The following is a 56,122-nucleotide window of genomic DNA, read 5'->3' as shown; positions in this document are numbered from 1 at the left end:
AGGTTTAATGTAAATTATAATGCAAAGTTTTTGGGAAAACGAAATATTTATACGTTTGACATTGAAACCTGGCAAAAAGGTAAAAAAAAAACTTTTGTGACTATATTATACACAGCTGGCAGTTTGGAAATAAGAGTACATATCGACATTGTGTCCATCTTTCCTACATAGACAAATTTACAACTTAAAAAACAGGTCAAGAGAATAAAATATAGACCTTGTTTACTTCCTCAATGGAATTTTATTGCTCCTATCAATCAAATGAGGACAAGGGACATTTACAGTTGTGTTCAGTCGGAAAGCAAGCCCTTAGAAACGACCGTTGTTGCTACTTTCTTAAGACAACAATGGGACTGATATTAAAACCCGCCATTCTGAAATTGCGTTAATTTCGCGGAAAAAATAATTTGGCGCCAATTTGGAATTTTTTCTTTTTTCTGTTTCTTACTTGCCATTAGGGTCAGAAATAGATTTTCTTTCGATTTTTCAAGCATGGTTCTTATTATCAAAGAAAATAATACTTAAACATGTTATAAATTGTCCGTCTTTTAAAAATAACGTAATGCCTTTGATCGTCGTTTAAGAATTATGCGAAATTGTCTGTTATTTTTTTCTTCTTTTTTTTCCAGATAAACAAAGAATATACAACCTATATAAAAAATTAATAAATTAAGTATCTCAAAGTTAAAACAAAAATCAAGTCTAACGTTCTATCACCCCTTATGAAACCCCGTTCGAACTAAATTCCAAACGAAAGACATTTTTTGACATTGTAGTTTTTTTTATCTTGCACATCAATGTCAACTTGCATCTTTACACAATGTACACATATTTAGTGTGTTTGTTTGAAAAAGCAATGGCGAGTTCAGCTGTGAATATTTGACTGGATTAATTATTCTATTTAAGTCAGTGAATTGTTTGACTTAACTAAAACAAGGTAAGGAAATCGTATACTGTCTTTACACAACCTTAACCAAAACTCATTCATCGTTTATAATATCATAAAAAAATTTGTGATGAAGTAATCCTGCAAAATTGCCAAAGGTAAATGAAAAAGTCTTGTCCTAAATATGAACTTAAAACAATCTCTTTCAGACTAGCATTTTAATCACTCTTATTCAAAGCAAGTTCATACTGACATGAAGTGTGACTTACTTATGACTTGTGATCTAAAACATAATATTGTTGACCAGTGGGAAAGCCAGTGACATTGAAGAGTTCTTTCCGGTGGTCACGCGGGAAAAGGGACATAATCTAAAAATTTCGAGGTGGCGCTGTAATCAGCGTGTAAACAAAAACGTAGCATATGATTCAAACAATAAATTTATCAAAACGACTTATCATCCAACAGTATTTGCGGTCTAATCTTCATCAGAATAGATTTTGTCACACGACTGCCAAAAATATATTAAAATAAGTGCTTCGTTATTGAAATATGATAAATCAAAAGACTACCTCCGTTGGTTTCCAAAAAACCGCGGGTAATACCCCCGTCTGAAAATAACTGACACAATTGCATCCTAAAGCTTTTCATTGGTTGAGATATAAATAAATGTGACCCAGAAACACATGGGCACATGACTATGTAAAGAATTCCCCGTCACTTCGAGTCTTGTTTACATAATAAAGACCTCAACCGGAGGTCAAAATTCAACGTTTTTCTAACGTTTTTGGCGTTATTTCATTGCAAAATGGAGCAAATGATGTCAATTTTACCAGTTTTTAACCACGAAATTGATTCAGACAATGAAGTGGGATGATGTTTCCTTGATTTTTAATATGTTTTACCTAAAAATATTGATAGGTTGAAGGCTTTACTCCGTCATTTGTTGATTTTTTTCATGTTGCTCAGACTATTGTTTCAATAATTTTCTGCATTTATTTGATTATTTGTTTAATTATGCTGCAGTGTATAACAGATTTATGTAGTACATTGAAACTTGTTTATTCTATGAATGAATTTGTCCATATAAATGACTTCAGTTGTCTGGAAGCCCCCCCCCCCCCCCCCCACTTTCAAGAAATTTCAGTTGGGCAAAAAATATTGTCTGAATGAAAAGCTTGCACAAATGCAAAACACTCAGCTAATGTCTGTTTTAAGCCATTTTTTTTTAAGTCTAATGATTACAGTCATTCTTTGTTTCTGTAACTATTTACCTGAAATGTGTCAACTTGTCAATTTTAAAAATATTAAAAGTATCAATCAACAAATATTGCCTGCCTGCCACTGTGACATGAAAATCTGATGAGTCAATAATTTTCACTTGATTTTTAGTCTTTGTTCTTATTGTATAAATAAAACTACTATGCAAGTGGGAAGTTAACACACAAACATTAGTATTTTGCCTGTCCTTATCAAGGAACCTGTTGTACACTAACCATTCATGTTTAAGTGTGTCTGGGCCCTGGTAACAAACACTTGTCGTTGTGTTTTCAAAGTGTGTGCATGTTCTTAAAGAATTGTTTTGAAAAAGTTTAGTGGCCATTCATCAAATTTGTTTTTCTTCCATATATATATATATATATATATATATATATATATAGTAGCTGTATTTATTTTATCATTAGTTCTGGATTTAGAATTTTGGTCACATGCTGTTTTATAAGGTCCTTTATACTTGAAAAATTGGTTTGCAAATTGTTGAAGGCTAAAACTGTTACCTATAATTATCATCCTCTATCAATTGTCAATCATGTCAATATGGGTTTCTTTTAAAACAACTTTTCCCAAGGAAAAACTAAAGTTGAAAAAAATAGTTCAACCCAGATATGCTGCTGCTGAAGAAATTAACATTAACAATGGTATTTTTCAAATAAAGCATTCATTAATTGCACTATTCCTTCATTGAAAATGAAAAAAAAAAAAATTTAAATTGAATGCATCCAAGGGCTTTCCTGGATTAACCTTCAACAGGTATGCTCAATGCCTAGTACATACAAGTCTTAATACAAGTGAGAGCTATATGACCATTAAGAGCATTAAAAAAAGCTATATTGCTTCTGAGGTCTGCTTTGAAGATGGCATATGAATGTCTCACTCTGATTTTGGTAATCCTGTTTTGTTGCGTTGATATTAATTTTTCGTCCCACAACTTTTACTTCACACTAATCTTTTTCGAGGTCTATCATGATGGAAATTTTAGGTACTGTAAATTCATAAAGGATAGCAAAGTTTTTATTACTGCAATAATGTGAGTGGGTGAGTATCTAAATAATAAATTGCATTCTGATACCTTTTAATCTGATTAAAATGCAAATCCTGTGTCCAAGCTTATTACAAGAACACAAAGCTTGGACACAGGATCTATACTTAAATCAGATACATATATACCATTCCTATATCTGTGTGCTGATTTTTCTGAAAAAGCAATACTTTTTACACATTTTATTCCATTCTTCAAATTTGCAATAATAAAAGCACACAATAATTTGCAAAATCATGTGATTACATATAGGAAAAGGGCACCTAGGCATCTCATTCTAAATACTACACATGGAGCAGGATCTGCCTACTCTTCCAGAGCACCTGAGATCATCTGTATTTTGTGGGTTCAAGTTGCTCAGTTTTCATTTTTCTAATTTGTATATTAGTTTAAACTTTTCATCAAATAGTCTGAAAACAGAGATATGTATCTGCTGAAAATGATTTATTTAGGTGCAGGGGTCACCACACTTCAAAATCTCCCTGGAAGCATATAACAGTGAAAAGTCATGTCATGAGAGGCTACTAGAGAGACATCAAGGATACCTCTGGGAGAAGTGAACGATTCTAAAACCACTCCGTTTAAGTCCTTCACACCTAATAAATCATTAAAGTAGACCTTTTACATCTTTGATATTTTTTTATGTCTCAAATACTACAGTAGATACATGTATATGGCTAATGTGCTTGCTTTGCATCTATGAATGTTTTATTGTATTGCAGCAGCAGCATTGTCTCATGTACATCTACCCCATGTCATCAATATAATTTGATTATGGTGTTTCACTTTGTATATATAAAAATATAAAAATGTTAAGAAAAAAAAGTTTATTAAAAGATAAATAAATACAAATGCATAAATTAATGTTAAAATGAAACATATGTAAATAATATCTTAAATAATTATAAGTAAATAAGCTTCAATCAAATAAACAAAATTTAATACAACTTAAATACTTTGAAAGTAAAAAAAAAACAAACACATAACAATAAAGTTTAAAATTTAAGAAGCATAATTATTGTTAAAAAGTCCAAGTTAAAGTAAAAACAAGTCAAATAGTCCTCTGTTCCATAAATCCTCAAAATGGAAATGTTTCCTGCTCTTCTTTATTCCTTATTTCTATTGTTACATGTATCTGTAAATATATAATTTATGCATATGATATTAAATGAAAATAATTTCCCAACTTCTCTAGAGTTGTCATATGAAATTATAATTTACATTTTAATTGTCTACTGATTCTTATGTGGTCCAAGTTTTAATTTAAATTGAATGTTTCTTATTTCACTAATGTAAAACTAATCAGATGTGAAATACACAACAGCCCGTGTGGATTTTGCTTTTTCCACCGGCCCACCGTGGGCAGTCCACCCGTGCCCACTCTAGCTATAATCTCTTTTTTGTAAAAATATTGATTACAAATGCTTATCTGCTTTTTTCAAGTGATTGTACTTGCAAGTCTTTAGATGAAACAAAAGAAATTGAATGCCCACTCCTACAGGTGGGCAGAGTGGACAAGGTACAAATTTTGCCCACCCGGTGCCCACTCCCATGGTGGGCCGGTGGACAAAGCAAAATCCACCCGAGCTGTAGTGTAATTGCCAATGAGACAACTATCCCCAAAAAATCAAATGGAGTGGATATAAGCAATTTTATGCTACACTAAAGCCTTCAATCATGAGAAAATCCCATAATGTATATACTTAAGTTTGTTTTTAGATATTTGTTATTATTTTTTTGAAATTGAAATTATTCTTATTTTAATCTTAAATAATCAAAAGTATGTATATAAGCTTCAATAAAAATAAACAAAAAAATTTAGACTTTTGGTGTAAATAAATAATTTATTTTAATGACTTTATATGATATGTCTGATAAGAAAAGGTCATAATCATATACAGCAACATATGTTCAAAGAAATTTTTCTATTTATTTATTCATTTACTTCTGCGGCTCTTTTCACAAAAAAACTTCAGAGTAAAAATACTCGTAAGTCATACACATTTCAGTATAACTTACGATCAATTTTTATCGTAAGATTTTTTGTGAAAAGAGTCGCAGTATCTTAACATGTTAAAGTTAAATTCATCACTATAATAACATATCAATCTTTTTAATAGATATTAATATATATTTTATGATAATAAATGTAAGTAAACGTCATAATTACAAACTAAAATATAGGTATATGAGAGCAAAAATATAAAGTAAATGCACAAGTAAGTCTGCATTCAGGTTGAGAATTCAAACTCTCCTTGTGCAAGTTATCTGAACTAGGATTGCTGTTATCAAAGGTCTGTGGTTATCTATGACGGACGGACAGACAGACGGACGGATGGACAACGGTATACCATAATACCTCTCATAAACGGGCATATACAAAGGAGGGTTCTTTTTCCAAATTGTCTTTGCCTAATGAATATTCTATTAAGAATTTCTTTTACATATTTAGGAAATTTCCTTTTATCATTAAATGACATTTTATCAAAATAAATGTGAAAATTACTAAGAATATTCATTTCTAATGAAAATTAATCTTCAAAATGACAACAGAATATGGGTGTATTCTAAATTTAAAAAAAATGGAAAATTGATAAACCTTTCAAGATGCCATAATTATTTGGCCTGGTATCTTATCAGATGCCAAAGCAACTTAATTCTAACTGGTGCAAAACAACTCGGACTGTCTATGAAGACAACTCAGATAGTCAATAGTCAACTTGGACCTTCTATAAGGTCAACTGGGACCCTCTATAATGCCAACTCAGACAACACTTCAAAGGAGACAATATAATCAACAAGCATTCTGGGCGTATTTAATTAATACATAGTCCCCTACCGGTTAAAATTCATTGTACTGAAACACAAAATTGCTAACTTGATCTATAACTTGTCATGGTGTAAACTATATAACGAATATCAAGTAAATATCTTCAAGCAGGATGAAAAAAAGTATGGAAAACTGATTATTTAAGTGAATTTTGTAAGTCCAAGGACCATAACTCTGCACAAAATCATCAGACCGGGACAAAATTTTAACTTGATCTGTAACTTGTCATGATAAAACTATAAACCAATCATCAAATCAATATCTTCAAGCATGACGAAAAAAAATGCAGAAAACTGATTATTTAAGTGAATTTTGTAAGTCCAAGGACCATAACTCTCCTCTTTCATCAGACCGGAACAAAATTCGAACTTGATCTGTAACTTGTCATGATAAAACAATACACCAAATATCAAATCAATATCTTCAAGCACTAAGAACAAAGTGTGGAAAACTGATTTGCTGGACTGACGGATGGACAGACAGACGGACGGAGTGCAAACCTAAAGTCCCCTTTGACTTCATCGGTAGGGGCTTATAACAAATCCAACAACAAAAATAAAACATATTCATCCTCAACTTTGTTTTTAGGGTGTAAATTAAGTTTTATTATAAATTAATAAAGTTAAGCAGAAACTTTAATCCACATTTAACAAATTATTTTGATAATTTTTGCAAATTCAGCAATCAATCATCCACCACCAATAAAACCTGGCCACAACACCTTGCCAATACTGTGTCGTTAAAAATCAACAATCAATCACATATAATTTGTGTGTTTTTTTAGCATGGAAGGAGGGACAGAACTGATACTTTCCTCCTGATTAATATTTCATATACCTGAAATCTGTTCAAAATATTTTTCATGACCATATATGCATTATTTAACAAAAAAATGGTACTGTTGTTCACATAAACAAGGGTCTGGATGGGGTGTCCTCCATTTCTATATTATTAAATCTTTAAGGTCATTTGTCTCTATTCTTTATACTTTTTGCCCATCATTCTCTTTTCTCAATAAATTAGCACAACATTATTCTCTATTCCTTATATTTTTTAGTCAATTTTTCTCTATTCTTTATACTTTTAGCCATAGTACTCTATTCTGTTGTTATTTTTTTTTGTCACACACTCATTGAACTAACCTTTTTACTATTGAGAGAATCAAACAAATGATCACAAATGCTTTACACAACCGTAATAATTAAAGAAAAATATAAATGCTATCATTGACCGGCCAAAATTAAAGTTTTATTTAAAATTGAAGTCTCACGCTGGGAAAGGGGCGTTTATTTACATGTGGTCTGGAAATTTCAGCATCGAAAAAGGGGCAAATATATAGCCATAATTTGGCATAAACCGATCTGATCAATAAAATTTTGTTATGGATATTGTTCATATCTTTCTACTAACCATTAAAAGAATATTATTAGGATTTTGTGAGCACAGAAACCTACTATTCATGTGGATCTGTTGAAAAATGGCGTCGATTTATGTGCTTCCCTTTCGCAGCCTCAGTTGCAATTTGACACGGAGTGATGGGTAGTTATGCAAATATTTAGGGACTCCCATCATCATAGATACTATTTTTGGTCATTTTATATTTAAATAGCCATTAGGATGCAAATGTGTCAGTTATTTTCAGAAGGGGAAAACACCCGCCATATTTTTATCTTCCAAAACAACAACGTCACTTGCCATTTTCAGATGTTTGTTTCTTGTAAAATAAAATCTCCTAAGACGAAAAAATAGCATGGTCACCTGTTAAACTTACCTATATAACTAATTGATGATGAAATGATGCAAGTTTAATTGTCTTCAATAATAAATTTCTTGAAAAATCAAACGTACACGATGTAAACAAATTACCGAGATGGTGCGATACTGTCGCCGTCTATGTAAAAATCGCGATTGTCGCCCTTGAATTCTTGTCCGTTACGTCATATGGAAGGAGGCGCAGAACTGACGTGTGGCTTTCCCACTGTGACTTAGCACTCAGAATCTGCTCTGAAATACTTTTATATAAATATAATTTAATTTTGAATGTAACGCGTCTTCCGATTGGTTGACGTTGTTTTGTTTATCAGCTCATAGACATAATTTTGTCATGTGACCTTGACGTCATCAACGTTTTTTCATGATTTACTCCGGTTTAAAATGGAATTAAGAATTAAATTATAAGAAATGACTGTAATATTTTTTCTGTCTATTCGAAATAACATAAAAAATGTGGTGCACACTTTAAAATAACCCGCTACGCGGGTTATTCAGTGTGCACCACATTTTTGATGTTATTTCTTCATAGACAGAAAAAATATTACAGTCATTTCTTAAATAAAAATGTATAATTGTTAAAAAAAATTAAATAGAAGAAGAAAAATATTAGACCAAGTCTTTTTTGTTCTTATCTATTTTCAAGTTCATAATTAGAACCATTTATTTATTGGTTTAGTGGTTTTTTTTTATATAATTTGAGTCCATTCAATTCATTAGAATCTGCATGGAATCAGTGAGACAAAATTTATTGTTATATTTAGTTTGTTCATACAAGAATTGCAAACTAATTTCCTTTTATTTCAAATAATGAAGAATTTACATTCAGAATACTTTCATTATGGTCTCGTTTAAGTTTAAATGAAAAAGGTAGGATCAGGTATCAGTAATGAAAAGGAGTTCCTGTATTTGATCATTTTAATCCTGTCTTGATCCATTATTCATGAATATTTTGGCTGCCCCTTGTATGATTAAAGTAGAAATTTATTTCTGTGTTGAAATAATTTGGTTACAGCAGTATAAATACTTACCAAAATATAAATATTAAATTAACTCTTGGAATAATAATATTATGGCACATACTGACATAGGGCTTATTTGAGTATTTCACTGAGACTGAGTTCTGAAAAGTGATAAATTTGTGTTTCGCTAATTTTTTTGCACATGTCTTTAGTATCAAAATATATTCAATAAAGTTATTTTAATAATATCCTCATGTAAATAACAGCATATGGTGCTTAATATAATAATAGTTTGATCATGAGAGTGTCAAACAAAGGGACGTAACTCGTAAATTACTATCGGCCCCGCTTCGTCAAAAATATCGACACATCGAAGTGGCACATTTGCGTATTACAGCGTATTAAGTGGCACAAATTTGACATATCATAGTCAAAGTTATGTTACATAACATAATTTAAATTCAGCATAGCTTCCCGAGAAGTTAAGAAAGAAAATTACGATTTTAATTTCCAGTGACCGATTTTTTTGGTCAACACCTAGACTTTGAAGACACATTTTGAGAGAGAAAATTAGTTTAATCCACAATTGAGTGGATCAATATATTTCTTATATACTCAAGAATGTTCACTTAAAAGCAAATTAGTTTTAATTCATGCAAAAAACTACAAATTCCAAAAAACGGGCTTCACTTTTTTTGGTAAAAAAATGCCCATATACGGTAATCACATGACTTCCATTGTTGCTTTAAGAAATTGGGTCAAACCGGGGTCAGCTTTCCGACTGGTTGCGACGTTGTGACAACGTCTTATGATGGTAATAAATTACGTCACAAATTACGTTGTGCCAACGTTGTGTGGATGGTTGTCAGCACGTGCCTTGGAGTCCACAAAATTACGTTGTACCAACGTAATTTTACTACGTTGTCACAACGTAATGTCAACGTTGGATTGTTTACTGGGCATAGCATTAAACAAAACATACAAATAAATACTAATAAAAATATCAGGTTTAGAAAATAAGCCTATAAATATAGCTCTACTGAAAGTATACAGATTTTTGCATAAAATTTTATGGATATGAGGACCAGTTTCTGTCACTGAATTATCTGACCATTAAATCATAGTTTATAATATAAATATTCCTGTCATATATGCTATTCTATAGCTAGAAAAGATGTAAATTTGTAAAAAAAAACAACAAACAAACAATGTGAATTCTATAGCCTTTTTTTCCTTTCACTAAATCTGATCTCAGGCCAAATAAAAATATATGTGTGGTTCCAGCTACCCGACCGACCCTAGTTTAAACCTGTCCCCGACCCTAGAACTTTTTTGTTCATTTCTTAAAAATAAATTTTCAAACGATCAAATCTTCAGGATTGTGAATTCAAATAATTAAATTCATTGATTTCTGTCATCTGAAAATCTGCTATGGCTAAAAGTCAACATTTCGTAACAGAATGCAACAAAATTAACTAAAAACATAATAAGACTGATATTTTCAACCGAACACATGTAAAAATGGGGAACCTCAGGTAGTGGCGTGTATAATACCGGAATCAATTTCGGTAAACACACGTTTTTTTTCCAGATTTTGACAATCCAAAATAAAGATTTAAAAAAAAAAGATGAAAAAAATTGCCGACCTACCGACCCTTCTTTTCAAAAGTATGTAATTGGAACCACACATATATTTTTGTATAAAAATGACACGTAACATCCACGTATTCCAACATCAATCCGAATTCCGACAGCAAAAAATCTTATTCGGAAGACTCCGTATACATACTATTAGTATTTTACTGTAATTATATTACAAAATATTTTTTCTATGTTCAAACTTAGAAAGAATTTCTTTCATAATTTTATACATGAGTATATCACAAATTTCCGGGCTTGGCACTGGTCCTATCGCGGCGCCTATTTTTTGCTTATGAAGCTGTCCATTAAAGTCAAAAATGTTGTTCTCTAAAATTGATCTGAGGAGATAGATTAAATCATCCATAGGTGGGCATTTGATTTTGTAATCTGATTTATCAAACTGATCATACGAAATTCTAACTGCCGATAATAATTCATTAATCGGACAATTAGTGTACATTGATACTACATCAAAGCTTCACAGCCAGCAATCTGCATTAGGCATAATCCTTTCCAACTTGTATATTAGATCAGACGTATCCTTTATATAAGTGTGTTGTTTTTGTACCATAGGTACTAAAAAATAGTCGATATATATAGCGTTCAATAAATTCTGTGACAGTACCAATCTGAGATATGATTTGCCGACATGGCAGCATTATGTTATCAATGTTAAACCCATATTTATTGATTTTTACTAATTCCGATTTATTTAATCGGTGTATTTAAGGCAAGATATGCATATACCCAGGCCCATTTTGTATAAAAGTGACACCTAACATCCACGTATTCCAACATCAATCCGAATTCCGACAGCAAAAAGTCTTATTCGGAAGACTCCGTATACATACTATTAGTATTTTACTGTAATCATATTACAAAATATTGATCACATGATGCTAGTATTACTAGACTTGCAATTGCTTTACATCAATCCGACACTGATTTAGTGTTTCGGCGGTTTTTGTATTATATGCTAATGATAAATGTATAACATTTATGAATGGGTTTAAGCATTGTAGGCCCGCCATCATCATGGATTTACCTATCAATTTATTTTAATTTTATCGTTGTCAATAGATCTGCTATATTTTTATGCTTTTTATAAGCTATTATTGGTTTGCTTGAAAATATTTCATTGCACATTGTATCCTGTTTTAGTAGATCCCAATGTTTACTAATGCATTGTTTTAATCTATGAATGCATGGATTGAATTTCGTTGCCAATACTAAAGGAATTTCCTTTGTGTGTTTTTTGGCCTTTTTCTGATTAAATCAGATCTATTACATGATAATGCCTCATTTATGTACTTTTCGATTTCAATCTCCTTGTATCCTCTATTTATTAAGTTCAATCTGAACTGTAACAAAATATATTGTAAATCAACATCATTATTTGTTGTTCTAATGTATCTGATAACTTCGCCCTTGATAAACCCTGCAAACACGTGTTGACTGTGACAGCTTTTACGATCTAGATAAAGGAAGGCATTTGTCAGTTTAAAGTGTGTTTTCACATCCAAGATATTTTCATTAGAAACCCTAGTTCCTTTGAAAATATTAACATCAAGAAATATTATTTCTTTAGAGGAAAATTCTAGCGTGAATTTCAGGAACGAATGATGAATATTTGCTAACTCTAACAAACCCTTTATTTCCTTCCAATCGCCGTAATAAGAATAAGAATTTTATTAATCTAATCAAGAACCCATAAAGGGCATCATTTACAACAATATTAAGCACAATATGATTGGAAAAAAGAAAAACCAGATCCTAATATAATACTAGCATATAATGGACAGGATCAGAGCCTAACACATCATGTGTCTTACATAACTATAACAATAATTTCATAATTATTAAATATTATTTTATATATTTTGTATCCACCTGGATCTTATTTCTAAACACTTAATAATATAATTGCCTAGGCACATAAGAGTTGGTAAATGCTCATTTGTGAACAGCAAGAAATATTTTTTATCCTTGGGTAATTCTTTACAATTAGTACAAAAACTGTTTACTTTATCCCATAAAAATTTTCTCTGTTCAAAGGACAACTTACTGTGAAATGGGTCTCATCTTTAATAGAATTTGATCCATGTGATAGGCAGTGATGACATAGACGCTGACTTCTCTCTATGTATTTTTTACTATATCTATCTTTCTCAATTTTAAGATCATGTGCACTTATTCTCATTTTACATATAGCTCTTCTTATATTAAAATCTTTAATTGATAAATACGCCTCCTTTACGCAGTCAGTCTTGAGGTTGAAATAATTTTCTAATTTACTATTACCTTGTGATAAGGTATCAGATCTTTTGACCACCCAAAATGTTTTAAAACTGTTACAAAGTATACATTTTACAAATTTAATTAATTTTTTGAGCTTTGTATTCAAATTTTGTATATCAAATGATTGAAGGACATATCTCATAGATGAATACCAACAATTAATGTTTCCTGCATCTAAAATTTTATTACAAACATAAGCATCATAAAAGAGGGACGAAAGATACCAGAGGGACAGTCAAACTCATAGATCGAAAACAAACTGACAACGTCATGGCCAAAAATAAAAAGACAAACAGACAAATAATAGTACAGATGACACAACATAGAAAACTAAAGACTAAGCAACACGAACCCCACCAAAAACTGGGGGTGATCTCAGGTGCTCCGGAAGGGTAAGCAGATCCTGCTCCACATGTGGCACCCGTCGAGTTGCTTATGTTATTAAAAATCCGGTAAATAGTCTTATTCGGTAAGTCACATTCGTGAAAAGGGAAGGGTATTGTAGTTATGACATAAGGAACATATCCGATATCATCTGCGAAACGGTTATTCCATAACGGTCAACCAACTCGTGATGGCGTCCGTAAAATTTACGAAGGGATGACTTCAACTTCACCATTTGGAACTCTTGGTTTAATAGCTTCCTTGTGAGCAGCAATCCTCTATCAAGGAAATCATGATAGGAAACACAAGCCCGGGAATATCGTATCAATTGGGAGATATATACTCCGTATGCAGGCGCTGTTGGAATGTTGCTACATAGAAATGGAAAGTTCACAATTGGGAAGCTGAAATCATCTCTTTTGTCGTAAAGTTTTGTTTTCAACCGACCCTCATTGTCAATTTCTAGATGTAAGTCAAGATATGAGGCAGACTTACTGTTTCTGTAGTATCCTTTATCTCTAGTTCGATGGGATAGATTCGTTCAACATAGTCACCAAATTTGGTATTATTTAGTGAGAGAACATCATCTATATAGCGGAACGTAGAGTTAAAGGATATTGCTAACTTCTTATCTCTCTTCTTAAGAAGCTCCTGTATGAAGTCAGCCTCATAATAATAAAGAAACAAGTCGGCAAGAAGAGGGGCACAATTGGTTCCCATTGGAATTCCGACAGTCTGTTGAAAAACACGTCCTCCAAACGTAACAAATATGTTGTCAATCAAGAAATCAAGCATCTTGATAATGTCAGTTTCAGAGAATTTTTTGTTTGAATCAGAGTGATTCTTTACAAAGTAGGATTTATCCCTCCCCAAGACAAGATACTTGTATCTACGTTCGCCATTCTTTTTAATGAAACAAAGTAATACCAACTCTTTCAATTTGTCTTTTAGTTTGGAATGGGGAATACTTGTGTAAAGTGTAGAAAAGACAAATGTTTTAATACTATTGCAAGATGAGAGAGTCTTAGATTGTATGTACTCTAAAAGATCTTTGGAATTTTTTAGTATCCACATCTGATTCACGCCACCTCTAGAATAGGCAGTTTCACAATAACTTTGGAGCCCGGCTTTGATTGCTGATAAAATAGATGTTAATAATTTAGAAAGAGGTTTCGTGGAGCACTTGGAAGACCCAGCAATATACCGTTGTTTGTAAGGACACTTATGTAGTTTAGGTATCCAATACAGTGATGGAAGATCCAGTTCTCCATAAAGTAACCCATCGTCCAATTTGTTAAGCCTGTGTACATATTTTACCATAGATATAATGACAGAAAAATAAAGAGGAAATCTTGCAACCTCTGATAACACTGCCAAATTTGAGGCTTTTTTTTTTACACCAAGAATATATTTTAGATACCTGAAATGTGAATATTAATATAATATCATCACGATACCGTCCATAGAAAAAGATATTTTTTCTATGTTCAAACTTAGAAAGAATTTCTTTCATAATTTTATACATGAGTATATCACAGATTTCCGGGCTTGGCACTGCTCCTATCGCGGCGCCTATTTTTTGCTTATAAAGCTGTCCATTAAAAAAAAAATGTTGTTCTCTAAAATTGATCTGAGGAGATAGATTAAATCATCCGTAGGTGGGCATTTGATTTTGTAATCTGATTTATCAAACTGATCATACGAAATTCTAACTGCCGATAATAATTCATTAATCGGGCAATTAGTGTACATTGATACTACATCAAAGCTACACAGCCATCAATCTGCATTAGGCTTAATCCTTTCCAACTTGTATATTAGATCAGACGTATCCTTTATATAAGTGTGTTGTTTTTGTACCATAGGTACTAAAAAATAGTCGATATAGCGTCCAATAAATTCTGTGACAGTACCAATCTGAGATATGGCAGCATTATGTTTCCTGCATCTAAAATTTTATTACAAGCATAAGCATCATAAAGTAACCCATCGTCCAATTTGTTAAGCCTGTGTACATATTTTACCATAGATATAATGACAGAAAAATAAAGAGGAAATCTTGCAACCTCTGATAACACTGCCAAATTTGAGGCTTTTTTATTTACACCAAGAATATATTTTAGATACCTGAAATGTGAATATTAATATAATATCATCACATTACCTTCCATAGAAAAAGATATTTTTTTCTATGTTCAAACTTAGAAAGAATTTCTTTCATAATTTTATACATGAGTATATTAGTATTTTACTGTAATTATATTACAAAATATTGATCACATGATGCTAGTATTACTAGACTTGCAATTGCTTTACATCAATCCAATTAATCTCAGATGCTTAAACCCATTCATAAATGTTATACATTTATCATTAGCATATAATACAAAAACCGCCGGAACGTCGGATTGATGAAAAGCAATTGTAAGTCTAGTACTACTAGCATCATGTGATCAATATTTTGTAATATAATTACAGTAAAATATTAATAGTATGTATGCTGAGTCTTCCGAATAAGATTTTTTGCTGTCGGAATTCGGATTGATGTTGGAATACGTGGATGTTAGGTGTCACTTTTATACAAAATTTTTACACCTTCTGCAGAAAGGAAAAAAAAATGGCTATCAAAATTCAAAAAAGATTTTATCTTTCTGAAACACAAAATGCATTTAACTTTTATATATCTAGAGGATGCCAGGCATTAAAACTTTTCCAACTGGACAGGTAAGTCTGTACTCAGATATGGCATGGTATTGGTTGCAAAAATTTGATATTTTTCATTTAAATGCAATATTTTTCATTTAATTGGTATATTTTTTCATTTATATGCAATATTTTTTCATTTATATGCAATATTTTTTCATTTGTATGGTATATTTTTTCATTTAAATGGTATATTTTTTCATTTATATGCAATATTTTTTATTTTAATGGTATAATTTTTCATTTATATGGTATATTTTTTCATTTAAATGCAATATTTTTTATTCAAATGGTATAATTTTTCATTCAAATGGTATAATTTTTCATTCAAATGGTATAATTTTCATTCAAATGCAATAGTTTTTATTCAATTGGTATAAAATGTCATTTGAATGCAATATTTTTTATTCAATTGGTATAGTAGTTTTTTATTTATATGCAATAATTGCATTATGGGAAATTCTTTGACGTCATAAGGTCAAATTTGCAACAACGTTTGTGATTGGTCGGCAATTGTTTGGATTTCTCCCCTTTCTTTCTAAACATGGGTGACCAAGAATTAAAAAACGCGTCAGAATATCGCCCCTCTAACTAAATCTAACGTTCGTGCGAGTCCTGCACTGGCTGTTAAAATCTTGTGGTCGTAACTAGTATTTCTATTGCAAAATTTCGATGGTCAAAACGTTCGGTCCACTTTTCAAAAACCGTTTCATTGTATATGGATTTATATGCAAGTATATCGGGTTTTTAAATAGATTAGATACCGTTGGTTTTCCCGTTTGAATGGTTTTACACTACTAATTTTTGGGGGCCCTTTATAGCTTGCTGTTCGGTTTGAGCCAAGGCTCCGTGTTGAAGACCGTACGTTGACCTTTAATGGTTTACATTTACAAATTATGACTTTGATGGAGAGTTGTCTCATCGGCACTCATACCACATCTTCTTATATGTATATTCAACGTAAACCAGACGTTTCTCAGACTGTTTTTTTTAATAAATCCTTTGCCGCGCGTTGTGTACTGATTGATAACTCGGTCTGGGAGAACAAGATTTATTTCAGTACCAGTTGTAATTAGGTTTGAGCAAACTTCCAGTAATTGCAAATACTCTTATGTCGGTGCTTTGTGTCTATTGTCTTAATGTTAGTTTTTGTGTGTGTCTCCTACCGATCTTTTGAGTAATTTGCTGATTTGTGCAGGTTGTTATTTTATTGTACCGTTACACCACTGTCCCAGCTTCGGGATGGGTTGCTCACAAACATGTTGTTGTACTGTTACACCGCTGTCCCAGATTAGGGGGAGGATTGGGATCCCGCTAACATGTTTAACCCCGCCACATTCTGTATGTATGTGCTTGTCCCAAGTCAGGAGCCTGTAACTCAGTGGTTGCCGTTTGTTGCTTTGTTATACATATTTGTGTTTCGTTCATTTTTTTGTACATTAATTCGGCCGTTAGTTTTCTCGATTGCATTGTTTTACATTTTTGATTTCGGGGCTTATTATAGCTGACTATGCGGTGTAGGCTTTGCTTATTGTCGAAGGCCGTACGGTGACTTATAGCTGTTGATTTCTGTGTCATTTGATCTCTTGTGGAGAGTTGTCTCATCTGCAATCATACCACATCTTCGTTTTTATATCCACCCTGCCATATTCTTTATTTGCCTGTCCCAGGGATGGAGCCTGTAGTTTAATGGTTGTCGTTGGTTCCTGTCTCGACTCATATTTGATATTTTGTAAATTGTTTTGTTATGTATAATTAGGCTGTTAGTTTTTTCGTTTGAATTGTCAGTCACACTTTTAATGTAGGGCCTTTTATAGACGACTTTACAGTATCAGGTTTTTGTCATTGTTGAAGGCCTTACGATTGTATACAAAAATCATTTGTCTACATGACGGCAAAAAGCTCTACAGAGCTCATGTTTGTAGTATTTCATGTAACCCGAATTAAAATAATTTTTTTCTATCTTATCTTATCTTATCTATAATTGCTTACATCCACTTCATATTTGAACTCCGGTGGATAGTTGCCTTATTAGCAATCATATTCCATCTCTTCATTTTTATATTATATACGTGACTTCTAAACTCGTGTTTTCCTGAACAAGCATGAAATAATTTTCACTAGGCGTTAAAATTAGCAACAAACAATCAATCAATTTAAACTTGTTTTAAATTAGAGGAAACCCATTTGATATTTATTTATTTGTTGGGTCGGGGGACAGAAGGATTTCATATATGAATATGGTTGCCTGGTAAGAGCTGAAAAATAGGCATGATTAGCGACAGATTGAAATAAATAATAATGCCCCCTCTCCCCTTCCCCATCCTTCATCTATAAATTTAAACTGACCACCACGGAATAGCCCAATAGTGTTGAAAGTAGCGTAAAACACCAATCAATCAAAATCCCTTCCCTAGAATATCAAATAATCGTCCCTTAACTGTTATTGTCCGTGTAGTTCTTATATTTATCCAGCTTATCGTCCTACAGGGATGTCCTACTAAGGCTGTCATACCATAAAACGTTTATAAAACAGCTCACATTCTAATATATCTGCATTCATAAATTTATTAATTTCATTTAGACTAAACGACGCCATGTTTGTTATGTGCCTCTGCCGTCAACCTATCAAAAAAGAAGAGGTGGAAGAGAGCCAGAAGATCTTCCCAATGCAAAAAAAAAAAAACAGAAATGGACTTCTTCTGGCTCACTTCCGAAGAACAAAAAAAAAAAACGCGTCCCATTGATATGTTTTAAAAACGCCTTGCCCCTACCTTTTTTCCAAAAGAATGGCATTATTAAATATATAAACATATATATAATCATCAAAATTAAAATGCTATTGTATTTTTATAAGACCTACTTTATTACATGACCTGGGACTAATGACATCTATCTATAAGTCCTAGCATACATTAATTATTATAATATGAATATGTTTCTTGTTTTAATAACCACAAATGAAGCTATGCATGAGTCACCATTTATCAGGACATGAATTGGGTTTACATAGAGAGGATAAGGGACGACATCAGAAAATCAATGAAGGATAAAAAACTTAATTCAAATAGTTGGGGGGGGGGGGGGGGGTCAAAATTGCTGCAAGTTTTGTTTAATTAACATCGATTTTATATATATCCTTATTGGTCAATCAATTTTTCCCAAATTAAGAAATTAAATTAAGAGGGGGGGGGGGGGGGGGGGGGGGGGGGGGTAGGGGGGTCAGTGAAAAAAACTATATGAATTATTTTTTTTTTATCCTACATTTAACTTTTGATGTCGTCCCTAATGTGCAAAAAAATAGATAAGGGGCTGGACCAAACCTATAGAAAACATAATAAAGAAATGATGAAATATACAGAATACGTTGATTGACTTTTGGTTGCCTTATGTCCAGTGGCAAATATGTCACGCATGTTTAGAACAAATATAATAGAGATCAAAGGATAAAGAATAGAGTGAAATGGTAAAAACTAAAAGATATAGAATTATAGAAACGATCTTTGATCTGAAACCCCCTACCCTCACACACACACCATAACCATTACTGCCAATACTCGCATATATACATCTCTATACAAATATCTAAATTTGAACCTACTCCCCCCCCCCCCCCCCTTTCTAGACACCGAGGTTTTGGATCCGCCTCTGTTAAATGTGTCTAATTATATACATTGTGTACGGGTCTAGATAATAGCTAAACGTACAATCATATAATTTGTTGGATACCTAATTATATTATATAATGTGTCACAAAATAAACTTGTATACCCCCCTTCCCAATGCAGTATTGAAAAGTAAATCATTTAAAAGTCCTGAAGATAAAATATGTTTTGAAATATGCCCTGCATACTTATATATGCAAAGACATATAGTAATTATTGAACTACTGTGGGGCTTGAAAAAAAAATCTATTTAAGGGATTCGGAGGCGAGAACAGTAAAAAAAAGCTCAGCAACGAATCCTAAATGTAAAATGATTTGCAGCATAAGACATGAGAGCACATATCATAGATAGTATTAAATATGAAGTTCACGCCTCATATAGTGTAGTCCTATGTCATAGGACTATTGTTGTAACATGGGTTAGTAACTGGTTCCAATTTATCCTGAATTGTCTTTATTAAAGAATTAGTTCCGGAGTATAACAGCTTATGTCTCTACTTGTGGGTTTCTAGTTCTGCTGTCGTAATTAGGTGATTTTTTTTCTACATGTAGTAAAAAAGAGGGGGCTTAGTCCAAATAATTGTAACGTCCTGGATGCTTTTTATTCTTTTTTCATGTGCCTTCCTGCAACGTCTCTGAGGATCAAGAAAGGTAAAAAATGATATAGAACTAAAGAACGTCATGATTACATGTATCTGGACTTAGAAGGGGGAGGGGGGCTAGCTATGTATTTTTTTGTATTTCAATGTGTAGACTGTAGGAGAGTTTCTTCAGAAAAGGTTTTCATTGGAGGTGTTTTTGCCATGCACGCAGGCATCTGTTTCAGCGCTATCCATGAACAAGTTGTGTGTCAAATTAATTATTATTACTTGTCACTCGCATTGTTTGCTCGTCCTGGCCATTATTGGCATTAACAGCCAGTGCAGGACTCGCACGAACGTTAGATTTAGTTAGAGGAGCGATATTCTGACGCGTTTTTTAATTCTTGGTCACCCATGTTTAGAAAGAAAGGGGAGACATCCAAACAATTTCCGACCAATCACAAACGTTGTTGCAAATTTGACCTTATGACGTCAAAGAATTTCCCATAATGCAATTATTGCATATAAATAAAAAAACTACTATACCAATTGAACAAAAAATATTGCATTCAAATGACATTTTATATCAATTGAATAAAAACTATTGCATTTGAATGAAAATTATACCATTTGAATGAAAAATTATACCATTTGAATGAAAAATTATACCATTTGAATGAAAAATTATACCATTTGAATAAAAAATATTGCATTTAAATGAAAAAATATACCATATAAATGAAAAATTATACCATTAAAATAAAAAATATTGCATATAAATGAAAAAATATACCATTTAAATGAAAAAATATACCATACAAATGAAAAAATATTGCATATAAATGAAAAAATATTGCATATAAATGAAAAAATATACCAATTAAATGAAAAATATTGCATTTAAATGAAAAATATCAAATTTTTGCAACCAATACCATGCCATACTCAGAGTAGTTTTTTTTGGTGGAAATACAGCTATTTCTGTCCATGTGTTATGATGAACCTTAAGCACTCTTAAGTTAAAGCATAGTGTCAAGTTTACCTGATGTTTCATCGATTTTTTTAAAGCAAATTTTAGATTTAAATAGTTTGTTATGCTTAACTGATTTCTTGTTTTATTATTGAATTATGTTCATGTGACTCGTGCTATTTTTAGTTGTTTACATATCAGCTATTTCATTGTCCTGATCAGGAAATTTAAAGGCATTAATACTTTCATATTTCCACTAAAGGATATAATTGTAGTCGTTTGTGAAGGATAATTGTGGTCGTTGGTGAAATCTTATGGTGGACTGACTACAAGGCAACATTTACACAGCTGCTAGTTAAAACATGTATATACGAATTGGGTTTTACGTAACTTCTTTTTTACTGTTCGTTTGCATTGCTTATACATCATGTACAAGATATGAACCGAACTGGGAGTCGATAGACTCACGACCACTACCGGGCTGGTTCGATGATTCCAAGATTGGTATTCTAATTCATTATGGTGTGTTTTCAGTTCCTTCGATCTTATCTGAATGGTTCGTGGAGCAGTGGTTAGGATGGAAAAGTCCTATTCTAGTAAAATTCATGAAACAGAATTATCGACCCGATTTTACTTACGCAGATTTTGCATCACAATTAACAGCAGAGTTTTTCGATGCAAAAGAATGGGCTAATTTGTTGAAACTTTCTGGAGCTAAGTAAGTACAATGTATATATATAGGAATAGAACATAAGAAATGCTACTGAAAGTCAGTATCCCCCAAAATAACTATACTATTATGTTCAAAACAAGTAATTTGTTATTTCAAGTTATTGCAAATGGAAAATCTATAACTATAATTGAGAATGGAAACGGGGAATGTGTCAAAGGGACAACAACCAGACCAAAGAGCAGAAAACAGTCAAGGCCACTATATTGGGTCTTCAACACAGCGAGAAAATTCCGCACCCGCAGGCGAGCTTCAGCTGGCCCCTAAACAAAAATGTGTACCAGTTCAGCGAAAATGGACGTCACACTAAACTCCGAAACATATTAATGAACAAAAATTAAAAAAAAAACATACAAGACGTTATAACAAAGGTCAGAGGTTCCTGACTTGGAACAGGCGCATAAACGTTTTGTGAGATCTCAACCCTCCCCTATACATCTAGCCAATGTAGAATAAACAAACACACAACAATGCGCACAGTAAAACTCAGTTAAAAAGAAGTTCGAGACCGATGTTGGAATAGGTAACAGCTAGAAGAAACTAAGCAAAATAACAATGATCAACATAAATTAACAAAGGACTACTAGCAGTTACTGACATGCCAGCTCCAGACCTCAATTTAACTGATTGAAAGATTATGTCTTCATCATATGAAAATCAAGCACAATCCCTCCAGTTAGGGGTTTAGTATTATACCATCATAAAATATACGAGAAGAACATTAACCCGTATCATGCAAACAACTGGTTTTAGACTAAATGTATTTATTTCCTATGCCAAGACCCTATGAGTGAATCAATATTAATTCCAAAAAATGCCATCTTTAATGACCCGACAACAGTATCGTAACTATATCCCTTCTGAATTTTATCTGACATTTTTGTGTTTTTCGTGCATTTGTATGCATACTTTTTTATTTAAAACATGGCCTTGAATTTTGTAACATCCCGTCGTCTACAGTCATTGCATATATATTGATGTTCTTATATTTTAACTGGCTTGCTTGATTCATAAAAAATCGTTAGACGTAATCAAAATCATTATATTGACCCTTTTGAAAAACTATCAAATACTTCTACTGAGCTCTATATACATTGTAATTACATTTACAAACATTAAGGCTGTACATAAATTGTTTAAATGACCGCGTTTCGACTAAGTCTACATTTCTTTGAATATAGATAAACATGTAAACCTGGACAAGTTTTTAAGCCTGTCATAACCTAAGTACATACAAATCAAAAGCGTTTTGTGTTTCTGAAATAAAAATAAACTTCCCTTATTTTTATATGCTTTTTGCGTTGTTCAGGCGACACTTTATAAATAACACATAGCTGAGAGGGTGATAGAGCAGATTGTTCGCCTCGGTTGACAATGTATTCTCGGGGTAACAATCTGCTCTATCACCCTCTCAGCTATGTGTTATTTAATTTATTATACTGAATGTTCTATCATTATTGTCTTTTGAATTTTAAATTGAAAGTACTTTTAACTATAACGTCATGTATAACGTTACAGTTATAAGAAAAAACAACAAAAGTGAAGCAAGATGTTTTTTTTTATTTTGACAGTCTATGAAAGTGTTCTGAGGCCAAAGGTAGAACTGTAGCATGGTCTTTAAAAATATTGATGTAAATTCACTTCATTGTACTTTAAATTATCAATTTTTGATTGGTCTGCACGAGAGGGTGACATTCAAAAAATTGTCTCCCGCTGAGCCATGGGATAGAGTAAATTATCTCCCTCGTATTAGCCAATCAAAATCTGGCATCTTAACGTGAAGTATAATAAAATTATTTAAATTTGGAAACTCTTGAGATGTTCCCCTAATGTACTACTTTTTTCTACTAGGATTTGATTTATAATAAATGGACAATAATGTACTTTTAATTTAGTAGTATTGAAAACAAATGTTCTATTTTGGAACCTAAAATCAATTTTATCGGGACCCTCTTTTGGAGGAAATGTTGTTAAACTACCCCATAGTAGTAAAAGATAAACACTCTCCTTGATTCTTACGTGTATTTCCTTTTCATTGACACTGCAGCTCCGATCTCTGTTCATAGATTTTCTATTTTGATATTAATTTTCATATCAGGTATGTAGTATTAACGGCCAAACATCATGAAGGTTATACCATGTGGCCTTCCAATTATTCCTGGAATTGGAACAGTATGGATGTCGGCCCCAAAAGAGATATTGTTGGTAAGTGTTTTCCCAATAACTGAAAGAGAATGGATGTTGGCCCCGAAAGGGATATTATTAAAACCCCCTTGCTGCCAGTTGTTTTTCAATGTTGCATTTCGTGTGCCAGAACATACGACAGATCGACGTCTGTGACGTCAAATGCCCAACAATGACGTCATTCAATATATGACGTCATGCCATACTGACCGTTATATTTTGGACCCATTGAAGAAAAATGTTACACTGTTTAATCTTCGGTATTTTAATTGAAAGAGAAACAGGGGGGTCATACAGCAATGATGCGTAGCTTGCATAAATTATAACATGGACATATATATATGTGTCCCTCCGGCACAACCCGTGTGGACACATGTGTCCCTCCGGCAGCAAGAGGGTTAAGTGTCAGTCCACGAACTGGAACAGCATGGATGTAGCCTTAAACAAGATATAGTTGGTTAGTGTCTGTCCATGAAATAGAACAGCATGGGTGTAGGTCTTTATATAGATAGTGTTAGTAATTGTTTGTCCTAGAACTGAAATAGCATAGATGTTGGCCCAAGCATATATAATGTAAATAAGACTAAATGTCTGGCCTCGAGCTTGCAATGCTACAACACAAAGCTATTTTAAATTGTATGTCTACATGAAAATAAAAGAAGATGTCGGAAGTGTCATCTTGCAAATCAGCTGGTGGTTATTTCTTTCAATTGCACATAAAAAAAACGCTTGCTGTTCCGTCCAAAACAATATAAGTAGACACACCACAAATTATTACCATTGCCAAAGAGGGGCGTACTTTTGGCTGTGCTGGATGTATAAGTATGCAACCACGTCCGGTCAGAATGTGGACATTAAATACGATGCCTCATGTAGAGAAAGTGTCACGCTCTCTACACGTTAAGAACATTTGTAACAACTATTTGAGTAGTCCACAGGTGGCCTGTTACAAGGCAAAATTTCGATACCTATCCAATATACCCTCATTTTCAAGTTACAGTTCAAATTCCCTTGACATTAAGCCGGACTGCCTCTATTACAGAACCTAACTATTGTATTTATTTTTAATTTGTTCTCGTCTTAAACATGCATGAAATATTTGCCACTGGACGTTAAGCAAACACCAATCATTCAATCAATCGTTTGTTTTGTATAATCATCTGTTAATACACCAGAAGTAAGGTACTATTAAATTTGATCATAGATTTCAACAATTTTCATTCATAAACCGACAAAGTTTAACATCAAAACTGCATAAATAATTGTTCTGTAAAAACATACACGTGACGTAAGAGAGGTCTCGTATTGTTTTTGGTATGGGTATACATTAGTAGTTATTATTGATTATAGATGACTGTGGAACAAGTTAAACTTTTAACGAACCGTGGTACGACGTCAACTGTTAGAAATTCCAATTGTAAACTTAAAATGAAACTATTACATTAATCTATTCTAAATTGTGTGTGATTTCTTTCATTTTAGGTGAGCTTGCAGACGCCATTAGGGAGAATACAGACATCCATTTTGGACTCTACCATTCCTTATTTGAGTGGTTTAATCGACTTTATTTGCAAGATAAGGCAAATGATTTCAAAACACAAAATTTTGTTGCTGTAAGTTTTTTTTTCTAAAACCATCTGCACAATTGAACGCAAGGTCGTTTAGACAGTTTCACTTTCACGGTACATGTATAGACAAAGCTTCTTTCAAATAGAAAATGATATAGAAACATGTTTACACTATTTAGTGTTTGATATCTACATGCATATTTATATGTGTATAAAAATCTGGTTTAATGCCTTAAGAAGATGTGGCAAAATTGGTAATAAGACAGCTACCCAACAGAAACCAAAAGACGATGAGTTAATCAACTATATTACACTGTACGGCCTACATCAATAAACAAAACACACACCATATAGTAAGCTAAAAAAGGCTTCGACATAATGAAATGTGAAACAATGTGAATCAATTCAAACGAAAAAAAAACCGGCCTGATTTATGACTAACAATAAACGCGAAAAACAAATAAGATAAACGGCAACATACGACAACCACTGAATTACAGGCACGTGACTTAGGACAGGCACATATAGAATGTTGAGGAGTTACCATGTGTGTGAACCCAACCCTCCCCTAACCTGCGACATTGGTGTAACATCACAACATCAGAACAAAATGTTAAAAAGAGTTCGTTTTTAACTTTGAATTCTGCTTCAAAGAGAGCATCCTTAACAAACGAAGAACATGTTCACGTGTTTTGTAGGCAGCCATATATTCCAGAGGTTTACTTATCCTCTAGTTCATTACTCCAATAACCCAGTTACTTTATAGGACTACATATTTTAATACGTTTTGAATAATCATTGGATTTCTCGTTTGAATTGTTTTTCATAACGGGGCTTTATATAGACAACACAGTATGTTTTTTTCATTGTTGAATCATACGATGGCTTATAATTTCTTACTATTACTTCATATTAACTCGACGCGTGTTTGGAAAGTTTAATTTATATATATTTATTGGTTTGAAGTTTAGAAAAATAATTTGGTCAGAAAAATTAGATCTGTTTGTCCCGAACTTGCAATATTGAATAACAATCTGGTGTAGACTACGCGGAAAACTCGGACCATAATACGATATTATAATGACTCGGATCAATGAATTTTCCATCATTGTTGATTCATTGATTTGTTCGTTTATTTTCTTTCATTTCGAACAAAACCATGATTTTGTATTTCCGTTATTATCATGGTTCCTAGCTATTTGTATCAGAAAATAATCAAATCTATTGAACAAAAAAGCCATTCTTTATTTTCTGCAGTCCCATGTCTACATATTTTGTAGCGAGAGCAGGTAATATGATTCATCTTTTGTAGGCTAAAACAATGCCAGAACTGTATGAGATCGTCAATAAGTACAAACCGGAAATAATATGGTCAGATGGTGATTGGGTTGCTAATGACACGTACTGGAACTCAACAAACTTTCTTGCTTGGCTCTATAATGACAGGTACGATAACATAACTATTTCTTACTTTCCAGAGACTTGTACGGTATCATTAGAAAAGAAATACCTGACCACTTCATATTTAAAAAAATGATTTACGGTATGACAATTGTCGTAAAACATACAAACTGGTGAAATTATGCATGACTATCTTTATTTTTTCGATAACATTTTCATGTATTAAATGAACAAAAATGTCTACATTATATATCAACATTTTGCAACGAGGGAAGGCATATTATCTTATATTATCATCTCTCCAAGTCATTCTATTGGTTGGAATGTGCATTGAATTGAAGGTTGATTGAATGATGTTGATTACTTTTGTCGTGTTTTCATTGGGCACTCATTTAGGTCACCAACTTAATTCATAAATATTAGTTCCAAATGGAACAAATATTTTGGAATATTATTTTCTTTGGAACACATTACTGTTTGATCGGAAATAATGGAGATAAAGGATACTGAATATTTGTTCCAACAGGATCATTTATTATGGCTTTGTTTAAAGGGGAACAGCAGAAAATTAATACAGATCGAACGAAAGTTTTATGTATGGTAATTTTATACAAATCCATTGAATCAATCGTTATGTTAGATACAAATGTATAATGAGGCTGACAAAACGTTACAAATAAACTGCAAAGTTATACAATCTTATTAATATGACCCCTAAGACTTTTGTCGCAGAAAGCTCGACATAGGGATAGTAATCCGGCGGTGGCGGCGGCGTAAGCTAATCTCTTAAAAGATTAATATTTCAGAAAGTAGAAGACCTGGATCCTTCATACTTTGTATATAGATGCCTTATGTTATGAAGTTTCCGTCTGTCATATGTCCATTGTCCTTGACCTCATTTTCATGGTTCAGTGACTACTTGAAAAAAAAGTTACGATTTTTAGTATTCTTAATTTCTCTCTTATTATGAGTAACAGGATAAGTATATTTGGTATGTGCGTACCTTGCAAGGTCCTCATACCTGTCAGACAGTTTTTACTTGACCTCGACCTCATTTCATGGATCAGTGAACAAGGTTAAGTTTTCGTGATTAAGTCCATATCTCAGATACTATAAGCAATAGGTCTCCTATATTTGGTGTATGGAATGATTGAAAGGTGTACATGTCCAACTGGCAGGTTTCATCTGACCTTGACCTCATGTTCATGGTTCGGTGGTTAAAGTTAAGTTTTTGTGCTTTGGTCTGTTTTTTGTCGAGTCTGCGACTTTTGTTGAAGAAAGCTCGACATAGGGATAGTGATCCGGCGACGGCGTTAACTAACTCCTTAAAACTAAATATTTTAGAAGGTGGAAGACCTAGATGCTTCATACTTTGTATATAGATGCATTATGTTATGAAGTTTCCGTCTGTCACATATCCATGGTCCTTGACCTCATTTTCATGGTTCAGTGACTACTTGAAAAAAAATTTTGTAATGTTAATTTCTCTCTTATTATAAACAATAGGATAACTATATTTAGTATGTGCGTACCTTGCAAGGTCCTCATGCCGGTCAGACAGTTTTCACTTTACCACGACCTCATTTCATGGATCAGTGAACAAGGCTTCGGTGGTCAAATCCATATCTCAGAAACTATAAGCAATAGGTCTAGTATATTTGGTGTATGGAAGGATTGTAAGGTGTACATGTCCAGCTGGCAGGTATCATCTGACCTTGACCTCATTTTTTTGAGGTTCAGTGGTTATAGTTAAGTTTTTGTGTTTTGGTCTGTTTTTATGCCCCTCCCTTACCCCCAATCCCCCCGCCGCAGAGGATGGGGCATTTTGTTTTACCCTTGTCCGTCTGTACGTCCCAAAGTTGGTTTCCGTTCTCTAACTTTAGTTTGCCTCAACCAAATGTTATGAACTTATACACAATGCTTATTACCACAAAACACAGATTGAGTTTGAACATGGGTAGGGTCACTTATACCGTTCTTCAGTTATGCCCCCTTTATAAACATAAAAATTGCTGAATTTTTCGTTTCCGTTCTCTAACTTTAGTTTGCCTCAACCAAATGTTATGAAACTTATACACAATGCTTATTACCACATAATAACCTCATTTTCTTGGATCATGTTAAGTTTATGTAATAGTTGTAGTAAAGCTTTATATTTAGGACTATCAATATAATAACAATCATTATGGTTAGAAAAGGAGGCGAGACATTTCAGTGGTGCACTCTTGTCTAATACTGTATGCACTAGGTATACTATAGTTGGTGTATGGAATGATTGTAAGGTGTACATGTCCATCTGGCAGGTGTCATCTGACCTTGACCTCATTTTTATGGTTCAGTGGTTAAAGTTAAGTTTTTGTGTTTTGGTCTGTTGTTTTAATACTGTATGCAATTGGTCAACTATATTAGGTGTATGAAAATATTTTACGATGTACATGTCAGTCTTGTATGTTTTATTTGACCATGACATCATTTTTATGGTTCATTGCTCAATGTTAAATTTTTGTTTTTTGGTCGGTTTTTCTAATACTATTAGCAATAGGTCACCTATATTTGGTGTATGGAATGATTGTCAGGTGTATATGTCTGTCTGGCAATTATCATCTGACCATGACCTCATTTTCATGGTTCATTGTTCAATCTCAAGTTTTCCTGCTTTAGTTTGTATCTGAGATACTATATGCAAAATGTAAACTATATTTAAAACATGTAATGATTGTAAGGTGTACGTGTCTGTCTGGCAGCGTTCATCCGACCTTGGCCTCATTTTCATGGTTCATTGATCAATGTTAAGTTTTCCTATTTTAGTTTGTTTATCTGACCTTGATCTCATTTTCTTGGATCATGTTAAATTGATGTGATAGTTGTAGAAAAGCTTTATATTTTGGACCTTCAACACAATATTAATAATAAGTAAAGAAGGCGAGACATTTCAACGTGTGCACTCTTGTTTGTGTCGTTGGGTTGCGTTTTATAACTTTTTTAAAATATGTATCACTTGAGTGTCATATTTTTTTCAAAACGAAGTGATACTGAAAACACAATGACCATGCCTCATCCCCGAAGTGAACCGAACGGATTACTTATTAGTAATATGACTCTGCCTAATCCCCGAAATGAACCGAACGAATTACTTATTAATAATATGACTCTACCTCATCCCCGAAATGAACCGAACGAATTACTTATTAATAATATGACTCTACCTAATCCCCGAAGTGAACCGAACGAATTACTTATTAATAATATGACTCTACCTAATCCCTGAAGTGAACCGAACGAGTTACTTATTAGTAATATGACTCTGCCTAATCCCCGAAATGAACCGAACGAATTACTTATTAATAATATGACTCTACCTAATCCCCGAAGTGAACCGAACGAGTTACTTATTAATAATATGACTCTACCTAATCCCTGAAGTGAACCGAACGAGTTACTTATTAATAATATGACTCTTCCTAATCCCCGAAGTGAACCGAACGAGTTACTTATTAATAATATGACTCTACCTAATGCCTGAAGTGAACCGAACGGATCTTCTAATAAACAGTTTTTTAATCGAGAATAAGGGTCTCTTAGTTGTTTGTGCTTGAATATATAATCAAATCTGTTTTGTCTACCTTTTTTGTCGCAAGCGTATGTTTGTTTAAACATCAATCAAGATTAAGTAAAATAAAAATGACAAGTTAAAATATAAGGATTAAAGTAAATATTTCATGCATACTAATGTGCTTTTATATTATAACATTATAGTCCAGTTAAAGACTATGTTGTCACCAATGATAGATGGGGTTTCAATGACAAATGTAAACATGGAGGGTTTGTTAATTGTGGAGACAAATTTAATCCAAGTAAGTATTTGATTTTAATAATTAGCCAATTAGACTGTCGAGTTTTGAAAAAAAAAAAAAATAATTTTCCAATCGTATTCGATGGTTTGATGCCGCGGTACATGCACCTTACTCAAAGAAACTTGGCGAGATTGCGGATTCGATCCATGGCTCGTCCTAAATATGCATGAAATATTTGCCACTTGACGTTAAAAACTACATTTATTCAACCAATCAATCCATGGTTGTCAATGAGTTAAAAACGACAATGATATTGGCAGTATCGTGCACGTTAACAATGTAGTTTAAAAATGAGACCAACTAAGATAAAATGTCTTCCTGAACAATAAATTGTTAATTTGCGCGTTACGAAATCCAACTTTGCGTGTTGTATAGGTCAAAACAAAACGTTTTATTCCAATTAAGGTCCCTCAGTGGGTAGAAATGACAAGGATACTAGGGCAATAATTCACTTATAACAAAGTATACAAACAAAACAGTACACGCATACAATGCATTATGCAAGTGTCATAATAAAAAATGAAGGTATATAAAGATGATTTCTTAAGTTAAGTTCCCTGCAGTAAGGATGTGTGCGGCAGTACAACACCAGGAACCGTTTGTTCATTTTTCGCATGAATATAAACCAGAGTTAAATTTTTTAACATAGGACAACGTACATGTAACCAAGGGATAAAACTATGTCGTTTAATGCTTTTTAACCATTGGTTACGTAAATTATGGCTAAAATTTCAGTGAATGTTCATTTGTATCAAAATAAAAAGTAATCATCAACACTTTTTTGCTGATCCTAGTAAAACGGTCTGGTCAATAAATATGAAAACTTATTAAAACAGTACAACAACGTAGACATGACAGAAAACAGCAACGGGTATGATATTTAAGATCTATAATCCGAGGTTAAAATTTATCCAACAGATGAGCAACCAGGTCCAGAAGAGTAGAATGCAATGTATTCAAATCACATAACACGCCACTTTCCTGAATATGCTTGATATTACGCCACATATTTAGCGTTTACCTTATACTCTGAATTCATCACGTGATAACTATCAGGACTGGTACTCGTGGACTTTTCTACATGTGACGCATTGTTACAATTTAATTTACTGCACACATTCGTTTCTTAGTTTTCGTAACAATAGAAACATTTGTGAAATTTAAGGCACTTGATACTTGTAGTTCAATTTTGAAAACTAAACAATTAAGTCATGTATTTCACTTATTTTACACAGAGGTACTACATGAGAGAAAATGGGAGAATGTGATGACAATAGATAAACATTCTGCTGGATACAGAAGGAATTCTAAACTTGCGGACTATTTTACTATAAATGAGCTTTTGACACAGGTCGCTCAAACAGTCAGGTGCGTTTTTTCATATTTTATATTTGTATTGAAAGATAATACTCGACAATATCATATTCAAAAGATTAGGTAAGAAGAATAAGTTTTTTTTAAATAGAGGACCAAATCATGGACACAATCAGTATTGCGATTAATTTAAAATAAAAATCAATGATAAAAAAACATGCATATACAAAATTTTAAGCCAATCACTAATTTTTAACGTCCTCCACATAGTCCTTAGCACGACACATTTCCCGAAATCAGATCTACCTATGTTATACAGACAAGTTTTCGAGCACGCCATTTTGGCCGATTGTTCAGGTTGAAATTAAAGGAAAATATTTTTTACCAAAAAGATTAATATCCGGTTTAAGATTTGACTAGTTTTGTTTGAATAAAGAGCAAGTCGTCTCGATTTTTATACAATTTTCTGGTCTCAAAAAGGTAATCATCGATTATGTTGATATTTTTTATTTTGTTAAGAGGGGAATGCATTCCCATTGAAACAATTGATAGTAATTTCACACAAAATATATACATTTTTTATTACAATCTTTGAGTTTAGATTCAATCGATAAGAAAGTGTCGCAGTTTCTAAAATGTGTCAAATGAGTGTGCATACATGTATCAATAAAAGGTGATGCAGTGTATACACCAATGAGACAGTGACCCAACGAGAAAAATAACAAAAAGACATAAAGAATGTAGCATACGGTAATTGACAATAGACTGGTGTTTACACAATATGTCATGCATTAAATTTGGCTTTACATTTTGTCCTTTTTGGTTTTATCAGCTCTTCAAAATACATATTCGGTTTTGAATATCCAATTATTTTGACCTCGGGCATCACTGAACTTACATTTATTGTATAAATGCACGTCTTGGTGCTGTAAACTTGGAACCGTTAATTTTATTATACCAATGCTTAGTTGTGAATAAGAAAACAGAAATTATCAGAGATCTGCCATCAACGCCAAGTTTTCTAAAATTAGGATATGCCATAAGACAACAATTGCTAGATTGTATGATTTAACACATTAGGCAACCACTGCCAGTCTTTCAGGTTTATCACATGAGGCAACCACTGCCAGACTGTCAGGTCAATTAAGGCAACTACTGCTAGTCTGTATGGTTTAACACAGGTAACCACTGCTAGTTTGTCAGTATTATCACATAAGGCAACCACTGCTAGTCTGTCAGGATTAACATTTTATGCAACCACTGCTAGTCTGTCGGGTTTAATACAAGGCAACTACTGGTAGTCTGTCAGATTTAACAGTTAAGGCAACTACTGCTAGTCTGTCAGGTTTAACACAGGGCAACTACTGCTTGTCTGTCAGGTTTAACACTTTAGGCAACTACTGCTAGTCTGTCAGGTTTAACACATAATGCAACCATTGCTTATCTGTCAGGTTTAACACGTAAGGCAACCACTGCTAGTTTGTCAGGTTTAACACAGGGCAACTACTGCTAGTCTGTCAGATTTAACAGTTAAGGCAACTACTGCTAGTCTGTCGTGTTTAACACTTTAAGAAAACACTGCTAGTCTGTCAGATTTATCACATAAGGCAACCATTACTAGACTGTCAGGTTTAACACATAAGGCAACCACTGTTAGTCTGTCAGGTTTAACACAGGACAACTACTGCTAGTCTGTCAGGTTTAACACATAAGGCAACACTGATACTTTTTCAAGTATAACACAGGGCAACTACTGCTTGTCTGTCAGGTTTACCACTTAAGGCAACTACTGCTAGTCTGTCAGGTTTAACACATAATGCAACCATTGCTTATCTGTCAGGCTTTACACATAAGGCGACCACTGCTAGTCTGTCAGGTTTGAAACTTAAGGCAAACACTGCTATTCTGTCAGGTTTTACACTTTAGGCGACTACTGTCAGGTTTAATACATAATGCAACCATTGATCATCTGTCAGGTTTAACACATAAGGCAACAACTGCAAGCCTGTCAGGTTTAACACATAAGGCAACCACTGCAAGCCTGTCAGGTTTAACACATAATGCAACCACTGCTAGTCTGTCATGTTAAACACATAAGGCAACCACTGTTAGTCTATCAGGTTTAACACATAAAGCAACCACTGCTAGTCTGTCAGGTTTAACACAGTACAACTACTGCTTGTCTGTCAGGTTTACCACTTTAGGCAACTATTGCTAGTCTGTCAGGTTTAACACATAATGCAACCATTGCTAATCTGTCAGGTTTAACACATAAGGCAACCACTGTTAGTCTGTCAGGTTTAATGCAGGACAACTACTGCTAGTCTGTCAGGTTTAACACATAAGATAACCACTGCTAGTCTGCCAGGTTTAACACAGGGCAACTACTGCTAGTTTGTCAGGTTTAACACATAATGCAACCACTGCTAGTCTGTCAGGTTTAACACATAAGGCAACCACTGCTAGTCTGTAAGGTTTTAAAGAGGGACGAAAGATACCAGAGGGACAGTCAAACTCATAGATCGAAAACAAACTGACAACACCATGGCCAAAAATAAAAAGACAAATAATAATACAGATGACACAACAAAGAAAACTAAAGACTAAGCAACACGAACCCCACCAAAAACTGGGGGTGATCTCAGATGCTCCGGAAGGGTAAGCAGATCCTGCTCCACATTTGGCACCCGTCGTGTTGCTCATGTTTAACATGAGTCTGTATTGTCCATTGGTTCAATCAAATATTACTTCTTAAAGTCAATACTTTTTTCTTAGAATTTGTCGAACATTGTTTTGTTCAAGCAAATGTTGATTAAAAATGTTCCATGGCAATATATTTTCGAAAAAAAGAATAGCTTGGTTTTCGGTTTAAGTTGAAAAACATTCTTGTTCCCTTGAAAAAAAACATTTTCTTACATGCAAAATCGGAATGGGCGGTGTCTTATTTGTGATAAGTGAATGTTCATAATTTCTGTTTTAGAAGATGAGATTTGGTGTTTATTATATCAATGCTAGATTTTGTTTTATATATAGTAGAACCCTTTGGACATTGTAACCTCCCTTTATAGTGACAGTCAAGACACTTTAACATGCAATAAGTTTCATGAAAAAATACTGTTATTTGAACTGTAAGAAATTTTATCTTACCTCAAATACATATCTAGAAATATGACTGGTTTAAAGCAACTGCGTGGAGACCGTGTATATTTCATATGGGGTTGACTTGCTAGTAGTAGACGTGATCACTTTGATTCGCCACTAGTCCAAATACTACATGGTAAGATAGTCGGTACATGTAAGATAAATTCGTTACACAGCGTGCTAGTGAACTAATACGATATATATGGGTCAGTAAATTCCATATGTGGATTCAAGCCTTGCTCTCACCCAATATGGAATTACTGGCCCTTATATTAAAATTATCGCATTAGGTCACTAGCACACTATGTTACGAATAATATTAGTATACAATAAGGTTACAAATGATAAATTTCTGTTTTTCAGTTGTAATGGAAATATATTGATTAATATCGGAATAACCAAAGAAGGGACAATCTCTCCATTATATCAGGACTATTTGTTAAAACTCGGTGGATGGCTTGAAGTCAACGGAGAAGCCATTTATGGTTCTAGACCCTGGCTATATCAAAATGACACTGTGAATAAAGACGTTTGGTAAGAAATTTAGCTACCCCTTGAAACATTTCCGTACATAAACGCATCATAGATACCAGGATTGAAATTCTGTTTTTGCGCCAGACGCGCGTGTCGTCTTCAAAAGACTCATCAGTGACGCTCGAATAAAAAAAAGTTAAAATGGCCAAATAAAGTACATGCGCACTACTGTGTCAATTTGTCATTAGTTATTTTAACAATGTAAAAGATACTAGTAATCTCTTTGTTTTTCGAGATTTCAATAACTTTAAACACATTTTGATTTATTATGCCATCATATTTTTTTAAGTAATTTCAATAACAATAGAAAACTAAAAAATGAACAGCAATTAATCAAAATATTTGACATAACAACAGATAAAAAAAAAATAACCACCATCGCCAAACTCTCCGAGAAATAGGACGTATAAACAAAGACAAACTAAACCGATATGGTTCAGATTGCTTGAGGTATTACAGACACAAAATGGGGTTGTGTTAAAGTTTTACATGTATGTGCTTATGCCTCCCCCTTTTGTCTTTTGTATACAATATGTTATAACAGTAAAACAAACACTGACATTCTTGCACAGGTAAGACGACGGTCCTTGCCTATGTAAGGTACACTATGAGATTAAGTTATATGACTGTGTCATAGTAATCTCAGGTAATATGTACGTTTCATTTTGGCCTTGAGCAATTTTGAAATAAGCAAACATATAGCTATATCAGTTCCATCACAAATGTATTCTGTAAACTAATACACCTAATCGCTATTTATTCCATTCCGATAAGTTCTAAAATTACACAACTTTTTCATCCAGTTGAAGCTATCTGGGGCCCTGTTTAAACAATGCACCATGCATGATACTTTTTAATGAGATCTGTTTAAAACATCGTAAATACTTCAAACAAAATATTTGTTGACTATAAATTGAGTTTCGAAAAAGTGGATCATAATCTATCAAAGTTTCGTATTGATCGCTTTCTAAATTTTTCCCTCCCTCAGCTCGTTACTGATGAACTTTGTTGTTTACCTGTTCAAGGACTGTTGACCCAAACAGGAAGTTGTCTAAATGACTGTTTTTTTTCGGATTGGACTATGCTATAAAACTGGAAACATAAAGGCAAATACCTATGTCAAAAGGCTTTTTCAATTGATTGATTTATAATTGTTCAACGTTGCGTTGCGTCAGCGCAATAAACGCTATACATCGAGATGATATTTGATTTAATAGTTGAAAGCTTGCAAGCATCATTAACAGAAGAAAATATTATATATACATTTTACAGGTACACGTCCAAAAAGATCGGATCAGATGTTTTCGTGTATGCAATCATGCTATCCTGGCCGAAATACAACAACACGTTAGTCCTTGGATCCAAAATTCAGACCTCAACTACAACTGTTATCAACATGTTAGGTTATGATGCCAATTTTTCCTGGAGACCAAACGAATATGGAGGAATTAATGTTACTATACCAGCAATACCTATTAATATGTTACCGAATCGAGATGCATGGGTACTCAGGATATCTGGACTGCAAAAACAATTCTAAATTTAATTTCTTTAAATTTGAATAACATGTTTTCAATGTTTTGTCCAGTTAAACATCCTCAGTTTTGTATAACTTTTTTTCCAAGTCTTTGTTATTGTTTTTAAAATACAGTCTTCATCATGTTGTCCTTTATGCTACATGTACCTACTTAAATCTTTTTTTCTCTAATTTGAATAGATGGTATATTAAAAAAATAATCATAACCTGTTTATTAAAGATTTATTATTATAATTATATTACATTTTATGTTCATGTATACGTTCAATATTCTACAATGTTCATAGATAAAAAAAACTATAGGTGTCACATTTTCATTTGTATAATTAGTCCAAAAGAACACAGGGCATATGTATGATCACGAATGATGCCACTTGTATCACCCAATGCAAAATAGTCCACTTGAATTAGGACTATATTATTTATTGTGTAAAAAAATAGAAGTCACCTAAACCGAATAAATTGAAATCTTAAAACAAATCAGGAAAGACATGTTGACAAGGACAGATGTAATGGCCTGACCATTAAGTTTAACCGACGATTGGGCTCAAGCAATAAGACTATCAGGTGCTGATAATTTATTCCCAAACCAATCTAACAAATGGTAAAAAGCTGAAAATACAAAATAAAATACAATTTTACAATGTGTTCAATTAATGTTATAATGTATGAATGTCAAGTGTAGACAATATCAAAGTCCATAGAACGCGAAATAAAGCTGCAGTTATTAAAGGTGAAGTTTCCAGTATATCACAGATAAAAAGAGTCCATTTATGAGAAGAACTTGCAATATTCAGTTCGAGATACGTGTAAGAAAGGGAAAGGTAACGATGATACGATGTTTAAAGTTCTTATAACAAGCTCTGATAAGGTTAAAGATGAATAATCCTCCTAAACTGGAACACATAAACAGATTAAGAATATAATCAAACGAACTATATAAATTGAGGAAAGGCGTAACAGAATACTCCCTGTCTGATGTCTATCTGATATCACTATTCCATAAATTAATCGCATATGAACATAAGATAAATAAATAAATCCCAACATAAATTGAATATGTACAGGTGAGATGTCCACTATTGGTCGTGTGAGAAATATCAGGTCTCAACTTACGACTTTTCACTATAAAGTTTCCTGAATAAATTTATTCCACGGGAAACTGGGTTTGGCACAGTTTCGTGTCCTTTAGAAAAAGGATGTCTCGGATGAGATTGTTGTGTTCTGTAGAATGTTCTATTACTGCTGTATCGATAATAGGAACTGTTTTCTCCAACGTTGTAAGACGGCGATATCCTCCCGTAAGTATGACGGGAGTTGATACTTGGTCCTCGTCCGATTTGGCGAAATGTCACATCTTTGTGAGTCTCAGACGAAATTAAGCTTTTCGTCCTAACGTTCCATCCTGCGGATCTAGTCGCTCTATCTGTAAAGTGGCGTCCTCGATGTTTGATTTTGTCGTAGTAATGTCCCACAAAGGGTGTTGCTTTGTGATGGTGTCCAGATAAGACCACTGGTTCCTTTTCACTAATTTCCAAGTTAGACTTTGCGATATTGCTTCCTACTCGGAGTAGATGTTGATTGTTCACAGGCAGATTGAAATTGGCAATCGGTCCTTCTTTCGGAATAGATTTGTGAATGCGACTGATTGCCTCTCCATGAACTTCAGGTCTTGTTGATTTCGGAATGAAATTTTCTTTATCCATAGAATTTTCTATAGAAGTCACAGATTCTGCTTTTAGTGACACGAGTGCTGTCCCTTTAGAGAAATTCTTGAGTTTACCAGATTTGGCACTAGATCCAGCACACTCAAGGATTTGTATGGAGTGCATTTTTGCAACCTTCATATCTGAATTTAAGTTTTGGTAGTTTTCTTCACCAGCGATTGGATTTTCGTCCTTGACGGATATTTCCGGTCTTGAGGCGTTGAGAAGTTGTTCTGGTTTCGTGATTGAAACGTTAGTTATCTTTGTGTTGACTTCAAGCGTAGTTTCAATTTTTGGGCAAATGGAGTTCTGGATGGTCCTAGGCGTTGTTCAAGGACGTGATGTGCTTCTATAAGGTCTCTTCCAATTAAGAGTAGAATTTGGCAACGTTCCTCTATCGGTGGAATGCTTCCTATGAGTTCTTTTAGATGAGGATGATACATTGCGACTTCAGGAGTAGGAATTTCGTCTCGATTATTGGGAATATTATTACATTCAATTAATGTAGGCAGATCAAATTGTACGTCACCATGTACAGATTTTAAGACGAAATCTTTTCCTCTTTTCCCGGAAGTAGCTACTCTGCCGGAGCATGTTGTAAGAGAGTAGTTTTCAGGTTTTTCCCGAACGTTGAACTGACTGAAGAATTCAGGCGAGGCAAGAGACCGCTTGCTTTGGTCGTCAATGATGGCGTACATCCGGATAATTTTGTCTGTCCTGTCCTTGTGGTACACATCCACAGGTAATATCTTGGCACAAGATTTCTCACTCTTAGGATCTTTGTGGATCTCTGTGCAGGTTGAACTCACAGAGGTTAACTTGATTTCAGCCGAGTCTGTTGGCTCCCCGCCGTAGGCTTGTCTGGGCGAACTAGACTGAGAACTTGCAGGTTGCTGTGGTCTAGTGATGTGAAGTGCGGTGGTATGTCGTTGACTTCCACACTCATTACAACTTATACTTGCGTTGCAGTCCCGACTTCTGTGTGTGGTTGACTCACAACACTTGTAGCACACATTGTTCTGTCTTAACAGTTCTTTGCGTTCCTCAATTGACTTGGCTCGGAACGCTCGGCATTCATTCAAGGGATGCTTTGTCTTGTGTAGGATACACAGATCTTGTTGTTGACTGCTGTCTCCAGTTTGCTGTTCAACATCCGTCTTATGGACGTTGACTTTAGAGTAGGTCTGAGGTGTGAACTTTGGCGCAGCACCTTTTGTATTTGGTGTGACTTTTGACCCAAAGATGAAACCAGGATCGTTCTTTATTTTGCTAATTTCCCTGATGAAGGCAGAGAATTATGTGAAAAGCGGAAAGGCAACTTCGTGTTTAGACTTGTATCTTGAAGCCCTTGTTATCCACTTTTCTTGGAGTCCGTATTGCAGTTTTTCTACAATTGGATTTATCCCGGACGAAGAGTCGAAATAAGCTAGCAAACATCCCAGCTTGGGATTTTCTTTGTGATACTCTATTTCTGAGATAATATCTGACAAATCGTACAGGAGTGAGTTGTCTTTATTTGTCAGTGTTGGAAAGTTGGCAAGTTTGTTGACGAGAGACGCCTCCAACATTATTGGAGCACCATATCGGTCGTCCAGTCTCTCCCATAGTCTGTGTAGGCCCCTTGTTGGGTTGTTGGCATTTGATGCCCTTATACTCATGGCATGTTTGGCAGACTCTGGACCGAGCCACTTGATCAGAAGATCAATCTGCTCAGAGTCAGAAACTTGTAACTCGTCGGTCACGTTCTTAAAGCTTGCTTTCCATGTATGAAAGGATTCTGCCCGGTCGTTAAAGCTTGTTAGCCGGGAGAACAACAGGTTCTTGCGTAGGAGAAATCTGGCTATCTCCGACGTAGGATTGATTTGTTGCTGGTATGCAACAGGGGTCTCTTCTATTATGCCTTGTTTTTGGTGTTCAGTAGGGATCTCTTCTGAAAGGCCTAGTTTTTGTATGCCGGTTACTATTCCCAGATCTGGGATTAAGGTAACTTCCGGTGACTTAGTATCGGAAGGCAAAACAGCAGATGTCTGTGGCGGCAAGTTCAGTGCCACAGATGGCACGAACGCTGTTGCTTCATGACTCAGCTCAATCTTAACAGGAATTTGTTTTATCTTTTGGGGTCCTGTTACTTCCTGTACAGCAGATGGTACAGGATGTTTATTGACGAAATCTTGCACACGCTGGAGCGGGTCTTCTGTTTCGTCAGGGAGATCGCTATATGCTTGGCTGCCATCGTATTCCAGGAAACGAGCCTCGGCTTCGGCGGCTGCAGCTTCTCTTCGTGCTTCGAGAAGGTTTAACTTGGCTTTCAGCTCGGCTTTTTCTCGGCTTACACGTGCGGCCTCCTGTTGCATTTGAGCCTTCCTGCGTATGGCCTCTTGTTCTAGTTGCACTTTTCTGTGTATTGCCTCTTGTTCCATTTCAGCCTTTGTAAGCGCGGCTTCTTGTTCCATACGTGTGGCTTCCTGTTCAATTATAGCCTTTTTACGTGCGGCTTCTTGCTCCATTTCAGCCTTTTTGCGTGTGGCTTCTTGCTCCATTTCAGCCTTTTTTCGTGCAGCTTCTTGCTCCATTTCAGCCTTTTTGCGTGCTGCTTCCTGTTCAATTTCAGTTTGTCTGAACAGGGCTTGTTCATCTAACATTGCCTCCTGTTGTAGGATAAGTGCATGTTGTTCGACAAAGGATATTTTTGATTTAGCGGCCTCTGCTTTGGCACGCTTCCTCCGTGCTAGGCTTGACATGTCAGACACGTTAGAGCTGCCGCTATGCGAGGTTTTCTTACTCTTTGAGGTCTTTGTTATAGTAGATTTAGCCTTGGTCAGGGCGATGCAATATTCGTGCAATGTTTCTATTGCCAGGTCCACTTTGGACAGTAGAATATCCAACGTGAGATTACATGCGTCTATGTCCTTTAGACTGTCCAATGTTCTGGTCCTTTTCAGAAAGTTCAGGTATTCATCTGTGAGCCTACGATAGTTAGTACAGGCTTTTACAAGTTTGTCCTGTGCTGTTAAGAGTTGCTGGAGCTCGTTAGGTGGCATGGTGACTTCCAATAACTGGGATTCTATATCAGACCAGAGGGTCTCTAGTTCCTGACAGAACTTGTCACGTTTTTCTGTGAATGCTCCCTGGCCTTTTTCCGTGAGGTCACGTACTCGCCTAGTCTCGGAATTTTCCTCTACATTCGACGGATTGTCAACAGGCTGTCCGGCATCCATTTTCAGCTCCGTGTCTGTTTGGAGTTTTGTTTCTTGACGCTCGGGGTCATCTTGGCGTTCTGCGTGATCAGAACCATGTTTCCTAATCAACTAACGGATAGTAAGATTAAAATAGACTGTTGCAAACGTTGGCGGTTTGCTGCCTGGTACACACAAGCTGTGTTGCGTAATGTTGTTGTAACAGTTGTAACGATACTACGTTGCAGTTCCTTGTCTGGATATGTGTAGACAGGTTGTCGTCAATTTACTGTACGTCAAGGGATGACGCGTTCTTGCAGGCAGGTTGTAGCTGTAGAACTGACGTGGAGTGGCGGTATCTGTGAGACACAACAGGCAAGTTATAGACTTTTTACTGTAATGGCCTGACCATTAAGTTTAACCGACGATTGGGCTCAAGCAATAAGACTATCAGGTGCTGATAATTTAATTCCCTAACCAATCTAACAAATGGTAAAAAGCTGAAAATACAAAATAAAATACAATTTTACAATGTGTTCAATTAATGTTATAAAGTATGAATGTCAAGTGTAGACAATATCAAAGTCCATAGAACGCGAAATAAAGCTGCAGTTATTAAAAGTGAAGTTTCCAGTATATCACGGATAAAGAGTCCAATTATGTGAAGAACGATTTGAAGGCATTAAATACAAAGTTATAAATGTAACTCACTCTGTGGTTAGCCACGAATTGTGTCCTAGATGACGTTTTTACTTCTCCAGTTCTTGAATGACCTTGCAATATTCAGTTCGAGATACGTGTAAGAAAGTGAAAGGTAACGATGATACGATGTTTAAAGTTCTTACAAGCTCTTATAAGGTTAAAGATGAATAATCCTCCTAAACTGGAACACATAAACAGATTAAGAATATAATCAAACGAACTATATAAATTGAGGAAAGGCGTAACAGAATAACAGATAAGTTGATTCTGTTAAACAAGTTTCAGATCGACACTGTAAATCAATGTATAGAGCAAGGTAATGTTCCTTATCAGCTGTACCAAAATTTAAAGAAAGCAAACGATAACAACCTTGCTTAGGATGCACACAATCTTTTTGTAGAATCATTTGATACCATAAACGCTTGACACTGAGCAACATTAGATATTAACACATTCAATTTGATAATATCTTCGGTCTTCTTTTTGAAAAAATAAATGTATTGTGAAAACATTTCAACTACTATTAATTGTTCTCATAAAAATACCAAAAATGGTGTTAACAAAGAGCTATCTGCATCAAACACACAAAATGAATATTCCTACCGTATCATTCTCTACCTTTACGGATATTTATGAATACTATTAATCGAATATTTCTAAGGCTTCGTTAAAACTTGATCTCATGTACATTTGTATTTACTCAGTTTGCAAGCCAATACTATTGTGTTTAGCTTTTCGTAGGTAAAAAACAGCATATTACTAAACATACATTCTAGAAAACCCCAATTTTTCATTGTTCATGCAATAGTTGTTGATTAATAATATAAAAATTGCAGCCTTTGGTTGAGGTCAATACGAAGTTATATCGACCCAGAGAAGCATATCGACCTCGGACTTCGTCTTAGGTCGATATAACCTCGTATCGACCTCATACAAAGGCTAGAATTGTATATTATTATAAGGCATCCCCTTTTTTGTTTCAATTTTTTTCTCTGTTGGTTACTTGTAAAAAAGAGCAAAGCAGCCATACCAATAAAACATATAGTTTTCCCGATTCAAGTCTGAGTTATCACGCTTTACCAAATGGAGATCCATTTTAACAACTTAAACTGATTGAAAATGAAAAAAAAACAATTTTGAAAAAAATCGCCGCATAAACCCGCCTCAGCATTAAAACAAAATATTGGTATATGTTATATAATTCAATATTAAGGACGAATGCTTGTTTTTGCGAGTTACAAAGAAAACTAAAAAAAAATACATTATTAATATGTAAATATAAAAAGAAGATGTGATATGATTTATCATGGGACAATTATCGTGTATTTCAAAAGAGAGGTGAAAGATACCAAAGGGATATTCAAACTCATAAGTCGAAAACAAACTGACAATACCACGGCAAAAAACGAAAAACGACAAAAAGACAAACTGCACAAAACACAACAAAGAAAATTAAAGACAGAGCAACTCTAAGCCTATCCAAAAACCGGGGATGGTCTCGGGTGCTCCGGCAGGGTATGCAAATTCTGCTCCACATGTGGCAACCGTCGTGTTACTCATGCAAGTACACATTCGGTGATAAGTCTAATATCAAATTCGAGGAAAAGAGGATAGGATTGTGGTTACGACAGTTGTAAAATATCCGTCATCATCTGTGAAACAGATATTCCACAACGGCCAACCAATTCGCGATGGTGTCCGTGAAAGGAAATGCAAGCTCTGGAATATCGTATCAATTGAGAGATATGTACTCAATATGCAGGTGCTCTGGAATGTTGCTACATAGAAATGGAAAATTCACAATTTGGAAGCTTAAATCATCTCGTTTGTCGTAAAGTTTTGTTCTCAACCGACCTTCATTGTCAATTTCTAGTAAGTCAAGATATGAGACAGACCTGACTGCATCTGTTGTATCCTTTATTTCAAGTTCGATGGGATAGATGCGTTCAACAAAGTCACCAAAATTTGAATTCTTTAGTGAGAGGACATCATCTCTACAGCGGAACGTGAAGTAAAAGGATAATGCAAGTTCTTTTCATTTTTCCTAAGAAGCTCCCGTATGAACTCAGCCTCATATGAATAAAGGAACAAGTCGGCAAGAAAATCAGCAAAATTGGTTCCCATGGGAATACCGATTGTTTGTTGTTTAACGTCCTCCAAACATAACAAATATGTTGTCAATCAAAAAATCAAGCGTCTTATTAATGTCAGTTTCAGAAAACTTTTGATCAATTGTGCGCTTTATTAAGATCGGATGGCTTTTATGTACAAGATGTCATAGTTTATTACTTTGAGATTGAAATTTAATAGACAATAATAACAGAACATTCAGTATAAAAAATTAAATAACAAATAGCTGAGAAGGTGATAGAGCAGATTGTTACCCCTCGAAAAAACATTGTCAACATTGGCTTCTCCTCAGTTGACAATGTTTTCTCGGGGTAACAATCTACTCTACCACCCTCTTAGCTATGAGTTATTTATATACTGTTTATCTTTGGTGACATATAATAATTGACATGATTATAATACTGCAGTGCAATTGAATTTGTATACACACGCACTTTATTTTGTTAAAATTTAAGTACATTAATTAATGCAAATGACTTTTAGCCGTTTTTCATTAAAATCTTAAGGTAGCTCCAGGGCCTACCAAAATCAGGTAGCAAATACAGCAGTGTTCGTTTTTTTTTGTGACAGTACTAATCCATATGGGGAATAGACAGAAATATGATATCCTTGTTGATGGACTATACAAAAAAAAGAGTAAACTATGTATTCAATATGAAACAACAACACTTCATGGAACTGAAAAAACAACTGATACAACATGCATACCACAAGAATGAAACAGGTGGTGGGGTAGGGGCGAGGGCGTAGCATTGGACATGCTTCCATACAGGTCATGTCTAGAAACATTTTATCTGTTAAAAATAAAGACAACTTGCTTTAGTATTTAGTGCTTATATACAGAACATGATTGGATCTAGTGCTTAAGTGGGATTTTTTTGCGTATTAAGGTAGATGGGGTGTCTAAATTATAATCCATAGAATTTTTTAATAATTTGTCAAAATGTAGTTTATATCATGCTTTTTTGAAAAAAATAATAAAAAGAATGGGTCACGGGGCTTATTTTCACGCTACAGGTTGTGCAAAATTGACAGATTTTGTATAGATTATGCATGGAAAACGCAATTTTCTGCCATAAAACGAAAACTACACCATAGAACTTCGAGATAAAATATGAGAAGATAGCTCTAATATTATACTTTCAGATAAGAAAAAGAAAAAATGGGGTCACGGGACCCGTTTTCTTGCTACATAATAAAATAGGTAAATTCCTAACACATTCTATTGTAAAAGTAACTTTATCTGAATTATCTGCCCTTACAGTTGAGTTGCCTCCCCTTATGTGGCAAAGTTGGAAAAAATTGAATCAAACAAAAGTATTCTGTTTTTTTTAAAATACAACCATAAATATGATAAAACATGTCATTTTCTATATTAAAATGAAAATTCTTACATATGAATTACCCACTTCTCTCAAAATTTGCACATTTTATTTAAGATCTAGACCGATTATTTTCTGGTATTTTAAAATCCAAGATGGAGGATGACATCCTATCTACCTTAAATCCTTGGATAATGTACAACGTAGTGCTTAAACACCTTTTACGCCTCTATTGTACAGTGCTTTAATGTTTCCTTTAAAGGTCCATATTTTACATTAACTGACTATGAATGCTGCTATCCGCTATTATTCATATTTTTAAAACTTATGATGTTAAATTTTAGTGGGTTGATATAGACTGTTAAAAGTTAATGACTATACAATCATCAGTACACCTCGCAACTAGTATTTTAGACATGGAGCAGGGATGATTTTTGCATACTCAAATTATCATCTATCTTTTCACCGAATGTAGTGCACAGTTGTATAAACATGAATATGACAGCACGATTTAAAATTTATATATATATATGCATTTAGGGATTATAAGCATATGTTAAGTGAATATGAAATTTTTTTAGTGGTTGCGGGTGTATATAGCGCATTAGCCATCCTACTATGTAAGAGTTGAGTTGCTATAGAACAGCAATCAATACCTGTATACACAGATCCATTATCACAATAATTATCAATGCTGTATCGATTAAAATCCGATAAGACACGTTTTATGTTCGATAAAGTGTAGATTCTAGAAGCCTGAACATAACTTTCAGTGCCGTATGCAGTAAAATATGGAAATGTGATTGCAGCTTTAATAAACAACATTCAACAATGTATACTTTCTTTGGATTACCAGCAAATATAGATCTAATGGTCTTCTTCAACACTATTCTGATGAAAGATCTAGAATACGTCTCCTTTAGCCTTGCATTATTAATGGCAGCAACTTTATTCAAATATCATCTTTTTGGACGAGAAATGTGGTCTTGCATCATTTGCACATATATGTGTAATCTTGACAACATTCGCTGTGTCATTATCAGAAATGAAGTTCAGAAATATAGTAACAATACCATTATTTCGGTCGTATCTTTTAATTTTGCAAGGTACTTGGTTTTATCAAGTAGGCTGCATATTAATACAAGAATCAAGTAAAAGGCAAAGCATAACAAAAAACCAATTTTTGTGGAAATAACGGCCAGAGTTCACTTCGAATGACGAGATCCGACATGATAGCAGAATGCCAAAGTAATTGAATTAATTGACAAGTCTGTGCACCTTTGGTGACAAAGGATGATCAAATTCCTCCAGCCAAATACGTCGGCTCATATTCGCATCATCCCTTGGTTGTCAGGGGAGTGAAGGTTAACAATTTCTAGATCACAAAACAGTTAAGCCGAACTGATACCAATTCAGAACCGGCCACTCATGGTATACATGAGATGGTCTCAACAGAACTTCCTGCAGGAAAGTAAAAAACTAATATGATCCGACGTATAAAACAGGAAAGGATCATAACCCCTTATCTTGCCACTTGAGTGGGTTTAAACACACTCATTAAACCACCCCCCTTTCCCCCGTAAAAATCCCAAAGAAATTCCATTCCTAATTATACTTCGGGGAAACAGCGAATTTTGTACGATGATAGGAAAGTTTCAATTCCCCCTTGAATGTTGTTTAAGTACATATCATACCCTATATCGGACAAGTGAGTTCCGTTAAACCTTTACAAGTTCATTTCTCGAGCTCGGATATTAGGATGATGAATATTACAGTGTCCGACCTTCAAGACATAACTGTTTATAGCGGAGTTAACTCGTTTTCGAGATCTTTCGATAGCTTTTCCATCTTTTGCACCATGCCAATACCTTCGCATTAACATTTCGCTCCACACGATGCGAGTGTTAGGTAATAGTAGCTGCAAACGCAGAATATTCCTTTCAATATTTTGAATTAGTTCAATGGTTTTAACTTTTGTCAGATCGTTGGAACCAAGTTGAATTATCATTACGGGAGGAGAAAAATTGTCAACTGCATGCGAGACTGAAGCATTAAATTCATTCCACAACATACCCCTTTTTCCAAACCAGCGTATGTACGCCCCTCTGCTTTGAAGACCAATGTTTGGGCCCCCGTATCTTGTTTTTTGCATTTTTCTGTGCCCAATATACAATAAAAGATCCGACGAACAAAATTGCTTTTGAACCTAAAAGGAGGAAATGTGTATTATGATATAAAAGAGACTGTATGTGTGAGCTATAATGAAAGTTAAGGACTTAAATACGAATATAGCATTAATATGCAACGGAAGACCATCGACCGCACTGCTTGATTATTTCGTCTTTAACACCACTTTTTGCCATATCAGTAGCTCGTCCTATCCGAAAAGAGTGAGAACAAATGTGAAACGGTAATTCACAAAAACCCAAACATTTTTGAAGGAGGGAACAACATTGATATTTTGTTAAGGCCACGACATTAAAATGTGTATATAATTTATTTGAACCATTTACGCCGGAGAAGCGAACCTGCAGGTAAGATTGTAATAGCTGAATTGGACAGATATTCGAGTCAGCATGTCTCTGAACTATCAGGGTAACAGAATTATGCTTTTGATCGGTTTTTGAACTACATTTTTTGACATGTAATTCGGTGCGACCATTACTCTTAGAAAAAGTGACATCTTCACATTTCAAGACATGTCCGCATTCGTTAGTACGACTGTTTATAGCTATCTCGCTTACCCGTATCATAGCAAAGTACGCAAGAGAAAAAGCAGAAGAAAACGAGATAGTTTCATACTGGGAATCAAAAACGCTGCGTAGACTGAGAATTAAACATTTTAACAAATTAAACGATATCGGCGTTCGAACATCTCGTTTTTGCGGATTTTTCTGCGCATACCTTCAATCATTTTGCAAATAATGACTGATTATGTGTTATCTGTTACGTTATGAATTTTGTGTGTGTGGGCCAATCCGGAAATGTAAGTAGAAACAGTAGACGCAGACAACCCTTTGTTTGACAGGTATGCTATAAATTGAGCGATTTCGTCGATAGGTGCCGGCCAGTTATCAAAATAATTATAAATAATGCGAAATGTTTTAAAACATTCCACTGCTGTTTTATAAGTTTTCCAGGAGTTAGAATGTGGGCTTGCATCTGCTGTGGGGCATAGTTTCCGGAACTTCTGAAAATCACAACGAGACATGGAATCAGCAAGAGAATTCAAATGACCTGGGATATGTTCGGCTTTAATTAATATGTTGAATTCCAAGCAAGCCAATACAAGCTTCTGACCAAGGACATAATGCTAGGCGACTTTGAAGACTTTTTATTGATTATAGAAACCACGCTCTGGTTATCTATGTGAAATAAAATCTTCTTGTTTTTTAACATGCCTCCCTAAATGTTCAAAGCTACGCCTACAGGGAACAATTCTAGAAAGGTAATATCGGTTAAAATTCCAGAAAGTACCCAATTGCGGGGCCAACACGCCTGGGCCCATTTCCATTCAAAAATAAATACTAAAACCTTTTTCGCCCCCACCTGCACTGTCAGTGAACAATTCGAGATCAGAGTTAGATGACCAGAACTTATCAAGAATTACGGTGGTACCATTGTAGTTTGATAGAAAGAGTAACAAAATATTAAGGTCTTCTTTCATAACCTTTGTTACTCTGGTTCTGTGATTGGGCATACGCAAATTGCGAGTGGCATCTATCAAACGACGACAAAAGGCTCGACCCGGGACATTTACTTGACATGCAAAATTGAGTATGCCAATCAATGATTGCAATTCGCGAAGGGTGAATTTGGATCTATCTAAACAAAATAAAATTCTGGATTTTAACTCCAAAAGTTTGTCTTCGGGTAGTCGCATTATCATGTTGATGGGGTCAAATTCTATACCAAGGCATATCAACACTTCCGTTGGGTCGACCGTTTTTTCCTCTGCTAATGGAACCCCCCAATGATAACAAGAATCCTGGAAAACCTTCAATGTATCATGGCATTGTGAAGTTTGTGCTTCGCCACCAAACAAAAAGTCGTCCAAATAATGTATAATATTGTCGTTTTTGGACTGTTGTTGGACAAACCAATGGAAGGCGGAAGAAAAAGATTCAAAGAACGCCGAACTAATGGCAGCACTCATTGGGAGGCATTTATCAAAGTTATATTGATTTTCAAATTTGAACCCCATCACATCAAAATCACCCGGTGAAAGTCTTAGCAAACTTGCGTCGTCTATGCTTGAGTATTTTACAGAACAGTACTGTTTGTCAATAAAGTCATTAACGGAGTGATGTATGGGAAAGGACAACTAATCTGAATTCTGAACTAGATTTTTTTGGGATAAACCGAGATCGGAGAAACCCGAAAGGTGAGAAACGGGGGTTTTGAAAAAGGACCAGCTACCCTACCCAATTTTATTTCTTTCAAATTTTTTTCCCTAGCGATGGTAGCTCTCTTCCTATCCATTTCTTTAGAATTTATATCCATAGGAAGTCTCGGACCGGAGTATTTTAATTTAAAACCGACTTCGAGTCCTTGAATCAAGTCCCGTGCAATATCTTGATGCGGGTAATTGATGAGAGCTTTTTTTACTTCATTGACATTGACTGGCGAATTACCTAGTGAATATAAATGCGTGTAACCTGCAAATTAAAAACAAAAACAACGAAATAACAAAATGTCAATGCAATGAAACCGGGTGAAATTAGGCAATATCATAATAAACACTCAGTTGCTTTCATACGGGTTATTTGTTAGAGGTCAAAGTTGACAAACAATCGTTAATAATGTCATACAACAAGTTGCTTTAAAAAAAAAGTCAATACGTGAACCTTAGGACTTTTTTTATGCTAATTATTATTTCAACTGAATTGTAAATTATATCTCAGTATTTTCATTACCATGTGTGTGGAGGATAATATTTTCTATTTATTGTAAATCAGGACAATTATGGCATGTTGAGAGTGGTGTTGAATATAAAGTAGGGAGATAAAGAATGTTTTAATTTCAATAGTTTATTTCTGGATGGTGTTAGCTTTCATTTTTACCAGTGTGAAAGGTCAAACTACTACCAATGGATGACACTTCTAGGGTGTTTATTGGTAGAGGTAATATTTCAACTAGAATCCCTCAGTAATTTTATATATTTTTCTTTTTAAAATACATATTTCAGAGCAAGTACGATATTTTGTTTCATAAAATGTGAAAGTTTTATTCCTACAAAATAAGACAAAATCTACTTGCTTACCATTTTATTTTGTGCCGTAAAATCCCGTTCCACCTTAGAAATGGGTTTGGATCCAGCTAATACATTCAATTTGCTGCTAATACATGTATACTTAATATACCTGTCCAAATCCGGAGCCTGTTTTTTTTTGTTTGCTTATTATCGTGTCTGTTTTTCGTTTTTTTTTTGTATAAAAATATTGCCATTGATTTATATCTTGTACAACACTGGTCAATTTGATGTCATTTAGCTCGCTTTGCTAAGACTCAACATTCAACGCTATGTTTATTGAAAAGTTCTCTCATTGGCAAGCATAGTTTACCAAATATTATATAATCATATCAGTCGCAGGATAATTCGATTATTATAAAATGCGGTTCCTTAAATCAACATACGTAATAAATCTCAAAACTTTACACTGTTTTTTGCTACCTTATGTTTGTTGCCTATAATTCAGAAATTTAACTGTGTTTTGGGATTTTTTGCTTAAAGTTAACTTTTTAAGCATGGGTCCCTTTTCAAAAGTCTCCCAACTACTACCTCATATGTGAACTTAAGTATAGGGGAAATTTTGTTCGCTATGTTAAAGAAATCTTCTACTTACCCTATTTTGCATGTGAAGACCATAAAACCGTCATCTCTATATTGACAGTGTAATTTGATGTTTTCTTTCCATTTGAACTTATCTAAGATATTTATTAATAGGACAGACAGATGCAGATATGTGCATGATGGAAAAAATATACCACCTATGGAGGGGGCGCTCCTATAACTTGTTTGTATAACTTTCCATTAAACTCAAATTTATTGTTTCTTAGAATTAATTAAACAGAATTAATGCAGTTTAATCTTTTTTGTTGAGAATCTTTAAAGGATATTCTTTCGTGTCAATTAATTCTTCTGCATTGATAACTGTTTCTTTTAAATTATCAATTATCATATTTGTGTACATTTACGTTTCATCATAGGCAATAAGAATGCATTCCCTTTTTACCTCGTGTGTTTTATTAATGAAATCTTTTATATCTTGAACTTAAAAGTTATGCCTCTACAAAAATGGTTTTATATTAGATCATTTAATCTCTCAATGCGTCTCGTGGTAGAGTTACACTTATTGATGATCAGTTGTAAGGAACATTAATTGATGTCTCCTACTAGTTGACCATTACTCAATGCCTCATTAATCATTTCTAGATTAATTTAATGAATTTTTGAAAGACTGAGGTACATGTGTCCATGTTTTGAATCATTATTATTCTTTAAGAATTATACGGATGGGAATCTATTTCTATTTTTTTTCTATATAGATTATCTACTATATCTTTTATTACCATATAGCATATAAGTGAGGTTAAGCGATCTGTGTAAAGTTCTTTATCGCCAAGTTTTAGATATCTTAAATGATCCGTATGGAGGTGCTCTTAATTGCAGGAAGCTAATACAGATAAGAAATATAAATGTTCCGAATGAACAATAATTAGGGTTCCGAATATTCCTCCATAGACTATATTTCTAACTAATTAATATGCGTGAACCCTCAGGGGTTCACGCAAAAAGAGATCAAATATCCTACAATGCACACAGATAAAATATAGTAAATACTAGTTCAAGGAGGGATAATTCAAACATGTCTATGAAACAAGTTCAATAGACCACTTTCGAGTTCATCCTTCACCGGAAAAAAACTTGTCAATTATGCGCGCCTTTATGACGTCATTTACCAGATAGAGGGGATCGCCTGTATCCCTGCACTATTAACGTTCATCAAGCGTCTTAGTGATCGTCATTGTGCAGGATAAACTAGAAATAATGTTTGTTTTCCAAGTACTTAATCACAATTCCCTAATGACAGTAGTGCTGATTGTCAATTATGAGAATTTAATTTGCCGAATAATTCGTGCAATATAGCATTATAGTTTTCCAACCACTTGCTCAACATTGGAACGGAAGTGACGATGCCCCTAAACGCACGAATGATGTTCACTAAAACCAGAGTTTTTGACGGAAATGCATCAAAGGGGGTCTCATTGGGGGGTTCTGATCCCGGATCCCGCTTACTGTTTTGTCAGATTCCCGTATCCCGCTTACACTATGTACGTAAGCAATTCTCATTTTTTTGTGATTTCCCGTATCCCGCTAGACTTCATTTCCCGTTTTCACGGCACAATAATTTGACTTTCACGCGTCACGCTTACAAAATTCGGCAATCCCGCGTCACGCTAAGACCCCAATGAGACCCACATCAAACTCGAAAGTTGTGTATTGCACTTAACGATCTATATATATAACTTCTAGGGAAAGCTAACAATTTACAAAACTTAAGTAAACAAAAACATCACTGGTGTAAAGCTGATGACCGTAATTCAATTCACGGTCTTCTCAAAGTGGCGGACGCAGAATTAGGTATTGTCTATTAAAGTGTTTCTATGATTTATTCTATATAAAGCATACATTGGTATGATATGAATAATTTATAAAAAATTCAAACGGAAATCACAAATTACTACCGAGAAATGTATATGAAACAGAAAATTCGATTAGAAAAAATTGTTAAGATGACCGTAATTCATCATCATTATTTTTTCAAGATGACCGTGATTCAATAATCCGAGCAACAGATAATGTTTAGTTTGTCTCAATAGGGGCTCGGTTAGGGGATAAAAATATGTTTACTCAATGTCCTTTTAATTTTTTGCCGTATTCTAAGTAAAGGACACAGATAGTAAATTGCATATTGATAGTAAACAATGAAATATTGATAACAACATTAAAATTTTAATACAAATTGACAGAGATACGATAAAAAGTTTTAAAAAAAAAATGATTAAACACATTCATATCCGCTAACCGAGCCCATGTTCTAGTATATGTTTCCACGGGAAGCAGATTAAAAGCTAACTGTGTCTTGATGTATGAATTAGTATATATAAACATAAACATAGATATAAATAGATAGCAAGCTCGTGCAATTGGATTTTTCTAGGTCATTTGATTTCATGTTATAGGTTAAAACAATATCATGAATATGTTAATAATCGTTTAACCTGTATAAGAAAGAGCTTTAGTTCATCTAATAAGTCAAACATTTGGTTTACCCTTGTTTCACTTCCAATGTTGACATTCTTTTCCTTTCAAACACTGAACACTCCTAGTTCATGTGTAACCCATCTCTAGCTATGGGTTTAATTGAAGTTCACATGAATACGGATTTAATGAAGTCGAATTATTCACTTACAAGTGAATAATTCATTAAATGATGTCTCTTTGCTTATTTTGACAAAACTGAAACAAACTGGCCGCGAAAAGCGAATTATTATTTCACTATTTCACTTTCATTAAATATAAATGATTGAACAAAAAAAAATCATATTTCATCTCGTAGCTAATGCCCCTTTAATATTTTATTGAAATAATTCTTACATGTTTGATGTACTTTTCAAATTATTTAATTCTCTATAAATTATATTGCGAATAGCATGCACTGGATACAGTAATAATGTTAGCTTTCCTTTTCATAAAGAAAACGATTATTTGTTTTTAAAATATTTGTTCTTTTTAATTGAGATATTATTATTTTTAAGGATATATCGTTGAACAATATTGATGGTATATATAGTTTAATAAACCCAAGTTTCTTGAACTTTTTAAAACATTTTGTGTCTTGGCACTTAAACATATGAAGACATGAATCATTCATAATTTTAGAAATTTTATTTTTGATATCAATTGTTCAGTATCACTCTGAGGATGTAAACTTGGCTTGCAGATTATTCATAAAACATTTCTGACCTCGATAAAGTTGAAAATAAATATTCTTGCTTAACGTCCTAGAAAATTTATTCTTACCGCCATGTAAAAAAAATAAAGAATATTGCTCTAAAGTGGTATTCTGAACCGCAATATTTTTAAAATAGATATTCTGACCCGATCAAATCTACCCGGCCCTCACCTCAGAATCAAATGAGCGTTCCCTTACCTCACGAGTGTCATTCGGTATATCGAGAAAAAGTTTGCAAAATTTCAATATTTGATTGTTCGGGAAATTCATGCATCAACCCTGAACAGAACACATCTCTGTTATTTAGCAAGACTATAATTTGAAATCATCTGGATTTTATATAGAAATGAACTTTAAGTAGTCCTAGGGTAAAACATTTGCTACATGCTCAGTGATAAAGCTTCGATTACCATAAAATATTTTTTTGTTCATTATTCATGAATTTTCATCTGTTTCGTTTGTTTAGAAAAAAATAGTCCATAATTGATATTTCTGATGAAACTAAATAATATAATTGAATATTTATGACATTCATTTAGGTCAATTTCAATTCAAATTAGTAGTTTTTTTTCCTGTATAAATTACGGTAATCTTTTACCAATTACGGTCATCCCTGTTTTGAATCGCGGGTACTGTTACGGTCATCTCGGTTGTGAATTACGGTCATCTTAGCGATTTTTTCAAATCGAATTTCCTGTTTCATATACATTTCTCGGTAGTAATTTATGATTTCCATGTGAATCATTTATAAATTTATATCATAATAATGTATAATTCTTTATATAGAATATATCAT

At 34.0% G+C, this 56,122-nt stretch overlaps 1 protein-coding gene and 1 long non-coding RNA gene across 2 annotated transcripts; one reads left to right on the top strand and one right to left on the bottom strand.

The window, feature by feature from the left end:
* Positions 1 to 4,013: 4,013 nt before the first annotated feature.
* Positions 4,014 to 8,013, bottom strand: LOC127705988 (uncharacterized). Its single transcript, XR_007984139.1, has 2 exons — positions 7,488 to 8,013; positions 4,014 to 4,338 (listed from the first exon to the last, which is right to left on the bottom strand). It is a non-coding gene; the product is annotated as an uncharacterized LOC127705988 (long non-coding RNA).
* A 13,167-nt stretch (positions 8,014 to 21,180) lies between these two features.
* On the top strand, positions 21,181 to 37,505 carry LOC127705983 (alpha-L-fucosidase-like). The gene is made up of 8 exons (XM_052210367.1): positions 21,181 to 21,725; positions 23,836 to 23,942; positions 25,404 to 25,534; positions 26,802 to 26,935; positions 30,647 to 30,744; positions 31,980 to 32,112; positions 35,563 to 35,733; positions 37,006 to 37,505. The coding sequence occupies exons 1-8, from the start codon at positions 21,370 to 21,372 to the stop codon at positions 37,271 to 37,273; spliced, it is 1,398 nt and encodes a 465-aa protein (XP_052066327.1). The 5' UTR covers positions 21,181 to 21,369; the 3' UTR covers positions 37,274 to 37,505.
* The last annotated feature ends 18,617 nt before the right edge of the window (positions 37,506 to 56,122 follow it).

Source organism: Mytilus californianus, unplaced genomic scaffold (assembly GCF_021869535.1).
Source record: "Mytilus californianus isolate M0D057914Y unplaced genomic scaffold, xbMytCali1.0.p SCAF_6, whole genome shotgun sequence".
Taxonomy (NCBI): domain Eukaryota; kingdom Metazoa; phylum Mollusca; class Bivalvia; order Mytilida; family Mytilidae; genus Mytilus; species Mytilus californianus.
Note: the sequence above shows the minus strand (reverse complement) of the source record. Positions and strands in the feature narration are given on the sequence as shown.

Bases quoted from the DNA above. Each gene is read 5' to 3' on its own strand.
- LOC127705983 (XM_052210367.1), top strand. From the start codon at position 21,370: ATGTATATACGAATTGGGTTTTACGTAACTTCTTTTTTACTGTTCGTT. The intron at 26,936-30,646 runs GTACGATAACAT...ATAACATTATAG, and splicing joins GCTTGGCTCTATAATGACAG to TCCAGTTAAAGACTATGTTG. The intron at 32,113-35,562 runs GTGCGTTTTTTC...TCTGTTTTTCAG, and splicing joins CAGGTCGCTCAAACAGTCAG to TTGTAATGGAAATATATTGA.